This window comes from Diceros bicornis (assembly GCF_020826845.1).
Source record: "Diceros bicornis minor isolate mBicDic1 chromosome 13 unlocalized genomic scaffold, mDicBic1.mat.cur SUPER_13_unloc_1, whole genome shotgun sequence".
Classification (NCBI taxonomy): domain Eukaryota; kingdom Metazoa; phylum Chordata; class Mammalia; order Perissodactyla; family Rhinocerotidae; genus Diceros; species Diceros bicornis.
Window position 1 is genome coordinate 12,856,844 of NW_026690866.1, and position 72,089 is coordinate 12,928,932.

The 72,089-nt window shown below is 38.7% G+C and overlaps 2 protein-coding genes and 1 long non-coding RNA gene across 4 annotated transcripts; all 3 read right to left on the reverse strand.

The window, feature by feature from the left end:
* Positions 1–16,112: 16,112 nt before the first annotated feature.
* LOC131401655 (centromere-associated protein E-like) lies at positions 16,113–18,661 on the reverse strand. The gene is made up of 4 exons (XM_058536902.1): positions 18,614–18,661; positions 17,800–17,958; positions 16,865–17,155; positions 16,113–16,241 (listed from the first exon to the last, which is right to left on the reverse strand). Exons 1-4 carry the CDS (start codon positions 18,659–18,661, stop codon positions 16,113–16,115), a joined length of 627 nt encoding a protein of 208 aa, XP_058392885.1.
* Positions 18,662–22,276: 3,615 nt separating this feature from the next.
* LOC131401722 (uncharacterized) lies at positions 22,277–48,142 on the reverse strand. Of its 2 annotated transcripts, XR_009217888.1 has the most exons (7): positions 48,098–48,142; positions 47,955–48,020; positions 37,227–37,278; positions 35,626–35,713; positions 35,143–35,272; positions 33,687–33,806; positions 22,277–22,294 (listed from the first exon to the last, which is right to left on the reverse strand). It is a non-coding gene; the product is annotated as an uncharacterized LOC131401722 (long non-coding RNA). The 2 variants fall into 2 exon arrangements; XR_009217889.1 differs by lacking the exons at positions 47,955–48,020; positions 48,098–48,142 and adding an exon at positions 41,084–41,213.
* A 1,335-nt stretch (positions 48,143–49,477) lies between these two features.
* LOC131401656 (centromere-associated protein E-like) lies at positions 49,478–53,513 on the reverse strand. The gene is made up of 5 exons (XM_058536903.1): positions 53,379–53,513; positions 51,973–52,064; positions 49,836–49,925; positions 49,599–49,717; positions 49,478–49,501 (listed from the first exon to the last, which is right to left on the reverse strand). The coding sequence occupies exons 1-5, from the start codon at positions 53,441–53,443 to the stop codon at positions 49,478–49,480; spliced, it is 390 nt and encodes a 129-aa protein (XP_058392886.1). The 5' UTR covers positions 53,444–53,513.
* Between the last annotated feature and the right edge of the window lie 18,576 nt (positions 53,514–72,089).

Here is a 72,089-nt window from a genome sequence, read left to right on the forward strand (position 1 = left end):
AACATTACTTTGAAAGATATTGGTGCTGGCTGCTCATGTCTAAAATGAAAGGGTGGAATAAATGTTCGATGAGGTTCCTCCAGCTGTGAGTGAAGTGAAATAGAACATAAAGTCAAGTAACAAGCCAACCAAGTGAGAGTGCTGGTACATGGTGTGGGGTGGGTGGGCAACAGAAAAGGGAGACAGATGTCTTGCAGTTGTTACAGCAAAGGAAGATTAAGACTAGAAACTGCAGAGGTCCCAGCACCTGTGATCCTTTAACAACTTAAATCCAGAAGGCGTGTATATTTTCACAGCAAAATTCAGTCAACAAATGAGAGAGGAGAGCCAAATACAGCCTGAGTACCCCACCGAGAAATATTAACTAACTTTATGTGGAGTTGTTACTGGAGCTACTAATTAAACATTTACTGAACGTGTAAAGTATTTAAAAAGGAGTGTATAATTTTGTTAATTAAATGATGCTATATATTAATTGATGTATTATCTAAGTCACGTATGGATAACTTTACATTAATGAAATATACACACAGAGACTGGAAATTTCCTTCAATGACTTTATTATTTATAATAATATATAAAGAAATAAAACAATCCAGCTTCTAAAGTATTACCACATTCAGGAAGAAGGTATTGCTGTCACTTTTCTAAATTACTGGAATGCCTTAATTTCCTATTCCTTCATCTTCTAACTCTAGTAGCAAAGTGACAACTGAATTGAAATTAAGTTAGAGACTGACATCGCTACCAATGACAGACAAATAAATTAACAGATACAGCCATTTCCAAACAAGGGACACCAGTCCCCAGGAAAGCGATGGGAGAGGGGTCTACTGAGTTTGGCATGTGGGCACAGCTCTTCCTGAGGACGTGTGACAGGGGACCCGATGAGGATCCACTTGCTCAACTCCAGGTTTTTGTTCGCCTGAGAAAAAAATAAAAAACAAAAGTCATCTCCTAAAAAATACACAAAAAACAAGGACGACTGGCGGTGGACAGGATGTTAAAACCGTAGAGACGTGAAGAGTGGAAAATGTCAATGTGGTCATTAACTTCCTCAGGTTTGGTCTTTAAAAATGTATATTTCACTTCAGCAGAGTTGGAGAAGTTTATTCCCCATTTTCTGACAAAATGAATTGTTAAGAAAACCCTGTTGAACATAAAACCGAGAAGTAATAAAGTCTTATTCAGAATGCATCAACTGGAGATTCAAAGTGAATCAAACATTAATTAATTGAGTTTGATTTTCTTTTGACCTATTTTTAGGGAAAAAAAATCGTTGTGCTAAACAAATAGTGTGTATTTTAGAGAATATTTATCATCTTCAGAAAACTTCCCTTGAGCCTTTAAAAAGCACTACAGCTACATCTATTTCTTTATAAACAATATTTATTTTCAAATAATTATATTCATAAAAGTGAATCTAGCGTAACCGCTCTTATCAAGTATTTTAAGTTGTTGAGATAATTCAGAATACCTTTTATAATTAAAATTAAAAACTGACATTAAAGTATTTTAGACTGATATATTAGAGACTATGTCCTTGAATTCTGAGTTGGTCAGTTTTTGATTTATATAATCCTCTAGACTACTCCTTTACTTATTTCACTTAAAAAAAGTTACAGAGAGATCCAAATATTGACAAAAGGAATTAAACATTTGAATTTGTGGGGTCTCTCCCGTGACAGCAGCAGTGAGAGCTATCCCTCACTGTCAACGTCCACAGCATTGGGGTCTGTCCCCATGATGGCAGCAGGGAGAGCTGTCCCTCACTGTACCCTCCACGGCAGTGGGATCTGTCCCCGTGATGGCAGCAGGGAGAGCTATCCCTCTCTGTCACTCACCACGGCAGTGGGGTGTCACCTGTGATGACAGCAGGGAGAGCTGTCCCTCACTGTCAACCTCCACAGCAGTGGTTTCTGTCCCCGTGATGACAGCAGGGAGAGCTGTCCCTCTCTGTCACTCTCCACAGCAGTGGGGACACCTGGAGGGCTTCTTCCATGACACAGTTTGTGTGGGGTCCACCGCCAGTCATTCAGTGTACTGTCACTACTCAACACATATTCGTTACTAAATAAACCTTAGAATGATAAAGCATACATTATTAAGTATTTTATACTATGTCTGTAAAAGAACTGTTCTGTAAAATTTAGGTAAAATTGCAGAAAACTGTGAGGTGCTTATAAAGTGGAATAATCCACTGGGTCGTGGACTATTTACACAGGAATGGTAAAATGTGTGGGGAAGATTCTCAATGTCCATTTCTTTTGAATTATTTTGAATTCAGGTACAATATATACCTGAAAGTCACTTACAAATCAAAAGTAATGTTGCTGACGATTCTGTAAGAACGAAAGTTCCATTTTTATCCCTTGAAGTGTTCCAGGTAGGAGCTGCGACTGTCCTGCTATAGACACTAGGGCCGTTCACACTAAATACATACTAGACGACATCTTTAACACTATCTCTAATTTTTTTTAAATGAGTGGACAATAACACACACAAATATCATCTTACGTTTGACGACAGCTAGGATGTTCAGTGTGCTTTCACACACGACTCTGAGTCTGACCCTTACAAGCCTATGGATAATCTAGACGGTCAGCTGTCGTCCTCACGAGCGCACAGGCCGTCGTGTGAGGGTCCTCAGCCTGGAGACTCATTTCTGACTTTAGCTCAGTGCTGGTCCTACTACACAAAGCTGCCCCAAGGGCTGGTCAACATTCTCTTTCTTCAAATGCAACACAAGAGGTAGAAATATGGGAAAAGGTGTAGTTTGAGGAATGGATATGCAGAAATTGGATCATTGGATTTGAAAACAGTGCCTAAGATAAGCTTCAGTTTGCCAGTGAGCATCAATGCTGTATTTTCAGTATTAAGAACAAGTAGGATAACATTTACTTATTTTTACTGTGTACTGATTATATTTTTATGGTGCACATGGTTAAAATCTATTAAGACATGCTTGTATTTTTATTGGGAAGGGATCTTCTACCCTGATAGTTAAGTCATTCTTTTATAGTACTGAAGGTATCTTCACTAATATGTAAATATGTGACAATGCAAGGGTAAAATTCATATTTTTCCAGAAGCTATAATGAATAAATAGTTGAGAATACAGCAAACTAAGGAGATGTCACAGGATATATATGATCCCAATGTGTTCACTTCAAAGATAATTCTTTCTAAATTAGTGATTAACTTAGGTTTATTCTTGACTGTCACATATATAATAGTAGTCTTCAAATGTGTAAGTATATTGAGAAGTAAGATGGAAAGCATCAGGAAGTATCAGCATTTTCTACTTACTTGAAGTTTCCTGGGCCTGTTGATTTCCTCTAAGATTACATCTCAGTCACCTCCTTGCATCTTTTGATCCTCGACAGCAGCTTCTGTAGGAGTAATTCCATTAAGAACAACAGAAATATGTAAAATGCCAGCAACTAATTTTAATGGAAGAATAAACAGAACCGCTGTCAAGAATTTCCTGATAAGATACATCACATTGACATAGTATACGTAAGGAGCAGCAGATAAGTCCCCATGATACCCTCCTGATATCACACACTTGAAAGCTATAAATAACACCATCAAATTGGAAATGTTCTGTTTGGTTGCAGGGGATTTTTTTTTTTATCATTAAGATACCAATTCTTTTTAAATTTCTGAAACCCCAATAGCTATTAATTGGATATTGAGCAAAATTACATTTGGGGGCACCATAAAACAAATAATTGGGTCGTTACCATGAGGCACTAGAAACATCTTGAAGCTACAGAAATTACCAGAGCACAAAGGCAAAAAGCAGCTTCCTGTCTACATGGTCAGGCAAGCAAACCCATGCTGCAGCTCTGATCTGAGATGACACAGTCAGAGGCCAAATTCTGCTTGTTGTGCCCAGTAGAGAAAGACATTTTGTGAACTGTTTGAGCATGAATCGGCAATGCTAATTTATGAGACTTTCTGCCTTTCTTAGAGACTGAAAATATCTGCTGATTCTATCCTGTAAGTCAAACTGCTTTTTATAATGATGAATTTAATAGGTATAAGCTCCATGAAAACCAACTGTTCTATCGACTCAGATGATGAGTCTGGTGAGGACGCATGAAGAACGCATGAAGATTCAGAGTGCTACTTTTTGGGCAAAATTAGATATCGTCACTTAATATTCATTCATTAAACACTTAGAGGAAGAATAAAAAGTGTTAGGAGTCAGAGGGTATCTTAAGAAATGCTCTAATACAAACCTATCCTTTTATTGATTATGAATGTGAGGACCAGAGACATTAATAACTGGCAAAATTATATTTCTAATTCAGATTCCCCCTCTGTTTAATTTCCTTTTCATTATGCTACACCACAAAGGACCTTAGGAACACTATTATATGTGGTACTATATGTAAATAAATCAATAAAAAGAGGATATGCTCTTGGGCACTGAGTACTACAATTTAAAAGGAAATACAAGGGTGGAACGGGTGGTGTAGTGGTTAAGCTCACATGCTCTGTTACGGCGGCCCAGGGTTCCCAGGTTCAGAAAGTGGGCACAGACCTACACACCACTCATCAAGCCGTGCTCTGGTGGTGTACCATATAAAGTAGAGGACGATGGGCACGGATGTTAGCCAAGGGCCGATCTTCCTCAGCAAAATGAGGAGGATTGGCAACAGATGTTAGCTCAGGGCTAATCTTCCTCATCAAAACAAAACAAAATTAAAAAAATAAAAGGAAATACAACCTTTACACAAAAACACAACAGGAATTAAAAAATAAAATTAAGAGAACCAACAGAAAACTTTGTCAAACAACTAAACACATGCACACGTTCTGAATACTCACCTTCAAATATAAGGCCATATATTTTTTATTTTTTTGGTGAGGAGGACCAGCCCTGAGCTAACATCCAATGCCAATCCTCCTCTTTTTTGCTGAGGAACACTGGCCCTGGGCTAACATCCGTGCCCATCTTCCTCTACTTTGTATAGGATGCTGCCACAGCATCGTTTTAACAAGCAGTGTGTGGGTGCACGCCCGGGATCCGAACCGGGGTACCCATGGCTGTCATAGTGGAGCGTGCACACTTAACTGCTTGTGCCACCAGGCTGGCCCCCATAAGGCCATTTTTAAGCTCGTTATATATTACTGAACAAGAAGCATCCAAAGACATATTATGTTAGTCATTGATCAGAATTGTGCTTGTTTTTAAAATCTTTGTGTGCGTAAAGAGAATTTAATAAATTTGAAATCTCTAGATGTTTGTATTTGTTTTACAAACATCAATAATAATATCTTAATATATTTTAAAAAGTTAACTAATGCAAAGAAATTTAGACAGTTTAGAAGGGAAATTTAAGCTATAGAAGTCATAGTCAATTGAGACAAAGACATACTCCTTCTCCAACTTCTTGGCATTTCTCTTCTTCTCTACGTCTACTTTCACCAGCTTGCTGCAGATATTCAACTTCTTTAGAGAGCTTAGCTGTTAAAGCAACATTTTCCTAAATTTTTTAAAGAAAAAACAAATAAAGTAATTTTAGAGAAGTTTCAAAGTCTTGTTGACTACCTTGATCTGGTAAGAACATTTTACAACAGCAAACTCGAAATATACAAAAACAGGAAAGGCACAATTTTTAACCCTAAAATGAATAGCAAATAGATATTTGATGTGAAGTATATTTGAAGCTATTGGATGGTAATGTGTAATTAGAAAACCTATAACTCTTATTTCTTAAAACTAATTTTTCCCCAATTAATAAACCATATACCTAAACAAAATGAAACATAAAGGTTGAAAAGAACAAAATGGGTAGACAAAGGGAAATGAGGAAAATGAGAAGAGACGAACAACAATATAAATATCAAAGTAGAACTGAATTCAAGGCACAAATTATTATATAACATTATTGGAGATATTCCATACTCAAGGACAGTTCTATCTAGTTGTATAAATGTATCTACTTCCTACTCAGAGAAAAAAATTATTCATATATCATACAAACATATATATAAATCTTTTTAATAAATATATTTCATTTTTTAGAGCAATTGTAGGTTTACAGAAAATTTGAGCAGAGTACACAGAGTCCCCATATACCCTTGTTCTCCTCCTAGATTCTCCTTTTACTATTATTTTATAATTTATTTATTGTGGTCACTTTGGCTTATAACATTATAAAAATTTAGGGTGTACATCATATTTCAATTTCTGTGTACACTACATCATGTTCACCACCCAAAGACTTATTACAATCCATCACCACACACATGTAACTAATCACCTCTTTCATCCTCCTTCCTCCACTCTTCCCCTCTGGTATCCACCAATCCAATCTCTCCCTATGTGTTTCTTTGTTGTGGTTTTTATCTTCTATTTATGAGTGGGATCATACGGTATTTGACTCTCTCCCTCTTAATTATTTCGCTTAGCATAGTACCATTAAGGTCCATCCATGGTGTCACAAATGGGCAGATTTCATCCATTTTTATGGCTGAGTAGTATTCCTTTGTGTATATATACCACATCTTCTCTATCCATTCTTCCCTTGACGGGCACTTAGGTTCCTTCCAAGTCTTGGCTACTGTGAATAATGCTGCAATGAACATAGCGCTGCATCTATCTTTTCAAATTAGTGTTTTCACATTCTCTGGATAAATACCCAGCAGTGGAATAGCTGGATCATATGGCAGTTCTATTCTTAATTCTTTGAGAATCTCCATACTGTTTTCTACTGTGGCTGCACCAGTTTGCACTCCCACTAGCAGTGTATGAGAGGTCCCTTGTCTCCACATCCTCTCCAACATTTATCATTTCCTGTCCTGTTAATTATAGCCATTCTGATGGCGTGAGGTGATATCTCTTTGTAGTTTTGATTTGAATTTCGCTGATAATTAGTGATGTTGAACATCTTTTCATGTGCCTGTTGACCATCTGTATATCTTCTTTAGAGAAATGTCTGTTCAGATGTTACCCTCGTTTTTTGAGTTGTTAGTTTTTGTTGTTGTTGAGATGTATGAGTTCTTTATATATTTAGGATATTAATCCCTTATTAAATACATGGCTTGCAAATATCTTCTTCCAATTGTTAGGTTCTCTTTTTGTTTTATTGATGGTTTCCTTTGCTACACAGAAGGTTTTTAGTTTGATGTAGGCCCGTCTTTTTTTCTATTGTTTCCCTTGCTGGGTCAGACATGGTAATTGAAAATGTGCTGCTAAGACCAATGTCAAAGCATATACTGCCTAGGTTTTCTTCAAGAAGTTTCATGGTTTCAGGTCTTTAATCCATTTTTGAGTTCATTTCTGTGTGTGGTGTAAAAAAATGGTTTACTTTCATTCTTTTGCATGTGGCTGTCCAGTATTCCCAACAGCATTTATTGAAGAGACTTTCCCTTCTCCATTCTATGTTCTTGGTGCTCTTGTAGAAAATTAGCTGCCCATAGCTATCTGGGTTTACTTCTGGGCTCTCGATTCTGTTCTGTTGATCTCTGTGTCTGTTTTTTCTTACTACTCTCTACATCTCTCACTGAGATGCACCCAGATCATATCAGGTGTTTCTCTTTTCGCCAAAGGAATGTGCACCTTTCTGGTGATTTTAGGTTGCTTTCCAAAACAGGTGAATTTGTGTGTGGGCCCTATAAGAGCAGACTTTTCTTTCCCCTTATGTCCAATAGCTTCTCCAGAGGTATTCCCCCTTGTTGTTAGTAGCCAGCAAAGCCAAGTATTATGACACTAATCTCAGTTGTGTTGAGTTCAAAAGCTGTTTCTTGCAGTAACACTCTCCCACTCAGATACTCCACTCCTTCAGGGAAGGCTTTGTACCTTAGAATTGCTCCCAGCTGTGAAGTGTCACAGCTGGGAGGTGGTTTTTCCTCTCCCATAAGGAATTTCTGTCTCTCCCACCTCGGTCAGCATCGTCCCTTTGTGTGGGGGTTGTTTTATTTATTTATTTATTTTTTGAGGAAGATTGGCCCTGCACTAACATCTTTTGCCAATCTTCCTTTTTTTTTTCTTCCCAAAGCACCAGTACATAGTTGTGTATCATAGTTGTACAGTTGCAGCTCTTCTATATGGGACACTGCCTCAGCATGGCTTGATGAGCGGTGAGTAGGTCCGCACCCAGGATCTGAACCAGCGAACCCCAGCCGCTGAAGTGGAACACGTGCACTTAACCGCTCTGCCACCAGGCCGGCCCCTGGAGATACTTTATATCCCATTTTCAGTTCTCTCTTAGGGGTAATTGTTCCAAGAGTAGTTGTAAATTCAGTGTGTCCATGGGAGGAGGTGAGTTCAGAGTCTGCCTATGCCACCATCTTGACATTATCTTTCTCTCCGATCATTAACATCTTGTATTAGTGTGGTATATTTGTTACAAATGATGAGCCATTATAGATACATTATTATTAACTAAAGTTCACAGTTCACGTTAGAGTTTATTCTTTGTATTATACACTCTATCGGTTTTGACAAACGTATAATGACATGTGTTCATCATTCCTGCATCATACAGATTAGTTTCACTGCCCTAAAAATCTCCTGTGCTCCACCTATCAACCCCTCCCTGCCTCCACCTGAACCCTTGGCAATCATCAATCTTCTTACTCTTTGCCTAGTTTTGCCTTTTCCAGAATGTCATACATTCTGGAGTGGGCTTTTTAAAATTATCAATATGCATTTTAATTTCCTCCATGTCTTTTTGTGGCTTGATAGCGCATTTCTTATTATTGCTGAATAAATCATTCATTTCTTTTATCGTTGTTACCACAGCCATACAATGGATTACTATTAGATATTGAATAAAAAATAAACCCATCTAAATAGGAAACCCTGGAGCTCCTTATTCCTCTAGGCTTTCCCCCCAGTCCCCATAAAAACATTTGCACACACACACAATGGTTAGCAAAGACTAAAAAGGTGCAAGCTTCCAAAAATGAGATGCTCAGCTTAAGGAGGTCAATGAGCGGGTCAGATGAGCCCATTCGTGGAAGAGCCCTCCATTTACTCAGTCACAGCACCACTAAAAGACCCTGGCTTTCTGGAGCAGATGCTGACATCAGTGACTCCCTGAGCATGTGACTGGCTGGAGCGGTGTCAATTTTGTAAGAAACTGTCCAACTGTCTTCCAAAGTGGCTGTACCATTTGCATTCCCACCAGCAATGCGTGAAAGTTCCTGGCTCCACTCCTCGCCGGCATTCAGTATTGTCAGTGTTTTGGATTTTGGCAATTATGATATTTTGAGATACTGTGGGTGTGTAGTGGTGTCTCATTGTTTTTTGATTTGCAATTTTCTAGTGACACATGAGGTGGAGCATCTTTTCATATGCTTATTTGCCATCTGTATATCTTCTGTGATGTGTATGTTCAGATCTGTTGTCTACTTTTTACTCAGGTTGTTTGCTTTCTTATTATTGAATTTTAAGTGTTCTTTGTATATTTTGGATAACAGTCCTTTATTAGATATACATTTTGCAAAAATTTTCTTCCAGTCCATGGCTTGTCTTTCACAGAGCAAATGTTTTTAATTTAAATGAAGTCTAATTTATCAATGTTTTTCTTTCATAGACCATGCTTTTGGTGTTGTATATAAGTCAATGCCTAAAGATCACGTAGATTTTCTCCTATCTTATCTTTTAGCTGTTTTCTAGTTTTGTGCTTTATATTTAGGTTTATGATCAATTAAGTTACTTTTTGTGAAAGGTGTCCAGTTGTTGAGCACCATTAATTGATAAGACTATCCTTTTCCATGGAATTGCCTTTCCTCTTTTGTCAAAGATCAATTGACTATATTTTTGTCTATCTATTTCTAGGCTCTCTATTCTCTTCCATTGATCAATTTGTATACATTTTGTTTTAAAAGTTCAAAGAACTCTAAAAACATTTATTAATTTTGATGCCAAACAAAAATTTCAATATATTCTAAAAATGCAGAAATTACAGTAACTTTTGCCACAATATAATGAAATGAATTAGTATATATAACAGTTTGAAAATAATTCTTGGGTAAAAGAAATCAAAATCGGAAATGCTGACTTAGAAATGAAAGACAATGAGAATTCCATATTTCAAACATATGGCATGGGACCAAAGGTGCACTCAGGAAATACTGACAGCCTGAAACAGTTTACTAATAACCTGAAAACATACGTTCTTAGCTGACATCATCTATTTATCATATTTTAGATGGATTCTGTTTCCTTGGTCTACTAGCAAAAGAATTCCTTTGAGCGTCTGATTTGAATTACATTAACTTTAGAAATTAATTTGGGAAAAACTGATGGTTGTACAGTATTTAGGCTACAATCTAGGAAATGACATCTTTCTTATTTTAAACTACATGCCCTCCTATATTTCCTTTTAGAGTTTTGTTGTTTTTTTCATATATGTTGCCAAATTTTTTGTTAAGGTTAGTCACTTGAGCATTTTATTTTAGATTTTATTCCCGTTATAAATAAGATCTTTTTCTCCTATAGTGCAGGATGTCCCTAAAGTTCTAGCACAGGTTAAATTGTTAACAAATTCACTGCTACTTTATCTAAATAATTTGTAAAGCTACAACAGAGGAAACGTATTAAGATTTAAACAAAACTGTTAATGATTCATTTGTTCATATTACTTTCTTCTATATTCACGTAATAAACCCTACATTATATTGGACAGCTATCCAGGCAAATTAAAATAATGGTGAATAGGGTAAAAGTTAATATATTTACATTTTATTATGCCAAGTCTTGAGTTAAATACACTTTCTTGCATTTTATAGAATATTTATAAAATATACAGAAACAAATTCTTAAATATTCAAACTGTATAAAGATTTTATGGATACCCTGTGATTTGTTTTCTTTCCCCATGGGCGCTGTACAATGGCAAACCCTATTATAGTATCTCAATGGCTACTTATAGTACGCAGGAAAGATAGTTATCTCTCTGTAGATACCTGTCTCAATCTATACTGAGCATGGAGAAATTTGTGGCTCACTCCCTCTTTCTTGAAACACTACCTCCACTTATATCAAGGACCTGGACCCACTCTCTCTTGCTCACCCCCCTTTCTCTTTCACTCACTGGCTGCTCCATTTCAGTGTCTTTTGTTTACCACACATCTCTTCTCCATGATGCAGTCTTCATCCAGTCTCATGATTTTTATATGCTGATGATTCCCCAAATTTATACCTCAAGTCTAGATCTCGTTCAGACTCATACATCCAGTTGCCTAAGTCACATCTCAACCTGGGTGTCCCCAGTAGGCATTTCAAATTCAACATGTCCAAAACTGAACTCTGATTCTGCTTCCCTGGTTTCAGACTTGCTCTTCTGGCAGTCTCTCCCATTTCCATAAATGGCAAGTCTATCCTTGCGGCTGCTCAGACCAAAAACTTTGGCATCATCTCTGACTCCAGGAAATATGAGAGGTACGTTTTGCTTTCTGTTTGATAAATGAAATCTAAATATTCTGCAAAAACCAAAAGAAAAAGAGGGGTCTGCCTGGTCTCTTAGTGGTTAAGTTCATGTACTCTACTTTGGTGGCCCGAGGTTTGCAGGTTTGGATCCTGAGCATGGACCTACACACTGCTTATCAAACCATGCTGTGGTGGCATCCCACATACAAAATAGAGGAAGATGGGCACAGATGTTAGCCCAAGGCCAATCTTCCTCAGCAAAAAGAGAAGGATGGGTAACAGATGTGAGCTCAGGGCTACTCTTCCTCACCAAAGAAATAAAAAAAGAAATATGAGAGGAAGAGATGTGTGCTACTTCTGGGCCAAAGACTTTAAGAGTAGAGATTTTGAGACAATTTTCAGCTTCTCCATCTTGTCTCTTTTCTGTGAGCCTGATCATGGACAGCACACAACTTGGCTTTAACCATGCAGATGAAAATAGCACCGAGGGAGTGGTGGAGAAACAAGATGGGAGAATGTGACCCTCTGAATGATTAGGTGGAATGGAGACACTCGCCAACCTGGAACTCACACTTTTATGTGTGAAATAAGCTATTTTGTTTGAGCTATTGCATTTTTGCTTGCCTTTGTTGTAGCAGCTGGCACATCACTAACAAACACACTCTCCTGGATACTATTTTCAAAGGGCAGCCCTTAAAAAATTAAGTCAGACCATATCCTTTTGCTAAAATCCTCTGATGACTTCCCATCTCACCCAGAATAAAACCGAAAGTACTTACAACAGCTTCTAAGACCCTTTATGATTTGGCTCTCTGCTACTTCTATTTCCCCCTCTATCCCTTGCCCACTCTGCTCAGGAGATGCTGGATTTCTGGCTGTCTCCTTGAACATGTCTCAACTACTTGCATGTCAGGGCCTTTGCATTTGTTACTTCCTTTGTCTAGGAGGCCCTTCTCTCCCAGACAGCTCACCCTGTCACCTCATCATCCTAATACTGTGGCTCTCCTCATCTCCCCTTGCAAAATCACATTCCTACTCTCACACACCCCCTCTCACCCAGCACCTCTATAACCCTGTGTGGCTTAATGATTTTACATTGCACTTTTCCCACCATTTGACCCAAATATATACTTGTTTATTTTCTGACTTCCTGAATCAGAATGTAAGCCTCTTGAAGGAGGCTTTATTTTTCTCCATTGCTGTTCACATGTCATCTAGAACAATGACTAACACATAGCAGGTACTCAACAAATGTGTGCTGAATAAATAAAAATGTGATAATTTAATTATCTGAAATATTAATTACTCTTAAAGATGCTAAAGCCTTACAATTGATTTTCTTGGTTTTTGGTTCTAACTGCAACTGTCTAAAAACAAAATTAAAATTATTTTCTCTTGCCTCTCTGTTTCATGTCTCATTGAATGGACCACAATTTTCAGAACGATGTTAAATAATGAAAAGAGCAGACATTCTTGACTTGTGCCGAATTTTGGAATGAAAAGACAACTGAAGCAGGAACAGTGAAGTGAAATATCTATTAGGGTCTGATCCAAGTAACAGAGGAGTGGGAAGTGGCTGGGGCTAAAATGAGAGGGAGGAAGGATGTGATGAAGGAGGGTGTGCCTGGTGTAATGGCACACAACTGAAAAACATTTAAACTACGTTCTTTCTAGAGAAAAATGTCAGATTCAGCCCATAGGCTACCAGGGGATTAAGTAGGGCAAAAAAAAAGAATTGTAAAATGTACTTATCTAACAGTGTGAAATATTTAGATAAGAAGCATTTTCTTTGAAAAATAAAAATATATATTTTTAAATGTAAAGATTATTTAGGTTTTTTAAAAATAACTTTTTTAGGAAGATAAAAGTAATCATTATTTTGCATGAAAAGATACTCTTGCATTTAATTTTCAAGTTGTCACTTGCTTTTTTGAAGCTTGATTATAGAACTTCAGACGTAAAAGATCAGAGTCCCATACTATCTGCCAAGCTCAACAATAAAAGAAAGAATCTCTTTCATCTATAAAATGAATTTGTTCTTACCTCAAGGTTTTGGACAATTGCTTTTGCTTTTATCAGGTACTTATTTGTATCATCAACTTTCAAAAGCATTTTATCATTTTATCTATGGCATCATTAGTCATCTCTTGTTCTCTCTGCATCTCTATAATCTTCTCTTTTTTGTCCTTGGCACTTTTTCTTGCTTCATGGAGTGCAGTTTCCAGCTCTTGAATTTTCTATTAAAAAAACACACATATATAAGGTCTGCCTTTGAGACAGAATCACAGTGTACAAGTTTAAGACAAAGGTGATCATATACGGGTATTAACTTTTCAGATTGCATTAACAAAGCATAGAAGAGAAGCCGAATGACACTCAATTTACATAGTTATTCTTTTTTTCATTTAGAAGCTGATGATTTTGGGACTAAAAAATGGCCCGGTTTTACATAAGCATTGGTGTTTATTTTATTTACTAGTTACCATGGTGCTAAGCATATTAAATAGGCACTTACATTTTAAATTAACATTAGTCACACAAAGTACACTTGTTAATTGACTCTTTAGAGTAATACATGTAACATATCTTTCTCTTTCTTTTTATTACCTAGTTTTTACATTGAAAAATACAAGTATGTGGAAAAATTCAAAGGGACATAAGGAAGAGTAAGTTTCCCCACCTCAGAACCCACACTAACTCTCAAGCGATGACTACTCAACTCTTTCAAGAGTATCCTTCTGCAAATTTAAGTATCTAAGAATATGTGAAAATACAGTTTATACAAACAGTAAGTCATACACACAATAGTGTGTAAGAAGAAAGTACACACAAAATAGTGTATAAGGAGAAAGTGCCAAAACAGGACTGTATTTGAACATCAAGAAGAGAGAAATCACGACTACAGAAGAAGTACTCAACTTTAACGTAGACAAAGAAGACATTTAAATTGTTAATGATTTTGTTTACCTTGGTTCAGTCATCAATCTAAATGGAGACTGTAGTCCAGAAACCAAGAGAAGACTGAGACTCAGAAGGGCAGCAACGAAAGAATTAGGAGAGATCGAGTGTAAGGAAGGGAAATTAGACACTAAGGCCAAGATTATCCACACTCTCATACTATCAATTACTATGTATTGGTGTGAAAGCTGGAGTGTGAAGAAGGCTCACAGGAAAAAAAACTGGATTCATTTGAAATATGGTGCTGGAGGAGAGCTCTACGGATACCCTGGACTGCCGGAAAGATGAACAAGTGGGTCCTAGAGCAAATTAAGCCTGAACTATCGCTGGAGGAAAAAGATGAAACTGAGGCTGCCCTACTTTGGGCACATCATGAGAAGGCAGGAATCTTTGGAAAAGACAATAACACTGGGAAAAGCAGAAGGCAGCAGGAAAAGAGGAAGACCAAATATGAAATGGATTGACTTCATAAAGAAGCCAAAGGCATGAGTCTATAGGAGCTGAGGAGGGCTGTTGAGGAGGATATTGCTGACATTACTCATTTATAGGGTCGCCAGGAGTCAGAGCTGACTTGATGGTACATAACAACAAATATATAGTTCTGTTTTATTTGCTGTTGTTCATTTATTTATTTATTTATTTTGCTGAGGGAGATTAGCCCTGAGATAACATCTGTGCCAATCTTCATCCATTTTATACGAGTGATGTAGGTCTACACCCTGGATCCAAACCACAAACCTGGGCCACCAGAGCGGAGTCACCTGAACTTAACCACGTGGCCATTGGGCCCCTGCTTTTAAATTTTTTTTTTAACTTGAAAATGCATTTTTCAGATCTTGTTCAATATCAACCCACAGATATCTCATAATTTTGTTTTCATGGATACATACATCCTGTTTCATGGAGGTATTATAAACTAATTAACCTGTCACCTACCAATGAACATTTAAATTATTTCCAGTTTTTTATACGTACACAAATACCTGATTTCAAACACCTGAATTCGTTCATATGTATAAGATTATTCACATACACACACATGCAGGTTTTCCTGGAAAATGTCTGTTTCTTTCGGTCCACCCAGAACTTATTTGTGTTTAATGAATGAAGTAGGAGTCCAGACTTATGTTTTCAAGATGGCTAGCTGGTTGTTCTGATGCAAACACTAAGTAAACCATCGTTTCCCTACTGAGTTGACTGCTACCACTATCATACACTAAGTTCTCATACTCATTTGAGTGTACTCCCGAACACTCTACTCTGTTCCATTCCTCTATTTCTACATCACCACCAAACTACTCTATGCTACTCTAATTTGGCATAATTATCAAACTAATAGCATATGATTTACTCTCTGATGGGGTATTCTTATTTCTTCAAGGCTTTCATGAAGTTTCTTAGTCAAATGTAAGTTATCCATTTCCACACTATGCATGGAGAAATTTTGGCCTCAAATTACTTCTTGAATCGTTCCATTTCATTCACTTTTTAAATGAGTTTTATTGACATATTGCATTTTAAGAAGCTGAAGTTCTTTTTTCTGAAGTTCTTGGATCTTGAGATAAGTATAAAACAAGTTAGAATGTAAACAGAATTCCTTCAAGGAAGGAAAACAGTGTCTATTTGTTACATACGCGCACATACCTATGTCTACATATCAACTTCTATCTCCTTTCTCATTTGACAAATAATTTCAGACAAAATTTCTCCCGAAAGAACAAAACACATACCTTTTTATGTAATTCATCTTTTGATTTATTTAAATCATGTTGAATACTTGAAATTTGTCTTGGTTTTCTGAAACTCTTTCTCTCAACTTATCAATAGTTTCTTGGTGTTCTTTCAAATGCATACGAGCAATTTTTAGTTCTTGTTGTGTTTCTAGATCCTTTATTATTAGCAGAAATTGAGAAACATGATAATATAAAGACACATTACCTTTTCTTAATGATGAACTAGGTAAACAGTCTTAAGAAATGCATGTTCATAGTTAAAAACCACCACCACACCACCCCAAATCAGAACAGTACAGAAGGATATCAAGTAAAACTTCCCGTCTCTCCCCTCACCCATCCCAGTCCTGCTTCCTGTTGAACTGGGCCTCTTGCTCTTCTCCTTTCAGACCACTTGCACAGCTTTCTGGATCAATGTCACATAAAAAGTGCCCCATTCTTATGCTTAGTATTCCATTATACAGACAAACCCCACTTAGCCAGTGCCTTATGGCAGACACTTGGATTGCTTCTAGAGTCTGTTCACCACAAACAGTATTGCAGAGAATGCTGCTGTATTTCTGCCCAAATGTGTGAATATATTGGTAGGATAAGTTGCTAAAGTATAAATGCCTTAACAAATGTATATGCTGAAACATTTTTAATAAGATATTGTCAAACTGTCTCCCTAAAAGGTTATAACTTACATTTTCACCAACAGTACCATTGATTTAAAAGAGAAGGAGGCTTCTTGTATTTAAAACATGTTTACTGGATAGGAAGAAAGAGCATAACTCACTCTAACTATGGTTTCTTGTAGGTTTGCCTTGAGTTGGTCTCTCTCCAGTTTGAGATTCTCTTCTACTACTCTTAGACTATCTCTTTCTTTCATTACAGATTTCATTTCTTCAAGGTTTTCATGAAGTTTCTGAGCCAGCTGTGAGTTCTCCATTTCCATTTTATCCAGAGTTAAACTTTGGGTCTTGAATTGTTTCTTCAATTTCTCTATTTCAGATATTTTTTTCTGTGTCTCACTGACATCTTCTTTTAACTTAAAAAGTTGATGTTCATTTGTCTTAAGTTCTTGGATCTTAAGATAATCATAAAATAACATGTTAGGATACAGATGGTTTTTAAGGGAAGTATCAAGAATAGTTTCTAAATTGATTAAAACAATAGGCTTCCATGTGACTCAATATACTGCATAATTCCACACAGAATTTACTTTCTTTTGAGGTATAATATACATAAGCACACTAATCTCAAGTGTATAGCTCAATTATTCCTGACATATGTATACGTCTATGTAATTACAGCCCAGATTAAAATACAGAACATTTCTAGCACCCCATGAGTTTCCTGGGTGCCCCCTTACTCCAGCCAACCACTATTCTGACCTTGATCATCCTAGATGAGTTTGCCTGTTTTTGAACTTACAAATCACAATGTATGTATCCGTTCTCCTGTTGATAGGCATTTGAGTTGTTTTCAGTTTTTCACTATTATGATTAGAGCTACTATGAACATTCTTGTACACATCTTTATGTGGAAGTATGCATTCTTTTCTCTTAGGTACATACTCGTATATGCTGGGCCACAGGCTGGTATACGTTCAGTGTGAGTAAACACGGTAAAACTGTTTTCCAATGTGGCTAAACTATTTTACATCCCCAAAGGATTTTAGGCACAAATAAGTCAGATATCCAATCAAATAAGCCTCCCTTCCCCCAATACCTTTTCTTGTAATTTAGCATTTGAATTTTCTAAATCCATCTGCATATTTGATATTTCATCTGTCTTCTCAGAAACAATCCCTCTGAGTTGATCAATAATTTCCTGGTGCTCTTTCAGATGCATGTGAGCAATTCTTAGTTCCTCTTGTTTTTCCAGATTCTTAATTAGAGAATTTTAATAACAGTGATGTATCTTAATTTTAACTAGTATTTTCTTAATGAAAATGGTATATTTTCTTAGTAAAAATAATAAAACTATTACTTCTTAATCTACATCTTTGTTGTTAGAAAGTTACAAGCTTATCCCCCCGTCCCTACCTCCCCACAACCAACTCTTAATTCCCAAAGACAAACATATTACATACGTACTATTCTACAGCTTGCTTTTCCACCTAAGGGTTATTTTGGGATTCCATATTAGGACGTGCAAATCTATTCCATGGTTTTATTATGTCCTGCATAGTATTCTGACATAGTGCTTGCGTTTACCCAGTTTCCTTCTGATGGACATTTAGATTGTTTCCCATTTTTTATTACAAATTGCTACAATGAACAACCTTGTGGTGTGTATTTCTGTATGTGTGTATAAACATAAATATATATTTATCTTAACAATTGATTAAGTGTACATATAGGATAAAGTCTATAAAGGAAATAATGGTTGCAGAATTTAAAATTTTCAAGTATACCAAACTATGTGCCTAAAAGGTATATCAGTTCACGCACACTAACAGTACCCCTCATTTCAAAGAAGGCTCACTGCTGTCAGAAAACCCCATGTCTCCTCACTAGGGTGGGGAATGAGTGTAACTTACTTTAGCTTCCAGCTCTCTCAGGATTTCACTGAGCTGGTCTCGCTCCATTTTGAGGGTTTCCTCCACTCTTCTGAGGCCATCTCTTTCCTTAGTAACAAGTTTTATTTCTTCAAGGTTTTCAAGATGTTTCTGAGTCAACCTGAACTTCTCTGCTTCTATACTTTCCAGGGTTGAATTCTGGACCTCTAATTGCTTCCTAAATTGCTCTGTTTGATGCGCATTTTCCCTGAGATCATTTTTTGCCTCAAGAAGTTGATGTTCTTTCTCCTGAAGTTCTTGGATCTTGAGATAATCATACAATAAATTATGATATAGACAGATATTGATAGAAAGCTAAATAATAGTTTCTAAATTAATTAAGGCAAGTAAAGACAAATCTTTACTTGTCTTCAATTTTAGGCTAATTCATATACTGTTTCTTTACACAAACGACCCGATTCAAACTGTCAGTTACTCAGATAACAACCGAATGTGATCTTATTTGGAAATAGGGTTTTTGCAGATGTAATTTCTTAAGGAATGAGAGGCTCTCCTAACTGGACTAGGGTGGGCCCTAAATCCAATGAGAGTGTCCTTATAAGAGATAGGAAAGGACACGCAGAGACACAGAGAAGATCATTTGAAGATGGAGACAGAGATGGGAGTGATGGAGCTACAAGCCAAGGAATACCGAGGACAGCTGGGAGCCAAGGATAGCAAGAGGCCAAGAAGGACCCTTCTCTAGAGACTTCGGAGGCAGCATGGTCTTCTGACATCTTGGTTTTGGACTTCCAGGATCCGGAAATGTGGCAGAATAAATTTCTGCTGTTTTTAAGCCACCGAATTTATGGTAATTTGACACAGAAGTCCTAAGAAACTAGCATAGAGTCACTAGGTAAATCAAGGAGGCAAAGTGAATATGAGAAAAATTTAAAAAGAAACTGACTAAATATACAGATGTAGCTGTCAAACTGTAATTCCTCATCTCTTAAAATCTTTTTGGATAATTTATTTTTACTTCCAACAAGGTCTTTAGGGGGTGGCCCACACAAACATTGAGGCATTAACTTTTACATAAGGCTATTGATTTTACTTCTTTAGGAAGAGAATGAAATAGACAGGAGGTTTCAGTAAATTCAGTTAGGTTATAGTCAAAGGGATGAGAATTACGAGAACCCATGTTAAGAAAGCATCATTCAACAGAAGCACAATGGAAACAGCAATGAATTATTTATAATGCAAGTGGTACTGTTCTTAGAAGAAATAGAAAGATCTCAGTGGATGCCTTTTAGAATTACTGGAGCAGTACAAATGTTACAAGAGTCTTAGCTCTTATGCAAATATACTATGACAGCACCTTACTTCCATTAAGGAAATGATTCAGGAAATTGCAAACGTCTAAGGGATGGCAATAGTGACAAATCTTACATTTTAGAGAATGCCTAATACAGGTCTATAAGGGCAGGGGCTTTGTTTTATTGACTAATGTATCTCAAGCACCCAGAGCAGAGCCTGGCCCATGGCATTGCTCAATAAATATCTGATGAGTGAATATATCATGAGTAGTTTAGATGAACCAAGCCCCCCTCTTATCTAAAGACTCCAGGATAATGTAATCCTCACAAAGGACAACAGCAACATCTTCGTGTGAGCTGAAACTGTCCAAAACATTAGCAGTGAGATCTGACCATCTGGGAGGCATATGCTATTTCTGGAATTTAGGTCTACTGGGATAAAAATTTATTACCAAAAAAAGTTGAGTCAGGAAATATGGCCAGGAAGGTAACTTTAAAAATTCACCTTTTCCTTTAGCTTTTCTTCAGCTTCTGCCAGTTTCTCACAGGTCCTATAAAGCTCTTCCTCTTTCTTTATGGTATGGTTCTTTTCTTGTACAACTATCTCTTGTTGCTTTTTAAGCTCACCTCCAAGAATTCTTAATTCTTCTTGGTTTTCAGTGGCCTAAAATTTTTTAAAGTTGACATTAAAATAAATACTAGGTTACATTTAAGAAATCAGATAAAAATCAGCATTTACCTCAGCCTGAAGATGGAGGAATCATGGCAAAGTATATTGGAAAAGACCTATTGAAAAAGAACATAAGTCTTTATTTTAATCATGTAAATGCCAAGAATCTGCTTTCTTATGCTGTTTCTTTATTGCTCAATGTACATTCGCAGCATGAGAATTAGAACTGGATCTAACATTCCATCATGAGAGGTTTGCTTGTTTTCTACCCCTAAGCCAAAAGAGACCATCTCTACACTTTCATCGACTGATGATGAGACTCTAGCTATGGGCTTTTCATACACTGGGATGGCTTGTTTTGGGGCATTGATTTTGAGCAAGCTCGAAATAGCAACTGTCCTTTGCTAGCATGACTTGGGCTAATCTTACTTATTATCTTTAAAAAGTGACATTCTCCAGTATCAAGACCAAAAAACATTACAAGCCAGAGATTGAGAAGAGAATATGACCTTTGTCTGTATTCTTATTTACATTCATATCTTTTGAGCAAACAGACAATCCCAAGAGACATGAAAAATTACACAAAAGGTCAAGTTCTACTGTGATCCACAGCAAACTTTTCAAAATATTAATTTCTATCTATTACACATTATATTGCCCCTAAATATAAAAATAAAGCCTAAAGTAGGTTTGAAGATACTGGCAAATATTAACAACAAGCAAACATGAAATTAGAGAAAACTACAACAGCATAAATACAAGAGAAACATTTAGGAACAAATTAACAAAATACGTACAAGACCCGTACACTGAAACCTATATAACACATCACTGAGAGAACAGAGAGTTTATAGAAAGATACACAATAAGCACATGAATGATGCCCAATATCTTTAGTCATTGGGGAAAGGCAATTTAAAACAATGAGGTTACACCCAATAGAAGTGCTTAGAATTAAAAACACCAATAATATGAAGCTTTAGTGAGGATGTGGAGCCATCAGAATTCCCTTAATTTGCTGATGAGAATTAAAATGGTACAACTACTTTGGAATTGAGTCTAGTAAACTCTCATCAAGTTAAATATACATGTCCCTATGACACAGCTATTCCATTCAGATACTTACCCTAGAGAAATAAAAAATATGCGTTCATAAAAAGATTAGTATAAGAATGTTTACAGCAGCTTTATTCAAGAGTCAAATAGCGGCAATGAATCAAATTTCCAACAATAGGAGAAAAACTAAGCAAACTGTGGCCCATTCATACCATGGAATAGTACCCAGCAATAAAAAGGCATGTAGAAAGAAGTGAGACACAGAAGAGCACATGCTGTGTGATTCTATTTGTGTGAAGTTCTAGAAGAGACATGGTGATCTGAGGTGGAGAAACATCAGGATACTGACTCTACGGGGCAGAGGGTGAGGTGAGGATTGACAGGTGGAGGTGTGAGGGAACTTCTTGTGGGTGGAAGTGTTCTGTATCTTGACTGGGGTGGACAGTACATAGGGGGACACATTTGTCAAAAGTCATCAGACTTTACACTTGCAGCAGATACATTTATTGCATGTAAACGATACCTCAATAAAGTTGTAAAAACCCGAGACACAAAGATAAAAACACACTACCAAGTACCCGGTGCTGAACTCACCCTGTCAGTACTCTCCCTCACGTCAGTCTTCAGTTGCTCCTTTTCTGCGGTAACACACTCTAACATTTGCCGCAGCTCTTTTTTCTCCTGTATCAAAGAAAATATTTTTCTCTGTTGTTCAATCAGCTCATTATCAACATCTGCAATCAACACTTGGGTTTTTTTGGCTTCCAAATTCTGCTTTCTATTTATGTCAACCATCTCAAATATAAATACATTAGAGAATAATTTCTTAGTTTTAATAATAACAAAATAGCCAACACATATTACTTATTATGTACCAGGCACTATTTTCATATACTGACACATTTAATCTTCACTATAACCTTATGAGGTAGGTACTATTATTATCTCCATTTGACAGGTGAGGAGACTGAATCCGACAGAGGACAGGTCATTTGCCCACAGTCACTCAGAGACGTAGAGTCATGCTGTGAGCCCAGTGCTCTGGCTCCAGAGTTTGTGCTCTTGTGCCTGTGTACTGAGAAGAGCTACCTGGACAGCTACAGATGACCCACACTCACCTTCACGTCTGACAGGTTAACCTGACTTTGTGAAGGAGTGAGCCACCTTAAACTCTCCCCCTCTTTCTTTCCTTCAAAAGCTGGAAATTGTAACCTCTTCCCTACTCCCAACAAATCTTTATTTTCAGAGTTTTATGATATATAAGAAGGCAAAAGAGTTTTGTTAGAAACATATTTCATATCATAGTAGCATAATACATGTTTTCTTAATTTACACTTTCCACACACTGCTTAAGAAAAACACCTCATGTCAACTCATTTATCCATAAATAAGGCTGAACCAGAGGTAACAGAATACGTGGACTGCTTGGTAAAAGGAGACAAAACTGACATTACAAGCATAGGTATGAAATTACGGTATCACCATATAATCCTACACTACCCCAGTAAAAACACTCAGCTCCATGTTGGCCACAGATGTTTGAAAAAGTTGTTATAATAATCTATATTTTCATTAGAAAAAAAAGAAAAAGAAGAAAAATAATCTAATGACACTAACTTCACACAATCACTATTAGAATTCTGGAATACTTCCTTCCAGATTTTTTTCCATTAAATTTTTTTTAACATTGCAATTATGATTCATTTACTTATACATAACCTCCTTTTTTACGTTTACTTTTCCACTTAGATTAGATGATATGCATTTTCCCAAGCTGTTACATCATCTTCAAATTATAATTTTTAGTAGCTGCTCGATTCTCTAGACTGGATATGGACAAAACATATTTGACTTACCTACCCCCTTACTGTTGGCAATAGGCACGAGTTTATAACAAAGATGAGCACAGAGCTAACTACTAAGTACATGAGAAATTAACATTTGGAACACACAATCTTGGGGACTAGTCTGTCAGATACTACAATTCAGAATCTTGCATCTTTTTCCTATATATCGGAATATACACAGAAACAAAGCAGAGTGAGACAAAGTTCAAAACTGAACTCAGCCTAGAAAGTATTTCAGCTACCAAGGTTATGAGCAAATCTAATAGCTCTAATCATTAAAGAAAAAAAATTGTGTTCTTTATATGAGAATAAGACAACTAATGACAAAGTTTGAAATTTCTGTTGAGATACACCAGAGAATCTCACTTGCAGAGAGAGACACATCAAGCTGGACTGAAAACGGGAAATCGAAGTGGATTCATGATAGACCTACTAGTGCAGACCTCTGGTGCCCTGAAAAACAGAGGGATGACAGAAATGCCCAGACCCACTTCTTTATCCACATGGGTGATTCCAGCATGAACATATCACAAGACCAAGCTGATCGCGGCCTCCCATCCCAGATTTCAGAAACCTGGATGAACAAAATGGCCCCAGAGAATGCCCAGTCAGACCCTTTTATCAACACAGATGATTCCAGCATGAACATAATACCACAGATCGGCTCGTCACAGTGAGTGTAACTCCCCTTTCCCCTCACTCCTCCTCTACTGCCCTTTCTCAGGGGGCCCTGTGCCTGCATTTTACATTTGTTTAAAAGCAGCTACTGATTGTTATATCTTATTTTCAAAATTCTATTTAAAGAAACATTCTCCTCATAAAAGTGGAAATTATAAATTTTAAAGCAAGGTTAAGTGCCTTTGGCCCATGGTTGATCTAAATTATAGATAAGCTGAGAACACAAGATACAAAGCAAGTGAAAATGCTTCCTAGGAGAAAATGACTGAAGCATAGGCATAGAGGAGGAGAAAGCTCCTTTTCCAAGGCAAGAATAATGTACCCCAGGGTAAATGGGGAAAAAAAGAAGATCGTTATATACAGGAATAGTATATAAATGTATATATAAGTTTATTTACATAAGTTGGATCTCACTGAATTATTCTGTAGTATGCATTTGCTTTTATTTAACAGTGTGTCCTGGAGACTTTTCCATCTGTATATAATGTCTACTTTAAAAAATTTACATAACTGTACAAAATTCAGTTATATTTCTATACATTAACAATAAACAATTAAAAAGGAAATTGAGAAAACAATCCATTTACAATAGCACCAAAAAGAATAAAATATAAAGGAATAAAATTATCCAAGAATGCAAAGACGTGTACAATGAAAACTACACAATGTATCTGAAATAAATTAAAGCAGCAGCAAATACACGGAAAGACATCTATGTTCATGGATAGGAAGACTTTGTATTGTTAAGATGTCAACACCACCCAAAGTGATCTCCAAATTGAATGCAATTCCTATAAAATCCTAACAGTGTTTGCAGAGATAGAAGAATCCACCCTGAAATCCACATGGAATCTCGAGGGGCTCCAAACAGCCAAGTCAATCTTGAAAAAGAACAGAGCTGAGGCCTGAAACTTCTTGATTTAAAAACTTACGACAAAGCTGTATTAATCAAAACAGTGCAGTACTGGCACAAAGACAGACATGCAGGCCAATGAAATAGAATATAGAGCCCCAAAATAAACCTTTGCATATATGGTCAAATAATCTTTCACAAGGATGTCAAGCCCACTCAATAGGAAAGGACAGTCTCTTCAACAAATGGTGTTGGGCAAACTGGCTATGTCACACAGAAGAATGAAGTTGGGCCCTTACTTTACATCATATAAAAAATTAACTGAAAATGGATCAAAAGCCTAATCATAAGAACTAAAACTATAAGACTCTTAGAAGAAAACATGAGAGGAAAACATCGTCACACGTGTCTTGTCAATGATTTCTTGGATATGAAACCAAAAGCACAGGCAACAAAAACCAAAATAGATAAGTGGACTATATAAAAATTAAAAACTTATGTGCATCAAGGGACACAATCAACAGAGTAAAAAGGCAAGCTATGGAATGGGTGGAAAGATTTGCAAGTCATACAACTGATAAAGGGTTAATATCCAGACTGCATAAAGAAATTCTACAACTCAACAACAAAAGAAAAAAACCCAATTTAGGGCCTGGCCCGATGGCTGAGTGGTTAAAGTTCTGTGTGCTCTGTTTTTGTGGCCCGGGTTGATGGGCTCATATCCAAGCCGCACAACTAATCCGCTCACCAACTATGCTGTTCGGGTGTCCCGCATCCAAAAACATAAAGGACAATTGCCGTGGATGTTATCTCAGGGTTAATCTTCCTCAAGCAAAACGAGTAGAATGGGCAACAGATGTCAGCTCACGGAGAATCTTGCTCAGGAAAAAAAAGAAAAAGATCCCATTTAAAATTGTAAAAAATAAATAAATAAAGCACTTAAGGATAAATGTAGAATTCTAAAAAAAAAAACAATTTAAAAATGGGCAAAAGGGGAGTGACATCAGCATCATGGCAGAGTGAACTCTTCTCCGATAGGATACAATAAAAGAGACAGTCACAGACCAAGAAGGGTCACTCACACAGCACAAAGGGACATTGGAGAGTCCCACACTGCTGCATATCTGAGAGTGGACATGCTGGGGCCCCCCGAGGAGGTGGGGAGAAGTAAGGAGAAATCCTCCCCCTCCCCATCAGATCGGTGACTCGGGTCTGTGAGGCTCACAAAGGGGGGTGTGGCTGCCTTCTGCAGGGAAACTGTAGCCCGTCAAGCTCTCTCAGCCAGTGGGAAACTCCCACACAGAGGACTCAGAACTGCTGCAGGGGTGCATCAACATTTGAGGACCCCAAGAGAGAAGATAATGAGAGGCGAGTGAGAAGCCCCCCCAGGGACTGGGAGCACAAAAGAGAGAACCCTTCCCAACCACATGCCCGACGCTGCAGCTCTGCTGATCAGTCAGAGCAGCCACAGCACAGGCAGCCAGGGAGCACCAGCAGCCGCGGAGCACAGGGCGCTCAGATTACACAGCCCTTGACCCTTACCCAGTGGCAGGAGGGGGAAAATGCAACCAGATATTTCCAGTGTGAGGAAAAACACAGTGACTACAGCAACCACGTTGCAAAAGTACATTAAATTGCCATACCAGAAGGAAAATGACAAGCACCCAGAAATCAACCCTGAAGGCACAGAAATTCATAACCTAAATGACAGAGAATTCAAAATAGCTATCATAAAAAAGCTCAACGAAATACATGAAAACACAGAAAAGCAATTCAACAAGATAAGGAGTTTCTTCACAAAAGAGATTAAAATCATAAAGAAAAACCAATCAGTATTGATAGAGATGAAGAACACAACAGAGGATATAAAGGAGAGTCTGAGATCTTTAAAGAACTGAGCTGACAATACGGAGGAAAGAATTAGCATTATCGAGGATAGGAATACAGATATGCTCAAGATGGAGGAGGAGAGAGAATTAAGACTAAAAAGAAATGAAGAAAGTCTCCAAGAAATATCCTACTCAATTAGAAAATCTAACATAAGAATGATAGGCATTCCTGAGGGAGAAGAGAGGGAAAAAGGAACAGAGAGACTATTCAAGGAAATAATAGCTGAGAACTTCCCAAATCTGGGGAAGGAGCAGGAAATACCAGTAAGTGAAGCCAATATGTCTCCTAAATATGTCAACAGGCAAAGGCCCTCTCCAAGGCATATAGTAGTAAAGCTGGCAAAAGTTAATGACAAAGAAACAATATTAAGGGCAGCTAGACCAAAACAAAAATTAATGTACAGAGGAATTCCCATCAGGCTCTCAGCAGATTTCTAAACAGAAGCTTACTGGCTAGGAGAGACTGGAATGATATATTCAAAATCCTAAAAGACAATACCTTTCAGCCAAGAATACTCTATCCAGTGAAAATACCCTTCAAATATGGTGGAGAAATAATAATTTTCCCAGATAAACAAAAACTAAGGGAGTTCACGGCCATGAGACCCCCCCACTGCAAGAAATGCTCAAGAAGGCCCTCATGCCTGAATAAAAGAAGAAAAATGGAACACAGAGCTTGGAGCAAGGAGAAAAATAAGTAGACAAAATCAGAAAAAACAGTAGATCTTTATCAGAATAGGTTAGCAACCACTTAAATACCACAATGAAAGATCAAAGGAAGGAAAACACCACAAACAAATGTAACCTCATCACTTTAAACACACATCCACAATAAAAGATGGAATAAGTTGTGACAAGAATAACTTAGAATGGGAAGAGGAAACAGATCAAATGGACTTAGTCTAAGGAAATAAGAGGCCATCAGATAATGGACTATCTCATTCACAAGATTTTTTATACAAATCTCAAGGTAACCACTAAACAAATAATCAGAACAAAATCACATATGATAATAAAGAGAAAACCAAAAATGTCATAAGACAGAACTATCAAACTGAATTGGCAGTCCAAAACACATGGGACAAGAAACACAAGAAATTCAAAAGAACCAGAAAATAAGCAATAAAAATGCAACATTAAGCCCTCATATATCAATAATTACCCTAAATGTAAATGGATTGAACTCTCCAATCAAAAGACACAGAGTGGCAGGATGGCTTGAAAAGCAAGACCCAACAATATTCTGACTCCAGGAAACATATCTCAGCTCTAAAGACAAACAGAGGCCCAGAGGGAAAGGATGGAAGACAATACTCCAAGCTAATGGCAAAGAAAAAAAAGCAGGTGTTGCCATACTCATATCAGACAAAGTAGACTTCAAGATAAAACAGGTTCAGAGAGACAAAGAGGGCCACTATATAATGATAAAAGGGACCCTCTGCCAGGAAGATATATCAATTATAAGTATATATGCACCCACCATAGAAGCACCAAAACATAAAGCAACTATTAACAAACCTAAAAGGAGATATTAACAACAACACAATAATAGTAGGGGATCTTAATACCCACTTACATCAGTGGATAGGTCATCCAGACAAAATGTCAATAAGGAAACAGTTGACTTAAATGAAAAACTGGATGAAATGGACTTAGTAGACATATAAAGAGCACTTCATCCAAAAACAGCTGACTACACATTCTTCTCAAGCGTGCACAGAACACTCTGAAGGATAGACCTTATGCTGGGAAACAAGGCAAGCCTCAATAAATTTAAGAAAAATTGAAATCATAACAAGCATCTTTTCAGACCATAATGATATGAAACTGGAAATAAACTATAAGAAAACAACTAGGAAAGTGACAAAGATGTGGAGATTAAACAACATGCTACTGAAAAACCAATGGATCATTGATGAAATCAAGAGAAATCAAACAATATCTGGAAACAAACACAAATGAAAATATGCCATACCAACTCACATGGGATGCAGCAAAAGTGGTCCTGTGAGGGAAATTCATAGCACTACAAGCCCACCTCAACAAACACTAAAAAGCCTAAATCAGCAACCTTAAATTACTCCTAACAGAACTAGAAAAAGTAAAACAAGCAAAGCCCAAAGTCAGCAGAAGGAGAGAAATAATAAAAATTAGAGCAGAAACAAATGACATTGAGACTAAAAATACAGTAGAAAGGATTAATGAAACAAAGAGTTGCTTCTTTGAGAAGATCAACAAAATTGACAAATCCTTAGCCAGACTTACTAAGAAAAAGAGAGAAAAGGTTCAAATAAATAAAATTAGAAATGAAAGAGGCAAAATTACAACAGATACCATGGAAATACAAAGGATTATAAGAGAATACTATGAAAAACTATATGCCAACAAATTGGACAATTGAGAAGAAATGGATAAATTCTTAGACTCACACAACATCCCACAACTGAACCATGAGGAAATAGACGATCTGAATAGATGCATCACAAGTAAAGAGATTGTAATGGCAATCGAAAACCTCCCAAAAAATAAAAGTCCAGGACCAGATAGCTTCTCCAGTGAATTTTTCCAAACATTCAAAGAAGATTTAATACCCATTTTTCTCAAACTATTCCAAAAGATAGAGGAAGATGGAACATTTCCTAACACATTCTATGAAGCCAACATCACCCTGACACCAAAGCAAGGCAAAGACAATACAAAGAAGGAAAATTATAGGCCAATATCACTGATGAACATAGGTACAAAAATCATCAATAAAATATTAGCAAACTGAATACAGCAATACATTAAAAAGATTATACACCATGATCAAGTGGGATTCATACCAGGAATGCAGGGTTGGTACCAACTTAATACACCACATCAATGAAACAAAGAACAAAAACCACATGGTCATCTCAGTAGACCCAGAGAAGACATTTGACAAGATCCCACATCCATTTATGATAAAAACTCTCCACAAAATGTGTATAGAAGGAAAGTGCCTCAACATAATAAAGGCGATTTGTGACAAACACACAGCCAGCATCATACTCAATGGGGAATGTCTGAAATCCATTCCTCTGAGAACAGAAACAAGACAAGGCTGCCCACTCTCACCACTCTTATTCAACATAGTACTGGAGGTTTTAGCGAGCAATTAGACAAGACAAAGGGATAAAAGGAATCCAAATAAGCAATGAAGAAGTGAAACTCTCACTATTTGCAGATGACATGATCTTATATACAGAAAACCCTAAAGAATCCATTGGAAAACTATTAGAAATAATCAACTACAGCAAAGTCGCAGGGTACAAAATCAACCTGCAAAAATCAGTTCCACTTCTGTATGCTAATAACAAACTAACAGAAAGAGAGCTCAAAAAGATAATACAGTTTTACAATTGATTCAAAAAGAATAAAATATATAGGAATAAATCTTACTATGAGGTGAAAGACCTATACAATGAAAACCACAAGACATTACTGAAAGAAATCGATAATGACATAAGGAAATGGAAAGAGACCCTATGCACATGGATTCGAAGAATAAAAATGGTTAAAAAGTCTATATAACCTAATGCAATCTATAAATTCAACACAATCCCAATCAGAATCCCAACGACATTCTTCACGGAAACAGTACAAAGAATACTAAAATTCATATGAGGCAACAAAAGACCCCCAATAGCTAAAGCAATCCTAAGAAAAAAGAACAAAGCTGGAGGCATCACAATCTCTGACTTCAAAACATACTACAAAGCCATAGTAATCAAAACAGCATGGTACTGGTGCAAAAACAGACACATAGATCAATGGAACACAATTGAAAGCCCAGAAATAAAGCCACACATATACAGACAGCTAATCTTCGACAAAGGAGCTAAGAACATATAATGGAGAAAGGAAAATCTCTTCAATAAATGGTGCTGGGAAAAGTGGACAGCCACGTGAAAAGAATGAAAGTGGACCATCTGCTATCACCATTCACAAAAATTAACTCAAAATGGATCAAAGACCTGAAGGTGAGACCTGAAACTATAAAACTCATAGAAGAAAATATAGGCAATAAACTATTTGAAATTGGTCAGAAAGGAATCATTTTGGATGCCATGTCTACTCGGACTAGGGAAACTAAAGAAAAATTAGGCAAGGAAGACTTCATCAGATTAAAAAGCTTCTACAAGACAAATGAAACCAGGATCAAAATGATTGGACAACCCACCAGCTGGGAGAAAATATTTGCAAAACATATATCTGACAAGTGGTTAATCTTCGTAATATATGGGGAACTCACACTATTGAACAACAAAAAACAAACAACCCGATCAGAAAATGGGCAGAGGAAATGAACAGACACTTCTCCAAAGAAGATATACAGATGGCCAATAGGCAAATGAAAAAATGTTCAACATCACTAATCATCAGGGAAATGCAAATCAAAACTACACTAAGATATCACTTTACACCCACTAGAATGGCTATAATCACCAAGACAAGAAAACAACAAATGTTGGAGAGGTAGTGGAGAAACAGGAACACTTATACACAGCTGGTGGGAACGCAAACTGGTGCAGCCTCTATGAAAAACAGTATGGAGAGTCCTCAAAAAATTAAAAATAGAAATACCCTATGATCCAGCCACCCCACTACTGAGAATCGATCCAACGAACCTGAAATCAACTATCCAAAGAGGCTTATGCACCTTTGTGTTCATCACAGCATTATTCACTACAGCCAAGACATGGAAGCAACCCAACTGTCCATCGACTGATGATTGGATCAAGAGGATGTAGTATATATAAATGGAATACTAGTAAGCCATAAAAATGACAAAATCGTCCCATTTGAAACAACATGGTTGGACCTAGAGGGTATTACGTTAAGTGAAATAAGCCAGAGAGAGAAAGACAAATGCCACATGCTCTCACTCATATGTGGAATATAAACCAACACACAAACAGAGAAAACTGTATAGTGGTTAGCAGGGGCAAGGGGGGTGGGGGAGTGGGCACAAGGGGTGAAGGGAGACATGTATATAGTGATTGACAAACAATAATGTACAACCGAAATTTCACAATGCTATAAACTATTAAGACTTCAAAAAAAAAAGTAAGTTAGTATGCACCACTAGGAGGAGATGAAGTGGTAAAGTCGTAAAAGACATTCTTTGATAATCTTTTGTATTTCTGAGACATGTGTTGTAATTTCTCCACTTTCATTTCTGATTTTACTTATTTGTGCCTTCTCTCCTTTTTTCGTGGCGAGTCTAGCTAAAGGTTTGTCAATTTTGTTTATTTTTTCAAAGAACCAGCTCTTGGTTTTATTAATTTTTCCATTGTTTTTTTAGTCTCTAGATTTCATTTATTTCTGCTCTGATTTTTATTATTTCCCTTCTTCTACTGAATTTTGGCTTTGTTTGTTCTTCTTTTTCCAGTTCTCTTAGGTGCATTGTTAGATTGTTTATTTGAGATTTTTCTTGTTTGATGAAATAGGCCTGTATTGCTACAAACTTATGCGTAAAGATACATGCACCCCTGTGATCATTGCAGCGATATTCACAATAGCCAAGACTTGCAAGCAACCTAAGTGCCCATAAAGGGATTAATGGATAAAGAGGATGTGGTATATACACAATGGAATACTACCCAGCCATAAGAAATGATGAAATCCAGCCATTGTGAAAGCATGGATGGACATTGAGGGTATTACGCAAAGTGAAATAAGTCAGAGGGAGAAGGTCAAATACCATATGATTTCCTTCATTAAGGAGTAGATAATAACAACAACAAACAAACACATAGAGACAGAGACTGGATTGGTGGTTACCAGAGGGGAAAGGGAGAGGGAGGAGGGCGAAAGGGATAATTCGGCACATGTGTGTGGTGATGGGTTGTAATTAGTGTTTGGGTGGGGAACATGATGTAATCTATGCAGAAATAGACGTATAATGATGTACACCTGAAATTTATACAATGTTATAAACCAATGTTACTGCAATAAACAAAAAATTAAAATATATATATATAAATTTGTTTGTGAGCTATGAGAATTTTAATTTTATTGAGGTAAAATATGCCCTACCTACAGAACACCTACATGCAGTTACCATAATCAATAGTTTCTCAAACTTGAAGTAAAATATACATTTCTTCTCATATCACTATTCTATATGTCATCTATAAGATATCAATGCTGTTAAAGCAATTTTATTAATTGACTGAAAATATATAAATAATAGGCAGAGAATTCTTAAAGCAGAGACTTGAATAACTATAGCAAAAGAAGTGCTATCATAAGACCGCCATTTGATATTTTAGCTCATTTTTAAAAAGATGATTAAAATGTAAGATTTTTACAGAATAGGGGACCGTGACGGTTAAAACAAACAATGACAAGCAATTACAGTATCTTATTAGCTTGCTATCTTAGGGCTAGAAGAGGAATTCAAGATAATTAAAATGAAACAAAGTAGTTTTAAAAACTATTGATAGAGACTCTTTTTAACCTAACTCTCTATGTATTTGTGACAATTTTTAAAAATTATCTCTAAAAAAAAAAGCATCTCTACTTGGCCCATTTGAAAATCTCAAATTTTGCCCTTTGGAAATGAAAAACAATATCTAAAATAATTTCAAGAAACCATACCTTTCAGTTTATAGTAAACTAAAATTTTTATGAGTTGATTTCTCCTTAGTTAAAAACTATTTGTTTTAAATTTAGGTTGTAGAACTCAGATAGATGATTTAAGAGGCTCTGGGCATTTAGGCAGTTCTGAATTCTAAATCTCTCTATATTCTTTACTGAAATACATGGCTCATACATACCTCCTCTAACTGTTTTTTAAGATCAATTATTTCTTTTCTATATCTTTCCAGGAGAGCTTCATCATTTGATACCTCATTAACATAAGGGGTATTCTTCATAGACTGAGCAGTTCTGGAAAACTGGGAAAAAATACAAGAGAGTTAAGTGTTTGACACTAAAAAGTTAATTTACTTAATATTTAGGTTCCTCGTAACTAAGTTTTGTAAAGAAAAATCAATACTCTTCCCAGGTGGCTTAATGCTTGTGAACACAGAGCATTCTATGTCCCTGTGACAATGCTCATAATTTATCCTAGCTGCTAGTCTTCAGGAGAGTTAAAGAAATATCTTGATGACAGGTGCTGACAAAGAAACTACAAACACTGGCTCACTGGAATCCCATCTACACCTCAAAATCCTGTGCAAAGGTCCCCTCTACTCTAAAGATTTGCTTCCAGTCAAAAGCCTCTCTCCTTCCTTTGATCTCTGTCCTACTTATTAGCCACTTAACTCTTAATCCATGGCAAGCATGCTGGAAGACAGGTCTTTTCTTCCCTATAAGACTATAAATTCTATGAAGCCAGAGACTCTATCTTCTATCTGCTTCTCTGGCAGGATTTTGATCCAGTGCTCAATAGCTACTTCAAGCAATGTTTCTCCACATATGAGTGTCAGAAGGAACTTTTATTTTGGTTAGGAAGCTTGGCCCTGAGCTAACATTTATTACCGATCCTACCCTTGTTTTGCTGAAGAAGATGGGCTCTGGGCTAACACCTGTGTCCATCTTCCTCTATTCTTTTGTATGTTGGATGCCACCACAGCATGTCTTGATGAGCGGTATGTCAATCTATGCCCAGGATTAGAACCTGTGAACCCCGGGCCACTGAAGTGGATCACGCTAACTTAACCACTATGCCACCGGGCTGGCCCCCAGAAGTAACTTTAAGAGGATATGTGTGGGGGACCATTAAATGACACTGAATCCTTCATTGAGATAGATAGTCTACTGACATTCCTCACTTTTCCTGTTTTAAAAAAACAGAAAATGCAGGCCTTAGGCTCAGAGAAATTTCAGACAGTAATTCACTAACAGGAATTTAAGAATTATTTTGTTATAAATATACACCCACCAGTTTTTTGGGTCACCTTCTGTTTGTTGCAAGTGATAACCAGTTTTTCATTTATGGGATTGATATAAAATTTCCTTTTATAATAAGTTAAATTTAAAAAGTGAGTTATTTAAAGAAAAAATCAAGTCAATTTCAGTAAAATACTGAAGAACAAAATTGTGTAGGTGGCATATGAATGACTGAAGTTTGGGAAAATTAAGGAATGCTCTTTAGTAGACAACACATCAACTTTATTTTAACAGGTATATTATATCAATTAAAAAAACTGTACCTAATTTTAGTAGGTAATTTTTTCTTCTGAAAGATAATTTCCCCCCATAGTAAGTTGAGATAAAAATCAAACTCACTTGAAGAGTAGTCAGGGTTTCATTCAAAGACACTGGAGTAATTGTGCAGATAATACATGTTTTTGCATTTCCTCCCAAGGAATTCTGGAGAATTCGTGTTAATTTGCTGTCTCGATAATTTATGAAAGCACTTAGTGAGGAATGAGTTTGGGAAGAAAAAAGAGTAAAAGTTTTTATATAACAAACGTGGTTGGTTTTTAATGCAGAACCTTCAATTAACTACAGTTAAAAAATTGATTCTTTACAGGTTACACGAGGCCAAGCAAAACTACTAACTAAAAATATTCCATTTAATTTAGAAAGTAAACTTAGTAGGTCACAGTCATACATACAAGAAGCAATTCATGTTCATGGAATCACAGCAGCTTTTGAATATATGGGAGAAATCAGTACATTTGTTTGAGTGTCACTGAAATATCATAATTTTCAACCTAATGAAAAACCTTAACATTAATAGGTAAATGTACAATGGGATAAACTTACCCATCTTGTCCATCACTAAGTTTCTTGATCACTTGTCACAAAACAAATAAGCTACGATTTATATTACAGCCTTCCTTGAGTTTCACACCTGCATTTATTAAATAAATAAATGAAACTAAAATTTTCCCCTGTACTAGATTATGAACTTACTTATCAGTAGGTTATGAGAGAAATTAGAAACTGCAGGGTCAGATGCTACAGTCTGGGCTTCAGATTAGATCTGCACCCACCTTTATTACCACAGGTAGCAGGCACTCTCTCTCTCTCCCTCCCACCTGTTATGTGAATCAGAAAGGCTCTCACCAGAGAAACAGAAAGAAGAAAAAGATGACTAAGAAAAGATTAAGGAGAGAAAGCCATGTCCTAAAAGAGCCCTGCTAACTCCTCAATTCAAATCTATTTTTCCAAACCCCCAAATATACGCAACTAATGACTTACAACCAAATTAGTTCCTAGCAGCTCACAACCAAACACATTCTTATTTTTAAACTATTAATATGCCCACATGGCTCAAACAAAAGCACATGGAAAAAGCCCTCTCTCACTTTTACGCTCTTTTCATTCAGTTCCTGTCCCTCTACCGGGAAACCACTGTTATTAGCTTATTCTTCTGGAGATTTTTGAAATACAAGTTCATATATATTAAGTTTTCCCCTTTCTTTTTTAAACAAATAGTAGCATACCATACACACTATTTTGCACTTTGCTTTTTTCACTTGGCAACATACCATATATCTTATTGGTAAACATTGGTCTTTCTCATTCTTTTTTATAGAATGGAATATCATTGTATGGGTCTACCAGAATGTATTCACCCAGCAGCCTGCTGAGGGACACGCAGGTGTTCAATCTACCCTGTACACAAAAAATACTGCAAGAATCATTCCGAATAGCGATTATCTCACAGGTGCCTTAGTCAGCTATTTCTGTAATATTGCTGTTACCAAGCCAGCTTAAAACAACAGGCATTCATTTCCCATTCACAGGTCTGAGGAGCCACTGCTTTGGTGAGTACAGGCCATGCTCAGCTGAGTGTCTCTATGTCAGGTTGCAGAAAATTAACACAGAGAGAGGCTTGACACCTTTACGGTTCTGAAGCTTCCTATCCAAGTATACTTTTCCATTTGTTTAAGTGTTCGGTTATGTCCTTCAGGTCTGTTTAAAGTTTTCTTTATTTTGATCTTGGGCAATTTTTGCTGAGTTTCTTCCTAGGTATTACATCTTCTAAGTCATTATTGTAAATGGGATCTTTTTGTACATTAAATATTCCAACAGGTTGTTCTATTATGAGTTATTCATGTCTGTATATTAATTTTGTACCCTGCCACCTTTCTGAATTTCCTTACTGATAATGGTGTCCATGGTACTCTCAGGAGCTTTCCAGCTATAAATCTCATACAGAGTTTTAGCATTTTAACTGATGCTATAGCAGCCCAAAGAATATAATTAACCAGATAAGGAAGCTGCTCTTTATGTTAAAGACTTTTTATCACAAAATTATCACCATTACCTTATTAGTTTCTAAAATGCCTGCTGCCATTTGTATTCTGTAAAAGAACAGCAGGACATTCAGACCAACATATTTCATGAGTTTTCATTACCTTCAGCACCTGTTTGTTCAGCTCTTTCTCAGCCTGCAAGATCAACCAAATTCTGTAAGAGAGGAAAATAAAACTTTAGGAAGGGTAACTTGAAAATAATAAAATCCAAACTACCGAAAGAACGTTTTTAACCCATGGCTTATCTGAATACCCCGTGTTTCCTTGTCTCTCACCCCACTCTTTAGGCCTTCCCTTGTCTGAGTCAAACTGACCTCTACACCTTGTTCCTTCTTTATAACGCCTCCTCTATAATGTTGCCAGAATAGTTTCAATTTCTTGCACCAAGTTCAAAATCTTACCCTGGTGAACACAGTTCTCCACAATCTGGTACTTGTGTTGCTCTAGCCTTATTCCTGGCCATCTCTTACTCTTAACTCTGGATGAGCTCCTGACTATGCGCTCCACAACTCATGTACTGTTACACTTTGCCATTCCCTTTGTTTAGCTAGTTCTGACATTCTAGTCCACCCCTACTATCTATTCAGCACCAAAGGCACATGTTACCTTCTCAGTGTAGCTTTGCCAACTTTATCCTTTTTTCCCCACACCTTGAATGAACTGCTCTTTCAACTGTGTACCCAGAGATCTTTACAGATATGACTTATTATTATAGCACTTACTGTGTTGTGCTGGTCCTTTATGTCTCTGACTACACTGTAGCATCTTTAAAAGCATGGGCCTCTCTTTAATTTCACAAATTTTGCCGAAACAATTGACCTCCTGTCCTGTTCCAGGCAGCATGTCAGGTGCTGGGACATGGCAGTGAGCCAGACAAAGAAGGACCCTGCGCTCAGAGAGCTCACATTCTGCATGGGGTGGGATGGGGGAGAAAGTCAGTGAGAGGAGAGAAAAAGACAAATAAGCAACATATCACCATGAGGGTAATACAGACAATTTAAACAGAGTGCCAGAGGAGGGAAGAGGAGAGGCCAGAGTAGGTTCTTAGGATTGAGTGGCAGGAGAAGGCTTCCTATTTAGCTAAAATCTGCAGTGACAGAGAAGAGGAAGCCAGCCAAGCAAAGAACAAGGGACCCAGACTCCCAAATAAAGAACAGCCAGCACACCCAGTCACAAAGCAGAAATGAGCTTTGTGTGTTCAAGAAAGAGAAAGGGCAGCATGGCAGCGTTGGTGAAGCAGAGATGGGACAAGACAGGGTAAGAGAAGTAGGGAGGGCTCAGATTATGTAGGGCTTTGTAGGCAAGAGTAAGAACTGGATTTTCTAAATAAAATGGGAAGCCATTAGAGGGATTGAACAAGAGAGTGACATATCTTGATTTAACATTCTGAAGGGTCACCTGTGGGCCCTGGGTGGAGAACAGATTGCAGAGGGGCAAGAGTGGCAGCAGGAGCCCAGTCAGGCAGCTTGTGCAGGAATCTGAGTGGAGATGACAGTGGCTTGAACTGGGGAGTGTGCAGTAGAGACGGTAAGTATGGAGGGATGTCTTCTCTATTCCTTTCATCTCAGAGCTCAGCACTGTGCTCAGAACAGGGCAAAGGCTCAGTAAATATTCTTACTGCATTAAAAGGAAGTCAGAGATTTAAATTACTTCTCTCTGTGGAGACTTCCAGGGATAAGCATGTCATTATACACTTCTGCTTTATAGTCCTATTTCAGATACTTCTTTCTTCAAAATATTCAAAGATATCTGATGTTTCTTGTACAGTATCTACCACAGATGACCTAGATACATAATAAAGGGGTGAAGTGGTGGTGAAGGCAGCATGAACTAAGGTATAAAGATGGGAACAATCATTAGTGTTCAAAGATACCAAGAGGTCCAATCTACCTTTAAGGGAGGAGCTCAGGTGGAGCAGAAGGATGTCAACTTAGACTGATTAAGACTGGACAGATCTTGTTAAGGAAGTGATGCAACAGAAGTTTAGCCACATTAGAATTCTGTATATTGGACTGAAAAAGGAAAACCAGGTCGTGGAGGCCAGGTCCAGTGGAATGATACGGTAATTCAAGTGAGATAAGGACTTGGGTATGACACCCATGGAAAGCTAAAGGGTGGAATCAGTAAGAAACGGCGATGATGGGAAAAAAGGGAAGGCAGAAAAAGATGAGGCAAAGCTGACTTGGGTTTCCAGCCTAGATGACAAGGATAATGCTGGTACTACTGGAAAAAAGGAATATTCACCATGGTAACAAAAAATAAAACTTGGTTTTAGTAACAGTAAAGTTTGAGCTAACAGTGGGACACACAGTTATAATCTTTAGGAAGATGTGAATGACGACTCAGAGATCTAGATACAATAAAAATTCGGCTGTCATCAAAAGAGAAATGCTAACATAAAGTCAGAGGGCAAGCATGGGAAGTAAGAAAGGCCACAGAACACTCCTGTGTTGTTGTTAGGAGGGTAGGAAAAAGAAGCCACAGAAGCGAACAGGGAAGAATCAGAGCTAAGAGAACCTGGATATTATTCTCCTAGAAAGGCCAGGAGACACTCAAACAAAGGCCCCCTCCAAAGAGCCAGAAAATGACTCTCTGGGAAGACTGCATTCCAAGAAGGTACCTAGAGTGAATGGGAGTCTGGAGGGTTGGACTTGATGGTATCTAAAGTCCCTAGATAATAGAGCATCAAAGAACATGAGAAAAGTCCAAAAATGGATCACTGAATAGGTCAAGAGTATTAAAGCTAAATTATTAAAAGTTAAAATCTCACTGAAATATCACAGGCCAGGTTTGGGAAACAAAACAGAAGTTAGGTTTTGTAGCATTTTTTGTTGTTAAATTAAAGCAAGACTAGACTATTGAAATAAATGTTATACTGTGTAATAAAATAACTGAGGTGAACTAGAATTAGATATTTAATTAAGACTCTGATTTTTCAAAATCTAAAAGTGAATAAACATATTATAGATTTATGACTTTTTTCCCTGAAGTTTTCAAATCAAACAGAATAATCTTAAATCATATCCCACATCAAGCTAAAGAATTTAGGCCCTGAAGACAGAGAATAAAGCAATAATGGTAAGGAATAGGAAGGAAACACAAAAATGAGAGATAATTGATACAGTGCAGCAAAAAGGAAATAGGGGGTTTACTTATATGGAAAGAAGGAATATTTGTATAATGCTTATATTCACTTATTCAACAAACAAGTATTGAAAATAAACTAGGTACAATGTGCTGAGGCTACAAAGATGAATGAGATATCACCCTTCTCTGACGGATTTACAGCATAAACATTGTATTTACAATCTAAAATTTATTTTCTTATTGTTCCTAAAAATGAAATTGAACATGTGATTTATTTATAACCATCCACGTAGGTTTTTGTTGATTTCCCAAGTCTCAATTCTATTGGCTGAAACTAAATAAATAATAAAAAATATCCCGAGAGAAGTCAAGATGGTGGCATAAGCAGACTCTGAACTCACCTCCTCCTGGGGACACAGACAATTTACAACTACTCATGGAAAAATTACCCCTGAGAGAGAACTGAAAACTAGATAAGAGGAACTCCTCCAACAAAAGACAATCGTAATTGAGGTGGAAGAGGCAGAAACTCCCTTCTGGAGAGAAAGAAATGCCACCTTCACAAGCTGCAATGCTTCACAGCCACCCGGGAGCAGCCCAAAGGTACACAGCTCTCCCTGGAGGAGCGGAGCCCTGAGCCGGGGAGCGCCCCTGCTGTAGGCACTTCATGGACACAGCACAATCGAGGTGAGTAGCATAATATCTGACTTTGCCTCCTACTAAAACATTGGGGAGTACCCCCATAAAAGCTGGTTCACAAAGAAATTAAAACCGACATTTAGAGGGCCCATGCGCAAACACACCCGTTTCAGAAATCAACATAAAATCACCAGAAAGAAAGGTGCACAGTGCTTTGGTGAAGACAAACTCACCTGATAGGCTCTGAGTGCATCTTAGTGAGAGGTGAGACCTCTCCAGGAACTGGGACATTGCCGGCGGCCATTGTTGTGGCCTGGTGTGGGCGTGCTGACACAGACACCATTGGAGTTCTCCCTGGGGCCTGCTAGCCCAGGGTCTGTCCCTCCTACTAGAGAACCAGTTTAATCCAGCTCAGCCAGGGCAGGCAGCCCACCCTAGGGGCTGGCCCCACCCAACAACAAGCCCTCAGGCAACTTGTGGGCCTGCATACATTGGTGACTGGATTCTCTGCAGCCTGGTGACCGAGCCCACTTCTGTGGGGCAGGGCGTGCACAAGGAGTAGGTGGAGAGTGTGGGGCAGTGGTGGAGTGTGTGGTGCGCCCACCGTGGAGAGACTGGGTCCACTTCAGGAGGTTGGGGTGTGCACATGGGGCAGGACTGTGTTGACTGTGTGTGTGGACCTGTGGGCGGTGGGGCTTGTCAGCTGCAGAAGACTTGTGCTTCCCAAAGACCCACATAGGGGTTTTGCCCCACCTTCTGAAGCCTGAAACAATTGGGTGCTCCCATGCCTGAGGCAAACCCCACCCAGCTGCAATCCTCAGAGAGCTGACAAGAGACCTAAAAGCTGGAGGCTTGTAGCAATTGTGAGCCCCTGAGCCTAACAAACTGCCATGCTGGGGGCCTACTCACTTAAAAGAAATACTGCAAACCAAATGTGGTGTTAGAACTTGCAGCCAACTGTGCTGGGGCTTCCCACACCTGATAAAGAGACTGAAGGGCCCACAACAACTACATAACTCAGCCTCCCTGGGCGCCTACAGGGAGAATAAACATGCCACAACAGAAGGACACACGTAGCCCACATAGCGGTCACTCCTGGAACATTGAGAACTGAGGGAAGCACACTGCAGGCCTGCTAAGGCATCACTTATATAAAGTCACCTATCCAAGTGCAGGGCATGTAGCTGACCTAGCTAATACACAGACACGAGCACAGGAAAAGTGGAAAAATGAGAAGGCAAAGGAATACATTCCAAGTAAGGGAACAGGACAAAACCCCAGAAAAGGAACTAAGTGAAACAGAAATGAGCAACCTACACGACAGAGAGTTCAAACAAAAAGTGTTAAGGATGCTCACTGATCTGGGGAGAAGAATAGATCAACTCACTGAGAATGTCAAGAAAGAAATGGAAGATATAAAAATGAACCAATCAGAAATGAAAAATACAATACTAGAAATCAAAAATTCACTAGAGGGACTCAAAAGCAGAGTTGAGGAAACAGATGAACAGATCTGCGAGCTGGACGAAAGACTAGAAGAAATTACCCAAGCTGAACAGGTAAAAAAAAAAAAACAGAATTAACAAGAGTGAGGAGAGTCTAAGGGACCTCTAGAACAACATCAAGCACACTAGCATCTGAGTTATAGGTGTCCCAGAAGGAGAAGAGCGAGACAAAGTGGCAGAGGATCTATTTGATGAAATAATAGATGAAAACTTCCCTAACCTAAGGAAGGAAACAGAGATCCAGGTACAGGAAGCACAGAGAGCACCAAAGAAGATAAATCCAAAGAGGCCCACACAAAGACACATCATAATTAAAATGTCCAGATTTAAAGATAGAGCGAGACTCCTAAAAGCCGCAAGAGAAAGACAAGTTACATACAAAGGCAACCCCATAAGTCTATCAGCTGACTTCTCAGCAGCAACGTTACAGACTAGAAGAGAGTGGCATCATATATTTAAAGTGCTAAAAGGGAAAAAGTTACAGTCAAGAATACTCTAGCCAGCAAGGTTATCATTCAAAATGGAAGGAGAGATAAAAAGTTTCCAGACAAAAAAATTAAAGGAGTTTGTCACCTAAAAGCCAGTGCTAGAAGAAATGTGAAAGGGACTGATTTGAGGGGAAAAGAAAAGACCACAAATAGGAAAAATTATCTATTTCCATGATAAGACAGTAATGGATACAAATGCACAAAAATGAGGTTAGATATGATACCAAAAACATAAAATGAGGGAGGAACGGAGTTAAAGAGTAGAGCTTTCAGACAGAGGTCAAATTAAAGAGACCATCAATTCTGTATAGAGGTCTACTAAAACAATGAGAAAAAAAGCTAAAAAACGGCAGTAAGTACATACTTATCAATAGCTACTTTAAACGTCAATGGACTAAATCCTCCAATTAAAAGGCGTAGGGTGGCTGTTTGGATAATAAAACAAGACCCATATACATGCTGCATACAAGAGACACACTTCAGACTTAAAGACACTCACAAACTGAAAGTGAAAGGATGGAAAATGATACTCCACGCAAATGGCAATGAAAAGAAAGCTGGGGTTGCAATACTCATATCAGACAAAATAGACTTTAAAATAAAAACTGTAAAAAGAGACAAAGACGGTCAATACATAATGATCAAGGGAACGATCCAACAAGAGGATATAACACTTGTAAATATTGACGCACACAACATAGGAAAAGCTAAATATATAAAGCAATTATTAACAGACATAAGAGGAGAAATAGACAGTAACACAATAATAGTAGGGGACTTTACCACTCCAGTTACACAAACGGATAAATCATCCAAAGAGAAGACCAATAAGGACACACTGGCCTTTAATGACACACTGGAACAGATGGACCTAGTAGATATACACAGAACATTCCATCCAAAAACCGAAGAATACACGTTCTTTTGAAATGCACATGGAACATCCTCCAGGGTTGATCACATATTATGTCACAATACAAGTCTACATAAATTTAAGAAGATTGAAATAATACCAAGCATCTTTTCTGACCACAATGGTATGAAACTAGAAATCAACTATAGGAAGAAAATCAGAAAAGCCACAAATAGGTGAAGATGAAACAAAATTCTACTGAAAAAAGATTGGCTCAACGAAGAAATCAAAGAAGAAATCAAAAAATACCTGGGGACGAATGAAAATGAAAATAAGACATGCCAGAATTTATGGGATACAGCAAAAGCGGTACTAAGAGGGAAGTTTATAGCAATACAGGCCTAGCTCAACAAGCAAGGAAAATCTCAAATAAACAATCTAAAAATGCATCTAAAGGAACTGGAAAAAGAAGAACAAACAAAGCCCCAAATCAGTAGAAGAAGGGAAAAAATAATAGTCATTGCAGAAATAAATGAAATAGTAACTACTAAAACAATAGAAAAAATTAATAAAACCGAGAGCTGGTTCTTTGAAAAGATAAACAAAATTGACAAAACTTTAGCTAGACTCACCAAGAAAAAAGAGAGCAGGTTCAAATAAGTAAAATCAGAAATGAAAGAGGAGAAATTACAACAGACACCTCTGAAATACAAAAGAATAAGAGGACACTATGCAAAGCTATATGCCAACAGATTCGACAATCTGGAAGAAATGGATAAATTCTTAGAAACATACAACCTTCCAAAACTGGATCAAGAAGAAATAGAGAATTTGAATAGATCAATCACCAGTAAAGAGATCGAAACTGTAATCAAAAAATCTCCCCCAAAATAAAAGTCCAGGACCAGACGGCTTCCCTGGTGAATTCTACCAAACATTCAAAGAAGACCTAATACCTATCCTTCTCAAACTCTTCCAAAAAATTGAGGAGTAGGGGAAGCTTCCTAACTCCTTCTATGAAGCCGACATTACCCTGATACCAAAACGAGACAAGGAAAACACAAAAAATGAAAATTACAGGCCAATATCAGTGAGGAACATCGACACAAAAATCCTCAACAAAGTAGCAAATCGCATACAACAATACTTTAAAAAGATTATACACCATGATCAAGTTGGATGTATTCCAGGGATGCAGGGATGGTTCAACATTTCCAAATCAATCTATGTAATACACCACATTAATAAAATGAAGAATAAAAATCACATGATCATCTCAATAGATGCGGAGAAAGCATTTGACAAGATACAGCACCCACATATGATAAAATCTCTGAATAACATGGATACAGAAGGAAAGTACCTCAACATAATAAAGGCCATACACGACAAACCCATAGCTAATATCATCCTGAATGGTGAATAACTGAAAGCTATCCCTCTAAGAACAGGAACCAGACAAGGATGCCCACTCTCACCACTCCAATTTAACATAGTACTGAAAGTCCTAGCCAGAGTAATCAGGCAATAAAAAGAAATAACAGGGATCCAAACTGAAAGGAAGAAGTGACACTCTCACTATTTGAAGATGACATGATTTTATATATAGAAAACACTAAATAATCCACCAAAAAACTTTTAGAAGTAATAAACGAATATGGTAAACTTGCAAGATACAAAATCATCATAAAAAATCAGTTGCATTTCTATACACTGACAACAAAGTAGCAGAAAGAGAAATGAAGAAGTCAATCCCATTTGCAGCAAAAAGAATAAAATACCTAGGAATAAACTTAATCAAAGAGGTGAAAGATCTAGTACACTGAAAACTATAAAACATTGCTGAAAGAAATTAAAGAAGACACAAAAAAAGGGAAAGATATTCCCTGCTCTTGGATTGGAAGAATTAACATAGTTAAGATGTCCATACATCCTAAAGCAATCTATAGATTCAATGCAATCCCTGTCAAAGATCCAACAACATTTTTCACAGAAATAGAACAAAGAATCCTAAAATTTATATGGAACAACAAGAGACCCTGAATAGCCAAAGGAATCCTGAAAGAAAAGAACAAAGCTGGAGGTATCACACTCCCTGATTTCAAAATAAACTACAAAGCTATAGTAACCAAAAGAGCATAGTACTGGCACAAAAACAGACACACAGATAAACAGAATAGAATCAAAAGCCCAGAAATAAAACCACACATCTATGGATAGCTAAACTTCAACAAAGGAGCCAAGAATGTACAATGGAGAAAAGAAAGCTTCTTCAACAAATGGTGTTGAGAAAACTGGACAGCCACATGCAGCAAAATGAAAGTAGACCCTTACCTTACACCATACACAAAATTAACTCAAAATGGATTAAAGACTTGAATGTAAGACCTGAAACTGTGAAACTTCTAGAAGAAAACATAGGCAGTACGCTCTTCAATATCGGTCTTTGCAACATATTGTCAAGCACCATGTCTAACCGGGCAAGAGAAAAAATAGAAAAAATAAACAAATGGGACTACATCAGACTAAAAAGCTTCTGCACAGCAAAGGAAACCATCAGCAAAACGAAAAGACACCCTAAAAATTGGGAGAAAATATTTGCAAACTATACATCTGATAAGGGGTTAATCTCCAAAATATATAAAGAACTCATGCATCTAAACAACAAAAAAATGAAGAACCCATTTAAAAAATGGGCACTCATATGGTATTTGACCTTCTCCCTCTGACTTATTGGACATTGCGGGTATTATGGAAAGTGAAATAAGTCAGAGGGAGAAGGTCAAATACCGTATGATTTCCCTCATTAAGTAGTAGATGATAACAACAAACAAATACATAGAAACAGAGTTTGGATTGGTGGTTACCAGAGGGGAAGGGGGGAGGGAAAAGGGTGAAATGGATAATTCGGCACAAATGTGTGGTGATGGGTGGCAGTTGGTATTTGGGTGGTGAACATGATGTAATCTATGCAGAAATAGAAGTAGAATGATGTACACCTCAAATTTATACAATGTTATAAACCCATGTAACTGCAATAAACAAAAAATTTAAAAACATAAAAATAAATTTAAAAAAAATGGGCAAAAGACCTGAACAGACATTTCTCCAAAGAAGATATACAGATGGCCAACAGACACATGAAAAGATGTTCACCATCATTAACTATCAGGGAAATGCAAATCAAAACAACAATGAGATTTCACCTCATGCCCGTCAGAATGGCTATAATTAACAAGACAGGAAACAACAAGTGTTGGAGAGGATGTGGAGAGAAGGGAACTCTCATACACTGCTGGTGGGAGTGAAAACTGGTGCAGCCACTATGGAAAACAGTATGGAGAGTCCTCAAAAAATTAAGGCTAGAACTACCATACAATCCAGCTATTCCACTGCTGGGTATTTATCCAAAGAACTTGGAAACTCCAATGCATAAAGATACACGCACACCTGTGTTCATTGCAACGTTATTCACAATAGGACAAACCTGGAAGCAACCTAAATGCCCATCAAGGGACGAATGGATAGGAAGATGTGGTATATATACACAATGGAATACTACTCAGCCATAAGAAACAATGAAATCCAGCCATGTGTGACAACATGGATTGGCATTGAGGGTACTATGCAAAGTGAAATGTCAGAGGCAGAAGGTCAAATACCATATGATCTCACTCATTATGTAGTAGATAATAACGACTACAAACAAACACACAGAGACAGAGATTGGATTGGTGGTTACCCTAGGGGAAGGGGGGAGGGAGGAGGGCAAAAGGGATAATTAGGCACATGTGCGAGGTGATGGGTTGTAATTAGTATTTGGGTGGTGAATGTGATGTAATTTATGCAGAAATATATGTATAATGATGTACACCTGAAATTTACACAATGTTATAAACCAGTGTTACTGAAATAAACAAAAGTATCCCCATATTCCAACACCACTTTAACTTTCAAATGTGAATTAAAAAAAAAAAAAACCATTTGCTTACTGGTTAGGAAAGGCCTCAACTCCTACAGTCCTTACATCTAAATTGTAGGAGAAGGCAGCCATAAAAGAACAGGAAGAAAGAGCTCTTGAATTCTTCCTACATTTTAACTAGTCATCTCGTGCTACAAATGAGAATAAACTACCAATTCATAGATGTTTTTGCCTATTTAGTTCAGTTAACAGTTCTTATGAAACCAAAGATCCAGCAGCTGAATTAAACTTTGCTTTGGTCCATAGAGTACATCATCATGGTTCATCAACACTCACCAAATGGGACACCTTGACAGATCCTTCACAATTAGAGGGTTCATCTTTCTCTCTACTTTCCAAAATCTAGACAGAAATGGCAACTTGTAGAAAAATTAGTGTATTCTTAATTGGAAAGACCAAGTAGAGAGAAAATTACCTACCATCCTAAAAATAGCATGAGAACGACTGCTTCTCTGATTCGTTTTTGTAACTCTGTAATGTCTGTTCTCTGTAAAAATGAGTCACATTTCAGCTGCATACATTAAAATGCAAAGAAAAACATTAACTTTTATTTTAGCTTAAGAATGAAAAGTGTGGTTTGAAGCCTAAATACATTCAACTGAATAGTTTTTACAAATGTTTTGCAGAAACACAGCATAAAGTCTTACTTTCTCCCTTTGTGATCCACTTCAAAGCCATTTTTGGTGTATAAACAACTTGCTCTGTGAGATCACCCACATACGGATTCCTCTGAAACAAGGTTAATGATTGGAAGAGTAGAGAAATAGAAGTCACTTAAAAGTTTGCATCTCAAAAAGAAGGTGCAAACTATTACAGCATTCATTTGTGGAAGGTAAAAGTGGGCAATGGGGACTATTACTCTGTAAAAAAAATAACAAGTAAGCCTATGATATTTACAATTTATTTCCTATACCAAAGCACACCAAATTCTAACTTCATCTTATTCTTTTTAGACACTTACACAAAGGTATTACAGCTGTCAATATTTAAAAACGATACATATCCCTTAAAAGATGAGCTCTATGAACACAAGTAAGAAGACAAAAAACAAATCATAGAAACAGGAGACACTTTAAAAAATATGGAAATTAAAGGTAAACGTTCATGAACAATAATTTCATTAAGTCAGTCTATTTGTTGAGCCACTCTCTTAACTCTGTTACTCACACTGAAGTCTTCTCGAATTATTAAAGGTTTCATTTTTTGAGTGTCACAGAGTAAGTCTGTAATGGTTTCATTGTATATCTCCATGTAAGACACACATAAGAGAAATTCCTTATCAGGAAACTAGAATAAAAAATATGTAAAAACGTCAGAGATCATCCAATTACGAAAACCTATTACTGAATGCTTATGTGCTCTTATTAAACAGTAAAATATTCTTTGAGAAGTTATCTTTGTAAAATAAACAAAAAACAAAACAAAAAAAGCCCCTATGGTTCTACATCGAGAAAATTAAACACAAATATAAATGCATTGTTTTGGAAATAATGAAAATATAGTATTATAGCATTAGAAGAGGAGAGTGCCTAGCCCAACTCTCTAAGCTTAAAATAAAACCCTACCAATAGATGTTCAAATAAGAACCTTAAAAATCATTAGGTTGCCTATCCTGGTCTCCAAACCATATCTACTCTCTCCTGCTCCTTAATGATCACTGGCAGATATTCAAAGGCAGTGATAAGACTTCTTGTTTCTCAATGCCCACTTTTTGGCAGGCGTATTACTGCTTCAGGATGCAAGGGAAAGAATGAAAGAAGTTTAAGCTCTATATAGTCAGTTTGTGGGGAAAAGTGAATCTATGCTCTGCCTTTCTTCTTTCCCTGTGGATAACCAAGAGAGAACTGTAAACATACTTCCTTTCACCATGAGAAGACATTACTACTTTTACCTGTATGTACTAGAAATTTAGCTACTTACCTTCTTCACTTTGTTGAAAATGTCATGAATTGCCCTGGGGATTATTCCTAAATCATCTTTGGAACCGATCATGGTATATGTTTTGCCTGAAGCAGTCTGCCCATAGGCAAATATAGGACCTGCAGAAACAAAACAGACACACGCAAGAATAAAAATGAATCTAGAGTGTGTAAAACTATCAATACTGTTGAACAGACACCCAAGACTTAATAAAGCATTTCTGCAGTGAATACAAACCATTGTAGCCTTGCATGGCAGAGTCTATGATTGGTACTGCTATTTCTTCATACACATTTTCAGTCGATTCATTATTGAGAAAGACACGATCTAAAAAAAAACAAAAACACAGAAGTTAAAGCAAACAAATCAACTATGCATTCATTCTGAATTAGTAGTTGCCCAAAGAAATAAAATTGTCAGAATATGGTATGATAAAATATTTGTCACACTATTTTCTTCAACTTAGTAGTCCTCTGAAAATACACTTCTCTATAAGGTAAAGTGTGTTGGTTCTCACACACAAAAAAACACAAGTCAGTTATCCTATGTGTTTTCAAGACGGAGTAAGACATAGTGGCTGAATGTGGGGTCTGGAATCTGACTGTCTGCGAATCTTGGTTCTGCAAGTAAGTACAAGCTGTGTGACTTTGGGCAAGGTGGTTGATCTCTCAGTGCCTAAATTCCCTAACCTGTAAAATGAATACATATTATCTTCCTTATAGAATTACTGTGAGCATATGGTTAATACTCGGGAAATGTGAACTATTACTATTCTTTGAGAAATTTTAGTGTTTATACCATGTCTAGCAAGAAGGCCTGGCTCAAACTAAACCAGGAAATGCAGACATTTGGAAGAAAAGTACTGAACGAAGCTGAGGTGGTACAGAGAATGGCCGGTTGGCTGGCTGCTGAAGGCTGGGTTTAGGGCAGCATTTGCACTGATGAATCCACTAGTCCAGGATGCAGTTTCTGTTTTTGTCAGCGCCATCAGGAATGGACCATTCTTTCAGTGGTGGCCTCACATTAGAAAGCTTACAAGAATGGATTTGTAAATCAGGAGGGAAATGTACGGACCATCTTGAGAAACTCAGTGATGACACTGCTCGCACCATGACCATATATCTGCCCTTGTAGGTGGAACCATATGGAGAGCCAAAGTGCCATTGGAAAGCTGTTGGGGTCCTGATTTCAGAGCAAGGACAGATGGCAGGATTATTCAGGTCTCAACGCCAACAGCTTCAGAGAGGTGGGTGAGTCCAAATCCTTTGTGAGCATGAACAGCCACTGACAACCTACAGTACTTGAGTCTGAATGCCTGTGTATCCCTTGTTCTTGGTTTTCTAATCTCTGGCACACACTGTTTTACCTTTTTAAAAATTATGTTGATACTATCAAATAGTCTTTTAGCAGGAATCATTTTTTAACCTATACATCTTTGCTCCAAAGCCTTATATGCTGGGTTTCTAGTGTAACACTAACTCGACAACCTAAGCACTCGTACTCCTAAGGTTGTTGAGAGGACCTCACTGTCCTCTACGGTGCCTAAGTGGAAACATGGTAGTGTGGCTGGAACATAGATCTGACTCCCCCATCTGCTGGCTGTGTGACTTGTGTATCAGTTCCTCATTAAAATGGGAAGGTACATACTGCACAGGCTGGTTAGGAGAAATAAATGAGTTAATATACATGAAGTGCTTAGAATGGTGTCTGGCACATTGTCAGCACATATATGTGTGTGAAATCAATACACAAATCAGCCTAGCCAATGTTGAGGGCCTCCAAGTCCCTTTCTCCCAGCTGGTTCTCACTCATCCTGCAGGCTCCAGGGTAAGTGGTATCACTTCAGACACCTAGACTATTTAGACCGCCTGCTACAAACTCCCACAAAGCTATGTCATCACGAGTGTAATTAGTTGTTGAAAGCCTTTCTTCCCACCATATGATAAGCTCCACAAAAGTGGTGGTAAGTCCCTGCTGTATTCTAGCAAAGAAGGAATATCTTCACTATTTATTCTGTCAAGAGTTTTCCTGAAAACAATTGTGGAAAGAATATACTAAACTGAAACATCTTAAAGATGACTCGACATTAAGCAACAAATTTTGGGCTTACAGAGTCTTAGGCCACAAATACACTAACAAATAAGAGGAACAATGTTAGTTTCAGTCATAAGGCACTATGACTATAATCGTGTTTTAAATATCAATTTATTACCTTACTTATCATATATGATAAACAATTTTTTAAAATTTCCACTGAAGGAGTTTACAGAAGGCTTAGTCTGATCTTTAATGACAAATACAGTATTATTGAAAAGCCTTTTGTACTCAATAGAAAAGAATAATACGTTAACGTTTGATGCTATTATAAGCTTACCAAAATTGAAGGATATACTTCCATCAACTTGATAAATAGTATTATTGTCAGTTTTCCAGTGATCTTGCATAGCCCCTCCAAGAGCTTCTTTCCTAAAAGAATAAAAACAGTGCATTTTAATACAACTGGTTTTAAAGTCATGTTACATGAAAGAGAATTTAAAAGATTTCATATTCTGAAGAATATTTCAAAAGATCTTAATGACCTATACTATATACAAGAGCAATGTGGAAAGTCCCCCGTTGAGGGTTCAGCACTTTTAAGTGGGGCTTCAGCGACCTCCTGCCCTGTCATGGGCCTTTCCTTGGGAAGCTCTCCACTCCCCTCCCCCTACCTAGTACTGGCCACTGAAGAGAGACATTCAAATCCAACTCCAATTATGTCCTTCCTGCTTAACATCTTTCAAAACCATCTGAAATCCTTAATATGGCACATGAGACTGGGATCATGTTTATTTCTCTCTTCAACCTTATCTTCCTCTAACTTCCTATATACACCCTAACTCCATACAAATCAACTATCTGAAGGTTCCCCCAAGATAACAGATTCAATCCCTCTGTGCCTGGAATACCCTGGCTTACCTTTCCTACAAGTAACTTAACTATTCTTTCATTCCTGAAAAGTGTCAGGAGTTTCCTGACACCAGCCCTGCCCCTTTCCCCACATTGTTATCTAACAGAAGGACTCATGAGCCCTCAGCAAACACTCTCCACCTGCCTGTCATAGCACTTGTCACGATGTATTGTAATGGTTTCTTTATGTAGCTGTCTTCTAATGCATTAGATAATGAGCTCCTGAAAAATAGGAAATTCCTCATCTGGATATGCTCATTTATTAAACACTCTAATATTTAACACATAATTCTCAAACAGAAAAATGTGTTTGTATTCTTGGGGAGGGGCAGAGATTAGAGAAGCAAAAAGCCTTCATTTCTTCCCGTTCCCCAGGGCAACAACGGTAGTACCTACACTGTACCAAAAAAAAAAAAAATGGACTTCAATTCTGATAAATCTCAGTCCTTCAACATTCTGCATGCTGAATTCAGCCATTGACTGTGAAGTCTTGAGCGCCTTCTGAACCCAGTGCAACAAGACAGACTCGGCCTTGTTGTCAAGGACACAGTAGAGGGGGAGACAGCCTAGTGCACCAGGACCACCTGTGAGGAGCACCAGAAGCTCTTTCCCACAGGTGTCCCTGATGGGAGGGGTGAGCAAGCGGGGGCAGGGTCACGGGGGTGGGGGCCTGAGTTACAGCGGAGTCAAGCGAATCCCACAGCTGGACCCTCCAACCCCTCTTTGTCACTGTACCAAGAAGGAAACCATGCAAGGCTGTGCGGGAATGGGTGGCGAGGAGCAACTCCTCAGCTCGGGGCTGCCGCGGGGACCTGGCCGGGTCGTGCCGCCTACCTGCTGAGGGGCCGCAGGCGCACGCAGACGGTGATGGCCTTCTCCTCCGCCATCCTGCCGGCCATCCTGCCTTGAACGGGAACTGGTCCAGATGCCGCGCTGCAGCTGCGGAGCGCCAGGCCTCCCCGCTTAAAGCTTTCAATTTCCACAACGCCGCGTTTGAATGGGCTGCCGCCTCCTGATGCTTCTCACCTGCAGCGCATGCTCAGCTAAAGGGGGCAGGGGGGTTCAAGGGTCTGGAGATAGCTCGCTAGGGGAATGCAGAGAGCCGCTATCCCAGTAATAGCAGAAATTGCTGTCACCTGCTGAAAGCCACTGAAGGGCAGGCAGCCATTTACAAACACATCCTCCACCGCACCCTTCAAGAGTTTGCAATCTGTAGAAAAAACAACGCAGAAAACTTTTTCACTAACAAAAGAGAATTATGACATTTAAACAATCACACTTTATTTTTTAATTAAAAAGAGTCAAACGACGAGTTGCAAGTCACTACCCAGCCCAGAAACATAAGAAACTTGTGCTCTTTAGAAACTCTGAGATTTAGGTTTCTCCTCTTGCTTTCTTTTTCTTGAAACTCCTGTTTCCCTTGGCTGTCAGTTCCTGAAAGGTTGACTTAGGAAAAGAATTAGCGAAGAATGGAAAAACTCACTTAGTAATGAGCTGAAACTTTTATTAGCGGAAGTGGGAAAGTGATTCTAAATTCTTTCCCAGAAACAGTGCTTGATTTTCTTTGTTTTAAAGATTTTTTAATTTATTTATTTATTCCCCCCAAAGCCCCAGTAGATAGTTGTATGTCATAGTTGCACATCCTTCTAGTTGCTTTATGTGGAACTCGGCCTCAGGATGGACGGAGAAGTGGTGCCTCGGTGCACGCCCGAGATCCGAACCTGGGCCGCCAGCATCGGAGCGCGCGCACTTAACAGCTAAGCCACGGGGCTGGTCCTTCCTTTGCTTTAAATATGCATCACAGTAAAGTATTACGTATTCTAGAGGAGATTTCATTTTCTTTCAGTCCTTTTCTTAGTTGATTTAAGATGCATCAAGAATTACCTCCTTTCAGGGTCCGCCCGGTGGTGCAGCAGTTAAGTGTGCGTGCTTCACTTCGGTGGCCCAGGGTTCACATGCTTGGAACCCCGGGCAGGCACCAATGCACCGCTTGTCAAGCCATGCTGTGTCAGTGTCCCATATAAAGTAGAGAAGATGGGCACAGATGTTAGCTCGGGGCCAGTCTTCCTCAGCAGAAAGAGGTAGACTGGCATCGGATGTTTGCTCAGGGCCAGTCTTCCTCACAGACAAACATTTTAAAAAAGAATTATCTCCTCTCCCTCACCAAAAACATGACCTGCAGTTACTAATAACGGTTCATTATTTAGAGGAGTAGAGAAGTCTATTGATTCAATAAAACTATTTTGGAGGGTAATTTTGCAATATCAATAAAATATGAAAGGCACGTGTATGCCAGCAATTCTAAGACTTTATTTATAGATATATTTGAAGTGATGAAATCCCGCCATTTGTGACAACATGGATGGGCATTGAAGGTATTATGCAAAGTGAAATAAGTCCGAGGGAAAAAGTCAAATACCATATGATCTCACTCATTAAGTAGTAGATAATAACAACAACAAACAAACACATAGAGACAGAGTTTGGATTGGGGGTTGCCAGAGGGGAAGGGGGGAGGGAGGAGGGGGAAACGGATAATTTGGCACATGTGTGTGGTGATGGGTTGTAATTAGTATTTGGGTGGTGAACATGATGTAATCTATGCAGAAATAGAAATATAATGATGTACACCTGAAATTTATACAATGATATAAACCAATGTTACTGCAATAAACAAAAAATTTAAAAAAAGTGAAAAGCAAATAAATAAATAAATAAATAGACAGATAGATATATTTGAATGACTGTGCAAGGACATACATATGAGGCTATTAGTTGCAGCGTTGTTTACAGTAGCAAATGGCCGAAAACACATTAAATTCCAATAAATATGGCACTAATTAAGTGGATGGCATTTTATCAATACAATGAAACACTATGTAGCCAGTAAAAAGAATGATATTGCTCTTTATGTGTACTTTAGAAAGCCATCCCAGACGTTTCCTTAGCTGAAAGAAATCTAAAGTGGAGGACTGTATGCACAGTGTGGTCCTATTTGATATTTTCAAAGGATATTTGTATGTCTCGGTATGCATACATGATTTCTGGAATGGTACAGAGAATATGCCTAGTTTCTTTGGAGAGGGAGGACTCAGTTAGATAATGGATCAGCCTTTCATTGTCCAGTAGTTCCCCCTTATCTGTGGTTTTGCTTTCTGTGATTTCAGTTACCTGAGGTCACCTGCAAACTGAAAATTTTAAATGGAAAATTTTAGAAATAAATAGTTCCTGAGTTTTAAATTGTATGCCACTCTGAGTGTCATGTTGAAATCTCGAGCCATTCTGCTCTGTCCTGCCCTGGACGTGACTCATTCCTTTGTGCAGCAGATCCACCTTGTGTCCACTACCCACCCATCAGTCACAGTAGCAATCTTGGTTATCAGATCGACCGTCGGTATTGCAGTGCTCGTGCTCAAGTCACCCTTATTTTACTTAATAATAGCAGAAAAGCACAGAAGGAGTGATGCTTGGCCATTTGGATATGCCAAAGAGAAGCCACAGAGCAGCTGCTCTCATAGAGCTACGATTCTCTGAGGGCTGATGGATAGTGCACAAACTTCCCTCTCTATTCCTATCTCTGTCTCTCTCTCTACTGCTATTGGGTGGTTGTGAGAAGAGGAGTACAGCCTGATCAAGGGAGAGATTGATAAGGTGGGGGTGGGGGTGCTAGTTTCTTATGAAACACATTCTTGTGGGTAGAAGCAGAAAATACAGAATAAACATGTAAGTAAAATAAAATGATGAGAGGAGGGGCCACTTTAGATGGGGTGTTCAATGAAGGCCAAGGGAGGGGACCTTTGAGGTGAGACCTACATGATAACAATTAGCCAGACTTGGGAGGTAGGAGAGAGGGCTTACCAGACAGAGGGACAAGTAAGTCAAAGAATCAAAGGCTCGTATGTTAGCCACGTGTCTGAGGCACAGAAGGAAAGCCACTGTAGCTAGAGCATTTTGGGCAATGGAGAGAGGTAGGTGGGGCCAGGTCCTGTGGGGCTTTGTGGACCATGATGAAATGTTTGGATGTTATTTAATAGTGAGGAGAAGCCTATGGGAGACTTTAAGCAAGAGAGTGAAAAGGGATTCACTAATTCCTCCAAAGAAGATTTTCGTTTCTATTTCACTATGAAAGTAGGAGCAGGCAGAATAAACTTTGCAATGACTCCTGTCAGCCTGTCTACCCACCCACTTGTCTGTGCCCATTTCCACAGTCTTCCAGATTGTAATAAGATGAACAACTGTCTTCCACTCTGACAATCTCCCCACCTGTGCACTGGATCCTACCCCTTCCTGCCTACTCTTCTCTCTCTTGCATCGTCATTTCCCCTGCTCAATTAAACCAATCTCCTCAGCAAACACATGCCTTAGTTTCTCCCATCTTGGACATCTGATAGATACCGCAAACTTAAAATACTGATACCAAATTCATGATCTTCCCCTCAAAATCTGCTCAAACCAGTTTTCCACATCTCAGTTGATGGCAAATCCACCCTTCCAGTTACCCAGGCCACAAACGGTGGAGTCCTGATCCTTGACTTCTTTCTCCCAAAGTTGACATTCAATGTGCCTGAGAATTATGTTGGGGCTACCTTGAGAATATTCCAGAATATGATCAGTTATCACAACTTCTGCTATCCATCGGATCCAAAACAACATCATCTCTCACGGAACTCATCTCCATGTTTCTACCTTTGCCCACCCCCACTGCCAGTCTATTCTCAACACAGCAATTTCAGTGATCCTTTTACAATGTAAGTCAGGTCATGTTAATCCTTTCTGAAGACCCCCAGGGCCACTGATTCTGATTTTTCTCAGGATAAACCTACAGTCTAACTGTCTCCTGAGCTGTACACGACTCTGCCCCTTCTTACCCTCTGGCCTTACCCCCTGCACTCCCTTTTTCCCTCTCCATTCAAGCCACACTGGTCTCTTCACAGTTTCTTGAATACTAGACAGGCTCTGTCTCTCTCTCTCTTTTTTTTTTTTTTTTGCTAAAGAAGACTCACCATGAACTAAAATCTGTTGCTGATCTTCCTCTTTTTTTTTATGTGAGCTGCCACCGCAGCATGGCCACTGACAGATGAGTGGTGTGGTTCCATGCCTGGGAACCGAACCCAGACTGCTGAAGTGGAGCACGCTGAGCTTTAACCACTAGGCCATCGGGGCTGACTCGACAGGCTCCCTCTTGATTAAAGCTTTGCACTGGCTGTTCTTTGCCTGTTAGGCCCTTACCCAAGCTATCTATGTTTTTCTTCTTCCATTTAATTCTGGGATCTACTCAGATGTCACCTTCTCAGAACTCTGTCTGTATAAAAGAGCAACTTTCTTGTCTGCTCCCTCTGTTTCTTTACTCCTCTTCTTCTTTTAAAATATTATAACTTTCAGATATAATATCTGTGTGTTAATTTGTGTATATATTTTTTGTCTTCTCTCACTAAAGTGTCATCTCTATGAGGCTAGAGGCCTAGTTTTTATTTACTCATTATTCCTTGCACCTAGAAAGATTCTTGGAGTATGGTAAACATTCAGTTAAAAAAATTTCTTATTCAATCACTCAATATATACATATTGGTGTAATATCTGGAAAGATACATGGAATATCCTTAGTCTCCTTTGGAGGGGAGGACTAAGCTAGAAGATAGACCTACCCATGGTGGTGGCACCTGTGACCCCAGCCCACTCAGAAGTGGTGATGATGCCCACAAACATGGTACCACCAGCAGTGTTGGTGACAGCAACCCCAGAAAAGCCAGGAACAGCAGCAGAGGCAGCATGAGCGACTCCAGTCCCCCTAGTCACAGCAGCACTTGAGGCTGCAAAGAGCGAGTTAGCAATGGCAGTAGAGCCTGTGACCCCAGTCCCCCCAGCTAGAACAGTGCCTGCAACCCTGGCCCACCACCTGTGGCAGTAGCACCTCTGGACCAAACATCCTCGCGTGTGGCAGGGTGCCCATGTCCTTGGATCCTGCCCCACCCTCTCCCTCCTCCCACTGTAGTGGGGGAACCCATGGCCCAGGTGACCCTGGAATCAGCAGAGGGACTAGACAGCCTGGGGAGCTCAGTGGTGATGCCTGAGATTGCAGTGACACCAGCAGCAGCAAAGCACCAGCAACCTTGGAGGCACAAGCGGCACAACAAGGGCACCAGGAACACCACTGAAAGAGGCAGTGGAGGGTGGAAAGCACAGCCATTCAAATACAACCAGAAGCATCTCAGAATCAAAGTACACAAAGCCCTACCTAAATAAGAACCGTACGCACTACTAGAAATGCACCAGCAGAAGAACAACTCATCAAGCACCATGGAAAAATATGGTAACACGTTATCACAAAAAGAAAACAACAACTCTCCAGAAACCAAACTTGAAGTTATGGAAGATTGCAGTCTAGCCAATACAGAATTCTAAATAGCTGTCATCAAGAAACTCAATGAGCTACAAGAAAACTCAGCAAGACAGCTCCTTGAGCTCACGAATAAAATCAATAAACAGAAGGAGTACTTTATCAAAGAGATTGAAATTCCAAAAAAGAACCAAACAGAAATTCTGTAGCAGAACTCAAAAAATGAGATGAACAAGACAGTAGAAAACATTGGAAATAAAGCACACCATATGGAAGTGAAAATTAGCGAACTCAAAGATAGAAACTTAGAAATAGAGGTAGAAGACAAGAGAGAAATAAGATTTAAATAAAAATGAAAAATTAACAAATTCTGTGAGAAATATCCAACTCCATTAGCACAATACCCTCAAGCTTTATCCATGTTGCAAAGGGCAAGATTTCATCTTTTTTTATGGCTGAGTAGTATTCCATTGTGTACATATACCACATCCTCTTTATCCATTTGTCCCTTGATGGGCACTAGGGTTATTTCCAAGTCTTGGCTATTGTGAATAATACCACAATGAACATAGGTGTGTATATATCTGTACCTATTCGTGTTTTCATGATCCTTGGATAAATACCCAACAGTGGGATAGCTGGATGATATTGTAGTTCTATTCTCAGTTTTTTGAGGAATCTCTATACTGTTTTCCGTAGTGGCTGCATCGATTTGCATTCCCACCAGAGTGTTTGACACTTTCCTTCTCTCCACATCCTGTCTGACGCTTGGTGTTTCCTATCTTGTTAATTACAGCCATTCTGGTGGGAGTAAGGTGATAGCTCATTGTAGTCTTGATTTGCATTTCCCTGATAGTTAATAATGTTAAACATCTTTTCATGTGCCTGTTAGCCATGTGTATCTCCTCTTTGGATAAGTGTCTGTACAGATCTTTTGTCCATTTTTTAATTGGGCTGTTAGCTTTTATGTCATATCATTCTTTGAGAATATTATATGGCAACCCTCATACTTGACCACCATTATTTCTGAACACCTTCATAACTGATCATCCCTTTATCAGACCAGCCTCATGTCTGACAACCCTCATAACTGATCACCCTCATATCTCACCAACTTCATATCTGTTCACACTCATATCAGACCACCCTCATGTCTTACCACCCTCATATCTGGTCTCCATTATATCTGACCACTATCACATCAGGTCACCCTCATATCTGATCACCCTCAGTATATGATCCCCCTCATATAAGACCAACCTCATAAGTGGACCCCCTCATATATGTTCACCCTTATATCTGACAACTCTTGTATCAGACTACCCTCATATCTTCTCACATTAATATCTGATTGCCCTCATAACTGTTCCTTCTAACACATGACGATGCTAATATCTGACCATCTTCAGACCTGATCACCCATATATCTGAATCCCCTCATATTTCATCACCCCCCTATGTACCCAACATCCTATCAGATCACCCTCATATACGATAGTCCTTAATATCTGATCAGCCTTGTATCTGATTACCATCATATCTGACTACCTCATATCTGGCCAGCTCGATTTCTGACCAACAATATTTGTGACAAACCTCACATCTGACCACCCAGATATTAGATCACCCTCATATCTGTCCGCCATCATGTCTGTCCACTGTCAAAACTGATCATCCTCCTATTCGACCACTCCTAAATTATCACTCTCACATATGACCACCCACATATATGACTACTCTCATATATAACCACCCTCATACCTGGCATCCTTAATATACAACGACTCTCGTATCTGACCACCCTCATATCTGCCCACCCACATATCTGGCCACCCTGATATCTGACCATCCTCATATATGGCCATCATCATATCTGATCACCTTTATCTGACCAACAACATATCTGACCATCCTCGTATCTGGCCACTCTCAATTCTGACAATCCCTTTATCTGCCAACCCTCATATTTTACCACTCTGATGTCTGATCACACTCATCTGATCACCCTCTTATCTGACTACACTCATATCATATCATCCTCATTTCTGATCAACCTCGTATCTGTCCACCCTCATGTCTGGCCAACCTCATATTTGGAAAGTCAGATATCTGACAAGCCTCACATCTGATCAACCTGATATCTGACCACTCTTAAATGTGATCACCCTCATATCTGAAAACGCTGATATATGAACACCTGCATATCTGTTTGCTCTCATATAAGATCGTCCTCAATATTGGACCACCCTCATATCTGGTCCCATTCATATGTGACAAAATTCATATCTTATCACCCTTATATCTGACCAACCTCACATTTGACCACCCTCATATCTCATCACCCTCAATTCTTTTCTTTTTTTTTTTTAATTTTTGGTTTATTGTAGCAGCATTGGTTTATAACATTGTATAAATTTCATGTGTACATCATTATACTTCTATTTCTGAGTAGATTACATAATGTTCACCACCCAAGTGCTAATTACAACCCATCACCACACACATGTGTCTAATTATCCCTTTCGCCCTCCTCGCTCCCCCGTTAACCTCTGTTAAACAACAATCCAATCTCTATCACTATGTGTTTGTTGCTGTTATTATCTACTACTTCATGAGTGAGATCATATGATATTTGACCTTCTCCCTCTGACTTATTTCACTTTGCATAATACCCTCAATGTCCATCCATGTTGTCACAAATGCTGGATTTCATCGTTTGCTATGGCTGAGTAGTAGTCCGTCGTGTGTATACACCACATCTTCTTTATCCACTCGTCCCTTGATGGGCACTTAGGTTGCTTTCAAGTCTTGGCTATTGCGAATAAAGCTGCAATGAACACAGGGTTGCATGTATCTTTACACATTGTTGTTTTCAAGTTCTTTGGATAAATACCCAGCGGTGGAATAGCTGGATCATATGGTAGTTCTATCCTTAATTTTTTGAGGACTCTCCATACTGTTTTCCATAGTGGCTGCATCAGTTTTCACTCCCACCAGCAATGTATGAGAGTTCCCTTCTCTCTACATCCTCTCCAACATATCTGACCACCTTCATATATGTCAACCCTCATATCTGATCACCCTCTTCTCTGACCACTCTCTTATCTGATCACTCTTGTAGATGACCACCCTCATATAAGATCACTCTCATATATGATGTCCCTCAATATCTGATCACACTCCTCTTGGACCACTCTCATATCTGTTCACTCTTATATCTGACCCTACTCATATCAGACCACCCTCACATCTTCCCATGGTAATATCTGACCACCCTCATATCTGTTCTCACCAATATCTCATGATGCTCATATCTGGCCATCTTCAGATCTGATCACCTGTATATCTGAAAACCCTCATATCTGATCACACCCATATCAGCCCTCCATCAAAGCAGATCACATCGTATACAATTGTCTTGAATATCTGATCACCCTCATGTCTAATCCCAGTCAGATATGGCCACCCTCCTATCTGATCACTATTACTGACCACTCTCCTATCAAACCACCCACATACTTTGCCAACCTCATATTTCATAACGCTTTTCTCTGAACAAATTTATATCTGACCACATTCACATCTGACCACCATCATAACTGATCACCCTCACATATGATCACCTTCAAATCAGAACACAATCACTTCTGATCACCCTCATATATGACCACACTTATATCTGGCAACTCACTTACCTGATCACGCTTATTTCTGATAGCTCATATCTTATTACACTCATATCTCATCACACTCATATCTGTCCACTCTGATATCCTTCTAACCTCATATCAGGAAACACTGATTCCTGAATACCGTCTTATCTGATCGCCCTCATAGCTAAACATCAATATTTATGCACCCTTATATGTAATCTCCCTCATATGTGGAAACACTAATATCTGTTCACACATACATATGACCAACCTCCTATCTGACCAACCTCATATCTTCTCACAATCATATCAGATCACTTGTATATCTGATCACCCTCATATCTGGCAACCGTCATATCTGGCCACCTTTGTTTCTGAGCACCATTATATCTGACAGCCCTCATATCTGACTACCCAGTTATCGGGTCAACATCACTTCTGACCACCATCTTATCTGATGACCATCATATTTGATCACCTTCCTATAGGACCACCCTCATATATGACCACCCACATATATGATCACACTCATATCTGGCCACCCTCATACCTGACCACCCTAATATACAATCCCTCTCATATCTGATCACCCTCATATCTGACCACCCTCATATGAGTCAACACTCTTATCTGACAACCCTCAAATCAGATCACAATCATATTTAATCACCCTCATATCTGAGCATGCTCACATGTGACCACCCTTGTGTGGGACCACTCTCATATCTGCCCACACTCATATCTGGCCGCCCTGATATCTGACCATCCTCGTATATGGCCACCATCATATCTGATCGCCTTTATGTGATCATCTTACCTCACCACCCTCATATCTGGCCACCCTCATTGCTGATGACCCCTTTTCTGACAACACTCATATCTTATCACCCTGATATCTGATTACACCCATCTGATCACCCTCTTATCTGATTAAATTCATATGTGATCAACATCTTGTCTGGTCGCCCTCATATCTGTCCACCCTCATGTCTGGCCGTCCTCATATCTGGACAGTAAGATATCTGATATAACTCACATCTGATCCCCCTCATATCTGACCACCCTCAAATGTGATCACCCTCATATCTGAAAACCCTGATATCTGACCATCCTCAAATCTCTTTGCTCTCATATCTGATCGCCCAATATCTGATCATCCTCACATCTGACCCCCTTCATGTTTGGACACCCTCATATCTGATCATCCTCATATTTGCCCTACCTCTGATCTGGCCAACCTTACATGTGGCCCCCCTCATATCTGACAACCTTCATATCTGATTACCCTCATGTCTGACCAACCTCATATCTGATCACACTCATATCTGACCACCCACATATGTGAGCCTGCTCATATTTGACCACCCTCAGTTCTGACCGCCCTCCAATCTGACCAGCCTTATATTTTACCACATTCATATCTGATCACCATCTTTTCTGATCTCCCTCACATGTGACCAGCCTCATATCTGACCAACCTCATGTCTGATCACAGTCCTTTCAGACATCCCTCATACCTAACCTCTCTCTTGTCCTATCAGACTCATATCTTATCAACTTCACACCTGATAACATTCTTCTCTGACCACCCTCATACCTCGCCACTTTTATATCTAATCACGATTATTTTTGACAACCATGATATCAGATCATCCTCATATCTGACCATCCTCATATCTGACCAACATCATATCTGATCTCCGTATAATCTGATTACCCTCATATCTGATCACCCTTGTCACTGAGATACCTCATATCTCCTCACACTCATATCTGACCACTCTCCTATCTGTTAACCCTCATATTTGATCACACTCATATGTGATCACCCTCCTATTTGATCACTCTCATGTCTCTCCACACTCATATCTGGTCACCAACATATCTGATACTATTTGATACGTGATCACCCTCATGTCTAATCACACTCATATCTCACCACCCCAATATCTGATAACTCTCTTATGTGACCACCCTCATATCTGTTCACCATCTTTTCTAACCACACTCATATCTGATCTCCTTCATATCTGTTTGCCCTCAATATCTGACAACACTCTTATCTGACCACACTCATATCTGATCACTGTCATATATGTCCACCCTCAATTTGCTATCAACTTCATATCTCATCACCCTAATATCTGAGGACCCTCATATTGGATCTTCCTCATATCTGAATCACCTTCATATATGACCACCCTCATAAATGACCACTTCACATATGGCCACTCTCATTTCTTACCACCTTCATATCTGACCACCCATATATCTGACCACCCCCCTCATATCTGACAACCTTCGTATCTGACAACCTCATGTCTGGCCAGCCTCATGTTTGATCACCCGTATAGGTGATCAGGCTCATATCCTATCATCCTGAATATCAGACGACTGTCATAGCTCATCTCCCTCCTGTCTGACCTCCCTAATATCTAATCACCATCTGAATTGACCACCTCATATCTGACCACCTTCATGACTGACCACCCTCATATTTGATCATCCTCATATCTGATCACATTCATATATCACCACCCTCATATAAGATCACCCTCATATGTGAAATCCCTCATATCTGACCACTCTCATATCTGATCACGATTTTATCTGACCTCTTCATATCTGATCATCCACATATCTGTTCTCCCTCAATGACTGATCACCCACATATCAGACCACCGTCGTATATGACCACCCTCATATAGTCTCAAACTCTTATTGGAAAACCCTCCTATCTGAACTCACACTTGTCTGTCCACCCTCATATCTTTCCAACTTCATATCTGATCACAATTTTATCTGGCATCCCTTATATCTGATCACCTTCATATCTGACCACAGTCATATCTGATCACCATCCTGATTAGTGTTATATCTGACCACTCTCATTTCTAATCACCCACATATAAGTTACCAATAAATATCTGATCACCCACATATCTGATCACCATTTTATGTAATCACCCTCATATCTGACCACACTCATATCTGGCTACCCTAATATCTGATCATCCACATATATGAACACCCTCATATTTTGTCTCCCCCATATCTGATCAACCTTCATCTGATTGACTTCAATCTGATCACCCTAATATTTTATTACACTCATTTATGTTCACCTTAATAGCTGACCACCCTCATATCTGGCCATTCTTATATCTGGCCAACCTCATATCCGACCACCCTCATGTCTGTCTGCTCTCTTATCTGAATCACAATTATTTCATCACCCTAATATCCGACCATCCTCATATCTGGCCACCCACACATCTTATGACCCTTATAACCGACAACCTTCACAACTCATCACCCTCATGTCTGACCACCCGCATATCTTGCCACATTCATATCTGATCACCCTTATATCTGACAACCATCATATCTGATCATCGTCCTTTCTGACCACCCACATTTCTGATCACACTCATATCTGCCCAACCCTCATATCTGGCCCCCTTTCATAAATAACACCCTGATATCTGATCACCATCATACCAGACCACCCTCATATATTACCAGCATCAGGTCTAACCACCCTCCTGTCTGATGATCCTTATATCTGACTATCCTCATGTCTGATCGCCCTCATATCTGATTACCCACATGTTGGACCACCTCATATCTGATCACCATTATATTAGACCATCCTCATAGGTGTCTAACATCATATCAGACCAAACTCATATCTTATCACCCTTTTAAGTGATCAGCCTTATTTCTGAGGCTGACAACCCTCATATCTCATCACCCTAATATATGACCACATCATATCTGATAACCTTCATATCTCATCCTCGTCTTATATGATCACTCTAAAATAATATCAGTCCCATACCTGTCCCCCCTCATACCTGATCGCCCTGATATCTGATAAATCTCGAATCTAACCACCCTCATAGCTGATCACCCTTATATCAGACCATCCTCATACACGATCAACATCATATCAGGCCACAGTCGTATCTGGCCATCATTGTAAGTGATCACCCTCATTTCTGACCACCCTCATATCTCATGACCCCTATAACGGATAGCCATCATAAATCATCAATCATATATGACCTTAGTCATATCTGATAACCCTCATTTATGATCACACTCATATATGATGAACATAAATTCTTGCCACTCTCATATCTGTCCACCCTCATATGTGATCACTCTCATGTCTGATCGCCATTAGTATGAGATGACCCTCATATCAGATTCTCCTCATATTTGACCACCCTCATAACTGATCACCATCTTATATGACCACTCTCATATCTGATCACCCTTAGATCTTATTGCTCTCCATATGTGATCACCCTCATATCTGCCCAGCCTTATATCTTCACACATTCATAACTGATCACCTTCATATGATCATCCTCATATCTGGCCACCTTCATATCTGATTACCCTTCTATCTGAACAACACTCATTTCTAATCACCCTCATATCTGATGACACTCATAGGTGGTCAACCTCATATCTGGACACCATCGTATCTGGCCACCCTCATATCTGATCAGCGTCATATCTTACCACCCTCATACCTGATCATCCCCGGTTAAGATCACCTTCAATATCAAATAGCCCTCAATATGTGGTCATCCTCATTTCTGATCACCCTCATATTTGACCACCATCATATCTGATCCCTATCATATCAGATAGCCCTCAATATGTGATGACTCTCCAATCTGATCACCCTCATTTCTGACCACACTCATATCTACTCACCCACTTTTGCTACAACAATCCTATCCGAGGACCCTCATATCTGACAACCCACATATCTGTTCAGCCTCTTATGTGATCATCCTCCATATGTGGTCACCCTCATATCTGACCACCCTCATATATGTTCACCCTCGATATCTATTCACCCTCACACCTGACCACTCTCATATCTGGCAACCCTAATATCTAATCATGACTATATGATCACCCTCATATCCGATCACCCTCATAACTTACCTCCATTATATCTGAACACCCTCATATCTGATCACCCTCATAGCTGACGACCCTCATATCTGATAACCCACATTTCTATCCTCATATCTAACCTCTCTCATATATGACCACTCTCATATGTGACCACCATCTATATTGTCAAGTTCATATGTCATCACCCTTATAACTGACCATCCTCATATGTCATCACCCTTATATCTGACCACCCTCAAAGCTGACCACTCTCATATCAGGCCACCCTTGTGCCTGCCCACCTTCATAAATGATCAGTTTATAACTGATCACCCTCATATCAGACGCCCCTCATATCTGTCCACTCACATACGTGATTACCATCATACCTCGCAACTGTCCTATCTGATCACCCTTGTATATAATCACTCTCAATTCCTACCAGCCTAATATATGATTGTACTCAATATCTGATCACTCTGATATCGGATCACCCTCATATCTGACCACCCTCATAACTTATCACCATTATAACTGACCACATTCCTATATGATCAGTCTATCTCATCACCATCCAGATCTGATCACAATCATATCTGATCACCATCGTAATGCTCCCCATTCCTATTTGACAGCCATCAAATCTGACTACCCTCATATCTGGCCAACCTCATATCTGATCACCCTCCTATCCAACTACCCTCATATGTGAACATACTCATATATGAGCAAAATTAAATTTTGCCACTCTCGTATCTTGTCAACATTATTTATGACCACACCCATATCTGATCACCATCGTATCTGAATACCCTCAATATCCGATCACCCTCATTTCTGACAACCCTCATATCTGGCCACCCTCAGATCTGATCACTCTGGTATCTGACAATCCTCATATCTGACCAACCTCAAATCAGATGACACACATATCTGATCAACCTTTTATCTGACGACCCTCAAATCTGGCCACCCTCTGATATGATCACCCTGATATCTGACAACTTTCATATCTGATCACATTCATATGTGATCACACTCCTATCTGGTCAGCCTCATATCTGATCAGACTCATAACCCACCAGCCTCATATCTGGCAACACTCATATCTGGTTACCCTGATATCTGACATCGCTTATATGTAATCACCCTCATATCTGATCATCCTCATATCTGGCCAGACCAATATTTGACCCCCCTCATATCTGGCCAACCAGATATCTGATCATTCTGATATCTGAAACAATCATATCTGATCGCTGTCATATATGACTACACTCTTATCAGACAAGCTTCATAACTGACCACCATTTTATATGATCACCATTGTATCTTACCACACTCATTTCTGACCACCCTCATATCTGAACACCATCATATCTGTTCACCATAATATCAACTCACCCTCTATATCTGATCATGTTCAAATCTGGCCTCATTCATATCAGATGACCCTCATATCTGACCACACTTTTATTTGACAAACCTCATATCTATTCACCCTCATATATGGTCACCCTCATATGTGAACACCCTCATATCAGACCACCCTCATACCCAAACACCCTAATATCACTTCACACTCACATCTGATCACCCTCACATATGATCACCCAAATATCTGGCTGCCCTCATATCTGACTGCCCTCATATCTCTCCAATGTGATCACCTTTATCTGATCAATCTCATATCTCATCACCCTCATATTGATCAGCTTCATATCTGATCACCCTAATGTCTGATCATGCTCATATCTGACCACCCTTATAACTGATTACCCTCATATATGATCAGCCTCATATCTGACTACCATCGTATCTACCCTCGTATAATACCAGCCTCATATCTGATCACCATTATGTCTGACATTCCTCATTTCTGAATGACTCTTTCATGAACTACACTCTTATATGATCACCCCCATAGCTGATGACCCTTCTATCTGCACATCATCATATCCTATCACCTTTATATCGGGCCACCATCATATCTGTCACCCTTATAACTGACATCCCTCATATCTGATCATCCTCATGTCTCATTACTATAATACTTCTCCACCCTCATATCTAGGCAACCTTTATCTGATCACCCTCTTATCTGGCCACACACATATCTGATCACCCACATATCTGATCGCCATCAATATATGATCAACCTCATAACTGAAAAACCTCAGATCTGACCACCCTCATATACATCACACTCATAATTGGTCGTGCTTCATAAATGACCACACTCCTATCTGATCACACTCAATCTGATCGCTGTCAGTGTCTGATCAACCTCATATCTGACAACTCTCATATCTGACCACCCTCAAGTCAGAACACCATCATATCTGATCCCTCCTTGATATCTGATCAAACTCAAATCTGACCTCCCTCATACTACACCACCATCATATATAGTCGCCTTTATATTTGCTCACCCACATATTGGATCACCCTCATATCTGACCGCCCTCAAATCTGAACACCCTCATATATGATCGCACTCATATCTGAACAATATCATATCTGAGTACCCTCATATCTGGCCATGCTCAGATCTGATCCCCCTCTTATCTGACAACAATATCTCATCACACTTATGTCTTGCTGACAATACTCATATCTGATCATCCTCGTAGGTTATCACAGTCATTCTGTTCACCCTCATATCTGATCACTCTCATATCTTTTCACCCTCATATGTGCTAACCCTCATATCTGATCACCTTTGTATCTGATTGACCTCAATATCTGAACACCTTCATATCTGGCGTGGGAGACCAAAATTGGCCACCGTGAAATATATCCCTTTACCTTGATTATTTTTGCTTACAGGACGTTTGACCTCCCCCAAACTCCTTAAAGAATTAAACATAGAAGACTTGTTCAAGTAAGGAGTTACTATCATACGATAGCTGTACTATAATGTAAAATAAATGTTACAATAGAAAAGACGCCAACAAGCCCATCTGATCAAAAATTCTGTCTCTCTCAGGCCACAGTCTCTAGGTGGCACTGGAATGAGTTGCCAGACAAACATTTACATTTATAAGGGAAATCTCCATTTGTAAAGGTATCTCTCTCTCTGTGCTGGGGGGCAGGTGGGATGGCCCCTCTAGAAACTTATCAGTGTGGAGGATGAGGCCTTAAATCTGCATAGCCTTGATTACTGTAATTTCTATTTCCCTTCTGTCTCCCTCCTCACCCCCAAAATCCTTCTTTGTGCTTAGCTGAAGATTGTATTTAAGATGAGAATTGCCTCTCTTGTGGTGAGAAGCTCAATTTCCCTGGTTTCTCCCATGTATACATGTTATTAAACTTGGTATTATTTTCTCGTGCTAACCTGTCTTTTTAATTATTTGTCCAGCCATAAGAACCTTAAGGGAAAGTGCAGAGGGGGATTCTCCCACTTCCTCGACACTGGCAACTCTCATATCTAATCACTATTATATCTAACGATGCTTATATGTGACCGCCCTCCTATTTGACCAGCCTCATATTTGTTCACTCATATCGGATCAACCTCGTATTTGACCACCCTCATATCTGACCACGATCATATCTGATCACACTCATATCGGACAATTCTCATATCTGACCACCCTCATATCTAACAACAAACTTATTTTAACACCATTATTTCTGACCAACCTCATATCTGAGTGCCCTCATATCGGACCACACTCCTATATGACCACTGTCTTATCTGACCACCCTCCTATCTGATCACCCTCATACATGACAACTGTCACATCTGATCATCCTCTTATATGACAACCATCATCTGATCACCCTGTTGTCTGCCCACCTTCATATCTGACCACCCTCATATAAGACCGCCCTCATGTCTGATTACCCTCGATATTTTATCACACACATATCTGACCACAATACTTTCTCTCCACCCTCCGATCTGGCCACCCTCTTATGGAATCACCCTTATATCTGCTCACCCTCATGTTGACCACACACATAAATTTCCACTTTTCTGTCTGACCACCCGCATATAGGGCCAGACTCACGTCTCATCAACCTTATCTGATCACCCTCATATCTGACCACACCCTCATATGTGGTCAAATATTTACCTGAGACTGGCATATCTGTCCCACCTCATACCTGATTACCCTTTTATTTTAACACTTTAATTTTGATCACACTCATACATAATCACCCATACATTCTATTGCCCTTGACATCTGAACGCCCACATACTTGAGCCACTTCATATCTTATCCCACTCTTATCTGACATCTCTCATGGTTGATCATCCTTATATCTGACCACACTCATATCTGATCAACCTCATATCAGATCACCCTAAATATCTCATCACCCTAACGTCTGATCACTGTTATGTTTGGCCACCCTCAGATCTGATCACCCTTGATATCTGATCACACTCATTTATGACCATCCACATATTCAGACCGCCCTCATATCTGATCACCGTTATATGTGAACATTCTCATATCTGATCTCCATCTTATCTGACCACCCTTATATGTGACCACCTTCTTATCTGACTACCCTCATTTCTGAGCACCATCATATGTTACCACACTCAAATATGATGGTCATATCTAATCATCTTTGTGATCACCATCGTATCGTACCTCCGTAATATCTGGCCAGCCTCCG

Excerpts from the sequence above, each read along its gene's own strand:
- LOC131401656 (XM_058536903.1), bottom strand. The coding sequence starts at position 53,443 with ATGGCCGGCAGGATGGCGGAGGAGAAGGCCATCACCGTCTGCGTGCGC. Across the intron at positions 49,926-51,972 it reads AAGTATATCCTTCAATTTTG|ATCGTGTCTTTCTCAATAAT; the intron begins GTAAGCTTATAA and ends GTTTTTTTTTAG. Across the intron at positions 49,718-49,835 it reads TGCCATGCAAGGCTACAATG|GTCCTATATTTGCCTATGGG; the intron begins GTTTGTATTCAC and ends TTGTTTCTGCAG.
- LOC131401655 (XM_058536902.1), bottom strand. The coding sequence starts at position 18,661 with ATGGAGCGAGACCAGCTCAGTGAAATCCTGAGAGAGCTGGAAGCTAAA. Across the intron at positions 17,959-18,613 it reads TGAGAGAGCTGGAAGCTAAA|AATCTGGAAAAACAAGAGGA; the intron begins GTAAGTTACACT and ends TCTCTAATTAAG. Across the intron at positions 17,156-17,799 it reads ATGCTAAATTACAAGAAAAG|ATCCAAGAACTTAAGACAAA; the intron begins GTATTGGGGGAA and ends GATTATCTTAAG.